This window comes from Ammodytes marinus (genome assembly GCF_949987685.1).
Source record: "Ammodytes marinus genome assembly, chromosome: 9".
Classification (NCBI taxonomy): Eukaryota; Metazoa; Chordata; class Actinopteri; order Uranoscopiformes; family Ammodytidae; genus Ammodytes; species Ammodytes marinus.
In genome coordinates, this window is record NC_137213.1 from 16,879,749 (window position 1) to 16,937,569 (window position 57,821).

General features: G+C 43.1%; 1 protein-coding gene across 1 annotated transcript; it reads right to left on the reverse strand.

Annotated features, from left to right (window-relative positions):
• Positions 1-13,562: 13,562 nt before the first annotated feature.
• ptch2 (patched 2) lies at positions 13,563-42,547 on the reverse strand (the record flags this gene model as incomplete). Its single annotated transcript, XM_080033727.1, has 22 exons — positions 13,563-14,070; positions 14,246-14,801; positions 14,927-15,341; positions 18,589-18,731; positions 19,318-19,455; positions 21,004-21,284; positions 21,401-21,581; positions 21,784-21,926; positions 22,581-23,114; positions 23,627-24,029; positions 24,971-25,189; positions 25,317-25,472; positions 25,599-25,730; positions 26,741-26,888; positions 27,917-28,038; positions 28,147-28,233; positions 28,367-28,475; positions 30,834-30,925; positions 31,022-31,091; positions 31,191-31,380; positions 40,499-40,691; positions 42,401-42,547. The coding sequence occupies 22 exons, from the start codon at positions 42,545-42,547 to the stop codon at positions 14,036-14,038; spliced, it is 4,494 nt and encodes a 1,497-aa protein (XP_079889853.1). The 3' UTR covers positions 13,563-14,035.
• Positions 42,548-57,821: the final 15,274 nt, after the last annotated feature.

Genomic DNA, 57,821 nt, shown 5'->3' on the forward strand with positions numbered 1-57,821 from the left:
TTGACATTTAGAGTGATATAATCTGACATGTTCAGTATCACTCGACATGTATGGGGCACTTTTAGGACATTTCAGGACATTGAGCTCCTGTGGACTGCTACAGTATTGAATGCCATTAGTGTTATTGCTTTACACCCACTGCCACACACATGTTCAGTCACAGAGTGCAGCTCTTGGTTGGTCAGTAACTAGTCCTCAGGGCCACTCTGTCACTCACAATTTCCCTGTTGGTCTTCATTACTTTTCCATTTCATACAGTATTCATGTAGAGCAGTGGTTCTCAACCGGTGGGAGACCAGCCACTGAGACAGCTGCTGAAACAATTGGTTTGCATAACCAAACAATTTCTGCACAAACTGTCAGAAACCGTCTCAGGGAAGCTCAACTGCATGCTCGTCGTCCTCATCGGGGTCTTGACCTGACTCCAGCTCGTCGCCGTAACAGACTTGAGTGGGCAAATGCTCACATTCGATGGCGTCTGGCACGTTGGAGAGGTGTTCTCTTCACGGATTAATCTCGGTTTACATTGTTCAGGGCAGATGGCAGACAGCGTGTGTGGCGTCGTGTGGGTGAGCGCTTTGCTGATGTCAATGTTGTGGATCGAGTGGCCCATGGTGGTGGTGGGGTTATGGTATGGGCAGGCATCTGTTATGGACGAAGAACACAGGTGCATTTTATTGATGGCATTTTGAATGCACAGAGATACCGTGATGAGATCCTGAGGCCCATTGTTGTGCCATACATCCATGAACATCACCTCACGTTTCAGCAAGATAATGCACGGCCCCATGTTGCAAGGATCTGTACACAATTCTTGGAAGCTGAAAATGTCCCAGTTCTTGCATGGCCAGCATACTCACCGGACATGTCACCCATTGAGCGTGTTTGGGATGTGCTTGACCGGCGTATACGACAGCGTGCACCACTTCCCACTAATATCCAGCAACTTCGCACAGCCATTGAAGAGGAGTGGACCAACATTCCACAGGCCACAATTGACAATCTGATAAACTCTATGCGAAGAAGATGTGTTGCACTGCATGAGGCAAATGGTGCTCACACCAGATACTGACTGGTTCTGAGTCCCCAGACCCCCAATAAAGCAAAAAAATGCACATTTCAGAGTGGCCTTTTATTGTGGACAGTCTAAGGCACACCTGTGCACTAATCATGATGTCAGATCAGCATCTTGATGTGGCACACCTGTGAGGTGGGATGGATTATCTCAGCAAAGCAGAAGTGCTCACTATCACACATTTAGACAGATTTGTGAACAATGTTTGAGAGAAATGGTAATATTGTGTATCTGGAATGAATTTTAGATCTTTAAGTCCATCTCATGAAAAATGGGAGCAAAAACAAAAGTGTTTTTTTCACTTTTCAGTCCAATTGCAGCTAATCATTTGTTTACTCCCTCGACTGTGGATGGTGCATTCAAGATCTGGCATAAAAAAGGCTTAAAATGCATCGGTGATTTATTTATTAATGATCTATTTGTTAGAGTGTCCGCGCCCCCCTCTACCGGGGGGGCGCGAGGGGGATGAAAAAAAAAAAAATAAATAAATCTTAATTTTTTTTTTTTTTTTGTAATTTCAATTTTTTTCCTGATATGTAGCCTAGTTCAGAGATGATATGTATTTTTTTTCTTTCTTAACTTTTTTTGATAGGTAGTTGCCAAGTTCATCACACAAACACTCCAATCCACTGATATGAGATCAGTTTACAATTAAGTACTGAATTAATGGTAGGACTGTGGCCACTAGAACTGGTCTCTGGTCAGCAAAGGTCTTGAAAACAGCATAAGTGCGCTTGTGACATGCGTGCCACCCATGCATGTGTATGGGCACGTGTCCCAGCAGATTTTTGAAATCTGAATAAAAAAATTTAAGTTTGTAGTTAGCAAGTGTAACATGTTCTTAGGGCAGAATTTCATAAATAAAGGTTTATTTTTTTAGCAAGATATTTGGTCAAAAGCTAGTGGTCATCCGTCCCTCTGTCCAGTTGTTAGGCATCTGGCTGCTAGCAAGTTATGTTGTCTTGCTAATTTTACTATTCATCTGAACTGAAATAAATATTGACTTTTTCCTTTATTATCTTCGCCAGAATGCACCAGAATGCTTAGATTACATGTTAAAAACACAAAAAAATCTTCTGGGGGGGATGCCCCCAGACCCCCCTTCAGGGGTTTAGTTTTCTGACAAACATTACAATGGATACTAACATGATTTGGGCATTTGGGATTATAAATCATCTTTGAATTGGTTGTACAGCATATCACATGCTATTCATTCAGGGGTGCGATGGCCACCCCACTCTAGCTCTGTGGCCCACCTTGGCCACCCCCAGTCAAAATGTCCTGGAATCGCCACTGAGACACACACGACTCCGCGTTCAGGCTGCACAGCACATTAATCGCAGGTAGCATTTTGAGCTAAATCTGGCCACTTTCCGAATCCAAGACTCAATAGTTGAAACATTCTCTGAACTGGGTTGTCAGACAGCAGTGTTTCCCATTGATCATAGACTTTGTTTTGTGAAGCTTTTTCATAACAGGTATACCTATTGTAGAATTTATTCTGTGTATGTTCTATTTAGGCTACTATTTTCTTCTCTTCTAAGGAGATTTTAAAAAAAAACATTTCCTCAGTGTCTCATTGATACAATCTCATAATTAGCTTTTAAAGTGCACCAGAATTTAACGTTAAATTATAAGAAATTTCCGGACCCCAACCCTAAACCCAATGTTCAACTCAAAGGTGTGCCACTGGCCTAGCCCTTGTGATAATAACAATAATAGATTATCTATCTATCTATGTAACTATTTATCTATCTATCTATCTATCTATCTATCTATCTATCTATCTATCTATCTATCTATCTATCTATCTATCTATCTATCTATCTATCTATCTATCTATCTATCTATCTATCTATCTATCTATCTATCTATCTATCTATCTATCTATCTATCTATCTATCTGTGTAGGGTGGTGTGTGTGTGTGTGTGTGGGGGGGGGGGGGGGGGGGTGGGGGTTGTCAGGGTCAGTGGGGGGGCCCAACTGCAATGACCCAGCTTTGGGGGGGCCCAGCTTGCAGAAGGTTGAGAACCCCTGATGTAGAGAATGCAACTTCAGTGCTAAAAAGAAAAGTAAAAAAAAATAAATGCTCAAAACTCAATGTAATCCATTCCATTGACATAAGTGACAAAATAATAAGCACCTGAAACAGATTTTTGCCAATGACTGCAAAATTAGCCCATCAATTCTTCAATTCAATAAGTTGCTTTACGCAAAGCATAAAGGTTGAGATGCAGGCCTGCATATAGACACCGAAAGGGAACTGCAACCGAAACCACAAACCATGAATAGCGCAGAAATGTCTAAGTGTGTTTTTTAAATTAATCTCCAAACCCCACCAGTGTTTCTGTTTTTCTTTTTACGGAACTCACCAGAGAAATCTCATGTTTGCTTGCATTGTGCAGGGTTTAACATGTGGACCTCATAGTTCTTAAGAAAAGTTACACTTCTGCCCAGAGTTTTACAGCCTTCTCTCGAACCGCAGCGACTGGATGCACTGCAAAAAAACGGTTATTGAGTCCATAAAGCCTTGTTTCTTCTATATTAGGAGGGGAAACGTCTAGAATGTATGTCATATTCCTTTAATCTGGTGCAGCAATTAGCCTGATTCTGTCTTCCTTCGAGATAATGACACTCATTTTACAAAATTCCTGAAAAAAGTTGACTTGTATTTGGAAACATATTGAAGTGATCTTACTGCTTTGTTAGTTTGTATCACCAGCTTTAAGAAAATACGTTGTGTAAGGTTAGGCAAAATGCAAATATTATGTAATAGGTTGAAGATTTCCTTTCTAGTGCTAAGAAGTGAGCCTCCACAACGCAGTAATACTTTTATTTGGTGGAATTGAAGCTCAGGTTCACCTATCCAAAATCAATAAGAACCCTTGACTCACTTAACTTGGATTACTGTTGGCTGCATACATGATTTGTAAAGAAGTTTCAGTTATATATTTTCTGGCTCTGGATCATGATAGGGCGGCAGTGGCGAAGTGGGTAGGGAGGTCGTCCACTGGATTGCAGGGTCGGTGGTTCAAACCCCCACCTACCCGCCACATGTCGAAGTGTCCCTGGGCAAGACACTGAACCCCACATTGCTCACAATGGTTCAGAGAGCCCCTGGCATGGCAGCTACTGCCATCAGTATATGAGTGTCTGTGTAAATGTGGTAAGAAATGTAAAGTGCTTTGGGGTTGAGAAAATCGTCTAAAAAGTGCTATATAAGTCAAGTCCATGATAAGTTAAGCTTTGGGTTTAAGATAAGTAGTTAGCATGAGAGAGAAACTGGTATTTAGAGATAAAACATAACCTGTGACACTGTAAGTTCTGATGTGCGGTATGAAGAAAAAAAGACCACAAAAACCATTAAAAACAAAACATTAGAAATAGTCATCTTGCACATAAACATCTTAACCCCATATTGTCAGTCCTTTTAGTGGTGCGTATCAAGGCAGCGCATTATACATTGACATGCTGAATTTGAATTACTCTACAAAGTTGAATGCTTAATTGAATGACCTAACTTAACTTTATTAGTTACAAATGTACAATTCAACTAAACTTTAGCGTCACTGTCAAATACACTTGTTTGTGATTTTTTTCTTAAATGGGCCTCAGCTGGTTAGCTTATGGTCTTGAGTCATGCACTGCACTATAACCAGCTACCTACAATGTTACATGATTTTTATTGTTCATGCTATGAATGTGTTAATGCCATTGTTTGCCTTTTCCATTGCACACAGACAATGATTTGGCAGACCCTGAGACAAACGATATTGAAAAACCACCCTTATGAATGGTGTCAATTATAGTTGTTACTCTGGTTTGCCAAACTTGCTTCAGAGTAAGACTCTGCCTTATTGCTCCCCAGCCTGCAACGGCCCTCCCCTCCACCTCCTTCTCCTCCTCCTCTCCTCTTCACCACATGAAATGGCTGTCTGTGCCAGCCTAGCGCTGAGCCTTCATTAGCTTTTACTACCCCACTTGGATGTGTTTAGCTTTACTCTCTTTCTTTGCCTCTCTGCGTGTCTGACTGTGTGTGTGTGTGTGTGTGTGTGTGTGTGTGTGTGTGTGTGTGTGTGTGTGAGAGAGTGTGTGTGAGAGAGTGTGTGTGTGTGTGCCTCAGCCTCTGTATGTGTCTGTGTCTGCATATGTTTAATTACCAGCCCCCGCCCTCCCTTTGGAGTACCCCTCAATGCCATGCCACCATATCATTACACTGTGGCTACAATTTAAACTTTAGTCACACACACACACACACGCACGCACGCACACACACACACACACACACACACACACACACACACACACACACACACACACACACATATACTGGCTGGCCTGCAAATTGCAAAGAGGAGACAGTGGGGTACCGTAGAGAGCCTTTGCGCCTTTATTCTCCACTAAAATGGAGCCCTCAAATGAAAACACACACATGTACAAAGAGGGCGATGGAGAGAGAACGTAAAAAAAAACACATACACACAACAAGAAAATGCCGCAGAGCACTACAGCACGATGCATCAGGACTGATTCACAACTACGTCTGGTGTTCAAACTGTTATTGTTTGAACTAAACAAACCACTTATAAACACAAGGCCTCTGCCTTACGAGTCTCATATTTAGGCCCTTCTGTAAACAGCAAAGCACAGAATGAATCAATTAAAAGGGCATTACGCTGGTTCCTGTTTATTTAAAACATGTTTACACTATACGGGCCCTCCCGCCTGTCTGCATGATTGCCTGGAACTTCGTATTCCTCCTCCTCCTCCTGCATGCTGCCACCCCTCAATAGGCCTGGTCACGGCCAAGGTATATCAAACACACACACACACACACACACACACACACATACACACACACACACACACGCATGTGCACACACACACACACACACACACACACACACACACACACAAGGGCATATATTACAAACACATTTGTTATGTTGAAGAGCGTTTTCAGTAAATATTGATCTCGTTCTTCCTCTGTTTCTGCGAGAGATGATTAGAAGAAACTTAGCCAGAGAGCAACAATCCTGCAGTGTGCAATCACAGCACAGGAACACATATAAATACAGGCAGCAGTGGAGAAACTCTACTCTCAAAGGAGATTTCCACAAGCTGAGGATGGTGGGAGAGCAAATGATTAAGCGAGTGAAACAAACCAACATATGTGCACGGTCTGGTTAAAAAGAGATTTGACAGAAGATATTTCAGAATGTTGCCACTAAAAAAGGCTGCAAATGCCTTCATTACAGTATGCTAGTCACTGCATTGATGGACATGGCTGTTTTTGTCATTATTGTCACAGTAGACTAACCTAGTGGCCATTTTATTTTTTTTTTTTACAGCACAAAAGTAATCCAGGAATAGTAATTATTGAGTGGGATGATTAATTATTAAAGCTATAGTGTGTTCTGTCCTCCCATGAGGAATTCTGAGTAATAACAACAACACTGTCGGTGCATCTACATAACGTAAGCCTTCAGTTAATTGTACATGGATTTTAATCCTTCTGCTGTCCAGGTTTTTTCTTAGCAGTAGAATCAACAACTGAGACATTTCTTGGGCGCTTCTTGGGATTTTTTTGAGCTCCTTCGCCAATGTCGGGGTGACACCAGTTTGTATACGCTGCCATACTGAGAAATCGGCTTACAGTAATAGGTTTAGTCAACTTTGTGTCAAACTTAGTTGGCGATGGCTTGAATGTAACCGACATTCACTTATATGAAGAAGTTATGCACTATAGCTTTAATTAGTATTAAAGAATGTTTTCAACATTTTATTCATGCATAACACTTTGATTGGAATATTGATGCCCTTCTCATATCTGTGGAGGTAAAACCAGGATACAGTAAGCTTAGCCTAGCTAAATGTGCCAACCAGCTAATTTTAAACTCCAAAGACACTGCTTTGGAGTTTAATGAACCCTCTTTTATTTTTTTTTCTGGATCTAAGGAATTGGTATCCATAATGAATAACTGCCCATTGTTTTGTAAAATACTCATTGCAGGTTGACAAGTAATGGCCATGCATGTGATAGGGGAGAACGGGGTAATTTGTCACATGGGTTGGATGTCACATTCGTTATATCTCGCCACCAGAGCGCGCTAGCTCTGAAATGTTGATATAAAAAAGGTCCAGAATTGGGATCAGAGGTCACATACATAGACTTCCTTGGAGGAAGACAGCTGCATTTCAGGTGAGAGGATGTTTTGTGTTTTTCATGTCAAATTCAAAATATTTTGCTTCTCAGTATTTTTCTTCTAGGCTTTTACACAATGGGTTTATAACAAAACACTTGTTACCCTCAGAAAGTGTGAAGGGTAAACTATAGTTTAGATTGTGGTTAGCAAGCTAATTAGTTGTCAGATGGTTGTTGGCCTTGATGCTAGCAAGAAATTCAAGTTGGGGTTGGTCGTCAAATTTTTTGGGGGGTTGGTTGTCACATGTTATCTCAAGGCTGCAGCCAGAAAAGGAACCCAATAACGAAAGAAATTGTCAAGCTGTATCCTCACTGACACCCCAGAGAAGGAAAGAATAGAGCAGGAAAAGGCAGCTAGCAAGCAAAAGAAAAAAGGGCAACAAAATCAAAACAACCCAGTGCATCCCAAACTAGACCAGCTGCCAAGGCTACAGAAGGTTATGTAGGCCTATTTGTCAACTTGACAATGCAATTAAACATTCAAATTTGGTTCTGCCTCCTTGCCTTCTTTTTAAGATTTTTCCCATTAAGATAACATTGTGACAAACAACCCCATAGTGTGTGACAACCGACCCCTTGATGGGGTTGGTTGTCACAATGTGTCAGAGTGTCTTTGATGGTAAATTACTTCTTCATTACAATAAGTTGGAAAAAAAGAGAGACACACATTTCTAGCCAACACCTTAAGCTTCAATTTAATGTAGGAATGGCTATTGACAGATGTTTTGGTGATGACTATGAGCAATTCTCACTAGAGTAAAAAGTGTGCCTACTTACCCCGTTCTCCCCTATGCCCCACCTGGGTCCAAAGGAATTAGCACAAAACCAGAACAAATGTGACAAAACCTGCATTTTGTGACAACATGATGTTGGTACCTACGTTTTTTCTATGTGACATATGCACTGTGTAAAGCTGTGATGTAAATTCAAAGTATAAAGTGTATCTGTAATGAAATAATACAATCATTTAAGTTCTATGAAACCTGAAAATGGGTCATTTGATGGTTTTGAAAGTTAATTAAAACTCCAGGGAGGTTTTCAGTTTCAAACTGGGGACCAACTTCAATTTTCAAATCCTAAAAGGGCTCTTTAGCAGACGTTTCACATTTCGCAAGCAGTGTTACTTCTCCATAAACATACATGTTTCTTTTACTTTTATCTATGGATGTACTGTGACTGCGAGAGAGAGTTATTGTAATGAAACAAAGCAGCACTGCGGATGTGGAGAAAAACAAACCCCCCTTCCCCAGATTTGTGTGGTATGTCACCCTGAAGTCTGCTTTCTCACTGGCTTTACAGCTAATTCCCCCATTCTTCTCTACTGCGCTTAGTGCAAAAGTACAAACACATACACCACCCCCAGTGCATGTATTTGCACACACACACACACACACACACACACACACACACACACACACACACACACGTACACACACACTTTTCTTTACTAATCAGCCCTATTGAATTCCAGCAACAATGGACGCTCATCCTAGGGCCACCCAAGCGGTGCAAATGCGCACACACACACACACACACACCCACACACACACACACACACACACACACACACACACACACACACACACACACACACACACACACACACACACACACACACACACACACACACGCATGCATACACACCAACACCAGCATCACCAGATCACGAGTTCAGTCTTTTGTTCCTTCATTGTGTTTTCTTTTCCTCCATTGATCTCACCTTCACACACAGGTCAGGAGTTGGCACTGGGAGATGGTGTTATCCGGACAATCATCTGCTATCTGGGCCCACACACTGCACTCACACACACACACACACACACACACACACACACACACACACACACACACACACACACACACAGAAAGGTGGGAGTGAGCGCCATAAAGCCACAGTTACATCCACTGCTCTTAATTTGCCGTGAGAGATTTACAGTAACATTTTATGCTTGTGCTGTCTGTGATGCCATAGTAAAAGTTGAAGTGTTTAGCAATCACTGCGCCAACGACAGATAAGTGTTGTGTGAAAAAATGCATAGACAGCTTCCTTTGTTCACAATATGAATCATTCATTCCCCCTGAAATCAAATAGTGTTTGTATTTCTCAGTCACACAATGAAAAGATTTCAATAGATTCACTCAATGATGTGATCAAAACGGTTTCACACACACACACATGAATAAATCTAGAGAATGCATTGGTGTATTTGGGAGCTTTCCAAACATGAAAAAATAAAACACACACACACACACGCGCACGCACGCACGCACGCACACACACACACACACACACACACACACACACACATACACACATACACACACACACACACACACACACTAGTCATCATGTGATGGCAGAATATTTTCAAGGTCTTTTCATTTAATACGAGCTCTGTCAGACATACTCAAAACACACATTTGATTAAGACTACGTTGTAAAGCTTATATGGTGGAGATCGCTTTGCATAGAGGTCAGATTCAAACATCATAGAAAAACCCCCTTGCAGCTGGTGAGGTTTAGGTTTAGGTATTTTAAAAGCCTTGAGTTTTTTTTTTCTTTTTTTGGTAAAGTATAGTCTCTCCATGCTCAATTAAAACATTCTGTCCATTAAACAATCAGCTGTCAAAAACCTGAATATCCTCTCTCTAACCCCAAAAACAAAGACAGCTTCATGACAAACCCATAACGCATAAATATATGTCTCTTTTCTTAGCTGATATTCCGCTGTATACTGCACAATGTCTGTGGGGAAACTCAAACATACCAGTTTTGCATGTGTATGTGTGTGAGGTAGGGGGAGGGGTGGTGAAATCTGTTGAAAGCAGCCTCTGTCACCACTTTCATAACCTGGACATTTAGAAGAAAATAATTGGGTGCTTTAGAATTTTTATGTCTTGCCTCAATGTACTCTCAAATTAAAATGTTTGGGTAGTACAACCACATCAAATGGAATAAGTCATTTGACTGTGGAGATGTGGTACAGTGGCTTAGTGATTTGCCAGACACACCTAAGTAAAGTTCTAGGTCTTTTGTTCAGTGAATGTTGCATTCTTCTCCCTGTGCTCGCAGAGGTTTTGTACTATGCAAAGACATGCAGGGCTGCGAATATGAGTTGTTTACCTGATTTCCACCAAATGCATGCTGGGATGGGCTCCAGCCCTGCTATCACCCATGTCTACACAGAATATTTTACTCTTCTTGTCAGCGAGCCGTAACATTAAAGACAACATGTGCTCCAAGGAAGGATGACGTCACTTACATTACTATCGTTTACTACGTGTGAGATTAAATACTAAATAAATGGAATTTAAGTTTTAGCTTGTGTTTAGCCACGTAGCCATGTCTGTACATGATATTGTACTGTCTGCTTTTATATGTTGTGTGTGTGTGTGTGTGTGTGTGTGTGTGTGTGTGTGTGTGTGTGTGTGTGTGTGTGTGTGTGTGTGTGTGTGTGTGTGCGCGCATGCCTGCATGAGTGTGTGAGTGTGTGTGTGAGTGTGTGTGTATGAGGTTTCGGTTTAGAGGTAGACGTGCATGACAGTAACTTCAAAAGACTGAGGTATCAGATTCAGACATGGGCTGCTTTGCTTGGGCTGACAAACGATGAGCTGTTGTGTGAGAGGCGAAGGAATTTACAGCATCTACCTTTCATCTACACAGGTGGGCCTCTGTGTATATGTGTGTGTGTGTGTGTGTGTGTGTCTGCATTTGTGTGTGTTTTTGTGTGAAGGGCCATTGGGGTTTATATGTGTGTAAATGTGTGTATTTGTGCGAGCATGTGGTTTGATTTGTGTTCTTTCAGAATGTTTAGAGCAAATAAGCATATAATTATATTTGTGTGTGTGTGTGTGTGTGTGTGTGTGTGTGTGTGTGTGTGTGTGTGTTTGTTTGTGTGTCTGCATTCACAACGATAGAGGTTTAGACAGGCGTGTCACAACAATGATCTGGGTAGCCAGTGATCCCAAACACTTTTCAGGTGGTTCAACGCTCAAGTTCAGTGGTTCCCTGTGTTAAATCATTGTTCATGAAGTGGAGACACTTTTTAAACGGTAACACAAACTGCCAAATGTTTGATCAGTGTAATACAACATCTTATCAAACAAGCAGGACTGTGCAAAATTCTGTAAAGTGTGTAAAGTAAGACAATTTAAGGGATTATTTCTGAAACCAGATTTGTGGGTCTTTGAGCGTCAAGTGACGGTGAAGCATAATGTAATGTGTCCTTGTATATGAAAATGTTCACATTTCACTGAGCTTTAGGCCTTCACTTCAAAGTATCAACACACTGAAATCAAATCTTTTGTCTGACACCTCAACAATGCACCTTGATAATAAGAGTAGGCCTGTTGACCCAGTATGTTTAACCAGCAAACACGGTTACGTTGTAAGTTAGCTTGTCTTCATTCGTGATAACAGTGCCGACCCTTTTAGCTCTCAACAGGGTCACAGGTAACACACACACACACACACACACACACACACACACACACACACACACACACACACACACTCCAAGAGACTGTCACAAGGCCACAGAAACACTGTTGTCATTCAATTTATTTTGTTAGTTAAATTTCTATAGCAGGTGAGGGAACATAACGGTCACACAAGGTTTTTTTTTCTTGAGCATAGTTTTTCAGAAGTCACAGTGTTTTAGACATGGACAAGAACATTTAAAAAAATGACAATGAAGTAGGTAGAGCCATGGGAAGAAAAACATGAAAACAAAGGTGTGACAGTGACACAATCCTACACACCTGCTCCTTCATGGTTCCCCCGACTTCCCCCTTTGCTCCACCAAAAAGGCCTCTGTTCTAAAGTGTTGTCAACCCCCCTCCCTCCCACAATTTCCCCCTCCAAAAAAAAATAAAAAATTCAAACAAAACAAAACAAAACAAAAACAAACTCGCCAACAAATAGATATATTTATATATAATATATATTCACTCTTTAAAAATAGAACTTCAGTCTAGACACTAGCATCTGTACAAACTACAAAAATAAAATTTTAATATAAATAATTTATATGGCATGACATTAACAATTCTTTTGAAATAAACTACAAACCAATGCAGGAGTCCCCCCTCCCAACCCCCCTCCCTTTATTAATCTCCTCACCACTGTCTTGACAACACCTGCTGGCTGTCTATGGTCTGATCCAAACTGTAGATGGTGCCTTGTTCATTTTTCATTTTGCTTAATTATTCACAACCACACAGTAGCTACTTAATGTTTTCTTTCATATTAACTCGAGAAACCAAAGCTGCCCCTTAAAAAATAAAATAAAAAGACATTAAAACATCAGATTTCCCTGCAATTTAACCTGGCAGTGATGAGACAAATACTGAACAACAACAACAAATGGAAACTTTGTCAAGCAAATTAATGGAAATCCTAAGAAAGGGAAGAAAATTGTAATGTGGCTTTTATGAGGTGTGTATTAGAAAGAGCAGTGAGATACTAGATAGTGAGACAGAACAGGGTTAAGCATAGTAAATAATGAACCAGTTTAAGTTATGTTATATTTGCACAGGGGACATAACAACATGAACGTGTCACAACCCGAAAGCAGCCAGCAAAAGAGAAAATAATAATGATAACAATAAAATAAAATATAACCACTCCCTTTGCATTGGATTTTATAATTCCCTTTCAAATGAATACAAGAAGGTTGACACAGTTGTCAGCTGACAAATGTGAACTTCCCCCACTGTAGAGCTTACAAAAACTGCAGAAACACATCTTATCACAGCTCCTTCAAGTAGTTTAAAACTGCAAAGGACATGGTGACACCCAGACAAAGATTTAACATGGAATATGAATTATTTGTGAGCCTGCCAGCATGTTGGCCGACTGATCCCCTTCAGCTATTATTCAAATAGATGGGACAGATGATGGTGATAATAACGGACAAACATCATTCTGCTACTGCGTCTTGAAAAACAATCTGTGTCTGCACGAGACAAAACAAATAAAACATATTTACGAGAGCATAATACTGAGATCTTAATGCTGTGATAACGAGAACAAGGGGACACATTGAAGGCACGACGGTAACTACTGTTCAAAAAACAGTATCTGCTGTGTAATTCTCTCCTATTTTTTCTTTTTACAGTGCACACTGTGACATACAACAGAGAGTGTGTCGGATGCAGAAACCCGCACAGTATAATACTGTGCACAAAGTTAAACTGACTTAAACCAGAAGCGGGAGAGAGGGGTGGGGGGGGGGGGGGGGGGGGGGGGGGTACTGCATTTCTTTAAGGCAAATCACTTAAAATTATTTTATAGTGTATAGCAGCAAAAAAAAAGAAAAAAAAAGAACATAACAATACAAATAGAAATAAAACACTGACGCTGACATGTATGTTCAATAGCCTAATATCTTAATAACATCTCATTTTTTGTGGACACTTTTTACATATAGCACATTTCTTATTCTATACACTGAGGGGGGGAAGAAATCAACCCCGCAAAACAAAACAAATAATCTTTTACATCCGAACTTTTACACAAGAGTATACCCAAAAGTATTACAGTACTCTTTTAAATAGCTTCCTTCTTTTTTAGTATTAAAATATATACTCATAGATTTATATAATTTTTAAAAAGTCATTTTCTTTTTCTTCCTTGAAATAAATCCTCTCTTTTTTTGTGTGAAGTCTATGTACAGTTGGAGATTTCAAGATGTGATTTGAGGCCATGTGGGGCATCAGTGCTCTGGGGAGCAGCAAGTCAGGGTGAGAAAGTCTAGCAATCTTTCTTTGCCTGGATCCTCAACCCACCTACAGCAAGACAAAAGAAGAGAAAGAAAAAGGGTAAGCCAATGCTAAAAGAGAAAATAATAACACTGACACTGGAAATTGTATAATCTCCTTAAAAACGACATGATTTGTTCTCAGGTCAAATCAATATGCATATTTAAAAAGTCAACTTAAAGCTCCGAATGAGCTGACTCACCGTGTGTCTTGCTGAGCTTGTGCTCTGTCTGGCTCTGTGTTGTTTCTAAGTCCTGGAGCTCTAGAGAGTCTCTCTTACATGAAGAAAAGTTTGTTTTGTCACCACAAGTCCTCTTAGCAGCTTGGAAACAGTCTGACTCAGTGTCCGTGTCAAAAGCTTCATGCATGTAGCCTTGGTATGCCGCCCCAGGCAAGTTTGGATGCACCGCCACCGTCACGGAGGCGGTGGCCGTTACCATGGTAACGGGTCCCCCATTTGGGCCGAGTTGCGTAGGCAGGGCAGAGTTGCTATTGCTATAGCTCGGCCCTTTAGTCCTATTTGGCTGAGGCCCTCTGCCGTTTTGCAGCCTGGGGCCGCTTTGATAAGTCCTCCCAGGGAAGTGGGCTCTGTCGCTGGGTAAGTGTTGTCCTGGCTGTCCCTGGAGCCTCTGCTGCTGCTTGTTCCCATCCCAGCACGTCACCTGGGAGCCCAGTGGTGACTGTGCTGTGTTGTGGGAAGATTCGTTCAATGGTTCGATCCTTACACCGGTTGCATTCTCTCTGAATGGCTTCACCACCTGCGCAAAACATACAAAGTTTCATCGTTTACTTTCAGAAAAACACATGAAATTGAGAAACATTCTCCACATACAGGACAGGTTCCTATCTTATCTTATCTGTCTGCTCGGTCATGCATACATACCGTAAGCTTAGGGAAGCTAGGGTTCTTGCTGGCTTCCAGCAGGATGTGAGATGTGGCGGGTGGGGGGACGCCAGCGTGCGACGCTATATACGCGCTCCGGTCACAGTACTTGTAGTCCTCCTCCTCCCCTATGCCGGACGTGGTGGTCATCTCAGAGTAATACTCAGAGTCCGACGACTCGGAGAAAGCCTGCTGACGAGAGGAGCGTGGGTTGTGGTGGTGGCCCGTGTAGTAGCCGTGGTGGGTCATGGGTGGGGGCAGTGGGAGTTCGGGGGAAGGAGTGGGCAGGTGACTGGCATTGTCAACCGGGGTGACCTCAGCCGGAGGGCCCATCAAAGACAGGAGGACCGGCAGGAGAACCAAGCCGTTCAGCATCCCCAAGACAGTCAGGATGGCCAATACAGCAAAGAAATACCTGGAGAGGATGGAGAGATGAGGTATACGTTAATTTCGAGTATTTTAACCTTTACCGAAACTAGCCAATAAGTAGTATCTCTCGTTTCATTATCAGAAAGAGGACCACACACACCTTTCTTGTAAGCTACTAGTAGCGGGTGCCTGCTAATTTGAAGCTAATTATTGGATTTAAGTTTAAGGTCAGGCAATACCGAAGCATGTCTGTGTTTACAGGTCTGCCTGACCCCTCCGTTTTGCTTTTTAATGTGACAAAAAAGGGGGGGGGAAGGACCACAGGGGCCTGATGTTTTATATGGACAAGAACACACACATCCACACACGAGCGTGCATGGCTCCAAACACACATAGTTGGCACATGAGGAAGGGAAGTAGCTCAGGGGGAAGAAGTCAGGGAAAGCCCAGTGTTTGTGTATCAAAGGCAGGGGGGGCAAATCTGATTCCCCGCTCTGTCCAACTAAAACACGCTTTGATGCCTGCACTGCTGCTGCTGCTGCTACAAGACCTTCTCTCGCTCTGTTTTTCACTCACACGGTGTGGTTCTGTGTGTGTGTGTGTGTGTGTGTGTGTGTGTGTGTGTGTGTGTGTGTGTGCTGTGCGTGCATCTCAGCAGAGCTCCGAGGAGGCCAGGGGTGGAGGCAGGCCACAAGAAAGAGCTCCACAAGAAAATTAGAGAGGACTCCACTTAAACACTAACAGAAAGCAGAACGAGAGAGAGACAGTGAGATGCTAACCACCAGCCAGACTTGAAGAGGTGGAAAAAAGAAGGAGGAAAAAAATGATTGTTGGAATGAAGCATAACATTTGAAAAAAAAAAGCCAACAAGGATAATAGCTGTGAAGTGTTCTGGAAACCTGCTCCTCTCTCCTCTGAATGGACCACTATAATGACTGTTAATACTAGACCTCACTTGACAAAGGTCACCCTTCAGGAAAAAGAGTTCATGGGTTTGCATGTTGGGTATGATTTCACGTGCAGTATCGCACCCATTTCGGTCCCCCACCCCTACCCCCCACTACCTCTGACATATTTCCCTTTTCCCTCTTTAACCGCTGCTCTTGTTTTCTTCCTTTATCAGAAGCATAACACATATCATCCCAACTGCTTTTGACAAAACACTTCGGGGAGATAGATTCAATTTCTTGCTGTCTGCTCAAAACCCTGACCGTCTTTAAACCACACGCAGATATTCAATCTGCGTGCTTCATTTTGAATGAAAACACGTTCACATGCAGACGCTGAGATCCCAAAGAGGTCATCCTTGTGTCTGCAGTGTAGCACCGGCCTCCACTTTTGACCTCACTTGCTTTATTTTTGTTTTACTCCACTCTACTTCCAACTTCTTTACATAGTGGAAAACAGAACAAAAAAAAACATAACAAAACAAGGGAAGGGAAGGGAAGAGTGAGACAGACAGAAAGAAAGAGAGTGAGACGTTGGTGGGACCTCCAACAGTGTCTCACTGTTAGGAATTCTGTTGTTTATATAAACTGTAATCTTTTCCATTCGTTGTCAGGGCCTGGGGAGCTGTGTGTGCATGTGTGTGTGTGTGTGTGTGTGTGTGTGTGAAATACAGCGTAAGTGTTTACATGCCTCTACATATGTGCATTTCTCCTTGTGTGTATGTGTGTGTGTGTGTGTGTGTATGTGTGAGAGGACCCGGAGCAGAGCTGAATAAGGCTTGCTGTTTATTTGGTGCATTACAAGGCCAGGAGATGTTTACAGCAGTATATTTATGCTACTCCCCAGCTAGCCAGCTCTGGCTTGCCCCATTCACCCGACCACATCTACATCTACAGCTAAACAAGACCTCCAACAGAGTTACAAGCCCTTGTCTCTCTCTCTCTCTCTCTCTCCCCCTCCCTCTCCCCCTCCCTCTCTCTCTCTCTCTCTCTCTCTCTCTCTCTCTCTCTCTCTCTCTCTCTCTCTCTCTCTCTATCCAGTTTGGATTAGTTTTTTCCTCCATTTCTACACATTTACATATCTTTATCTTTCCAACAATAATCTATTCATCTGACCGCCATCTACCACCTACCCACCAGGACCTAATATCCTTGCAAATAAGCCACCCTCCGAGTGCTCCTCATTCTCTCTCTCTCTCTCTCTCTCTCTCTGTTCTGTTTCTGCAGGGAAACTGTGCTTTCTTTTTATGTCATGGAGGCCTGTAGCAGTCTGTGAGCTCAAGGTTGTGGTTTCGGGTTTGGGCCCGGACCACATTCGGTTGAAAAACATTGAGCTATTCGCCTTTTTTCCACTCCGACCATGAAACAGTGGTAGAAAACCCCATGCACGCACAAGTACACACACTATACATGCACACACACACACACACACACACACACACACACACACACACACACACACACACACACACACACACACACACACACACACACACACACACACACACACACACACACACACACTGGAGTGATGTCTGCTGGTGGGCTTCAGACCATCTAACTGGTTGGTTGACCAGGTCAAATTTAGCTCCAAGTTGTATTATGGCACCCGGCATGGAGGGGGAGAATGCCAAACGGATGATAGGAATTTTTACAGATTCCCTCGTGTGTGTGTGTGTGTGTGTATGTGTGTGTGAATGAGACAGAGGGGGAGAGAGAGAGAGAGAGAGGGAGAGAGAGGGAGGGACAAAGAGAGAGAGAGACATCACCCAGTGGGTAGCAGAACACTTCCATGTTTATGAGCAGCTGCTACACACCCTTGATGTTTTCCCCATTTGTTGTGTTCTGAGGTTTGGAAGACAGATGTGTGTGTGCCTAGAGTGACAGAACCAGGTGCATTTTTGTCGCTGTGTATGCGTGTGTGTTTGTATATGTTTGAGCATAAAAATAGGGGTTTAAAATTTCTACCTGCATGCAAAACTGACCCCCCACAAGGCTCCCACCCACCTCCTCAAAAGAGGCTAGACAACTGGTTCCACACACACACACACACACACACACACACACACACACACACACACACACACACACACACACACACACACACACACACACACACACACACACACACACACACACGCACACACTATTGGTGTAAAACCAAAACGCTGCTTCTCCTCAGGGTAACAAATGGGCTATGCAGGGTGCAGACACCAATGCTCTGTGTGTGAGTACTGTCACTTTCTTGAACATAAGTGCATGTCAAACGCATGTAAATAGCCACACACACACACACACACACACACACACACACACACACACACACAAGCAGACCGTGTCTCTCACCTCATGATGAAGTCAAACTCTGACCCTGCCAGCATGAGAACGCCCAGCAGCGTGGAGATGGCTCCGTCAACAACCGGGGCAAACATGTGCTCCAGAGCCACTGCAGAGCGATGGTTTCTGTTGCCAATGGCTGTCAGGAAACCCTGCGGCCAAAGAGGGAGGGGTGGTGGAGGAGAAATGAGTTAGAAATCTTGCCGATCACACAGAACTTGTGCTTGCGGCTAGGCTTGGCACGCTTCAGAATTCCTGGATTTTGGTTTTTCTTGGGGATCACTATGCTACACTAGGCTTCCTAGTTAAATCTCTAATCACACTTATTTTTACCGTTATATCCTTTACCATTTTCAGGGCAATAAGCTGCAGGACTGTGAGATTGTACTGATGTGTGCTATGCTTTTGTAAAAATGTCAATTACAAATCTTTTTAATAATAAAAAACGACACCAAAATCAAAAATGTCTAAATATTTTACTGGTTAAATGTAATTTGTCCCTTGAGGCGGGAATATCCACACAAAACTCACGGTACATTTGTGATTTTTTAAAAGTCTGAGTCTGTGGTCGCATGTTGGTGTGTGTAGCTAGCTGGGTATTTAAGTCAGCCCAAAAGCATCAGGTTACAAGTAAAGTAGGTGTTTAATTGTAGGAGCTCAGTCAGTGCCCTTAACTGTTAATCCATGTGTGTGTGTGTGTGTGTGCTCTTTGCCTTGCGTGCTGAGGCTTGAACTTACCAGCGCAATGTGAACGGTGAACTCCACTCCGATGCCCACAGAGGCTATCAGGATGACCACAGGAATGGCGCTCAGCTTGATGCCAATCAGGCCCATGATGCCAAACAACTCCACCGTCATCATGGCCAAGATAAACACCTGCCAAAAGAAGACATGGACGCAAAGGGATTACTAAAGTGAAGCCTTTTTCATGTGCCAATACTTAAGAAAAAAAGGGGGGGGGGGGCTAGAAAACAATAAAATTAAAAATTAAGCGTGGCAATTATAATTTAATGAAAACAATCTAATCTTTCCTTGGTGATTGAGTTGAGCCCCCTTTGCCTCTTTACCACGACACAATCTTTGACCCTGTGCTCGGGATCTCAACCACATGGCATCAAATTACCCCACCCTTAGGCTAATACCCTCCCTTTTCTCCCTCCCTCCCTTCTCTTTCTCTTCTCTCTTCTTTCTCAGCTTGTGGATTGACAGCGCTTGAGACAACAAAGTGTGGCTACTCTGTCACTGCCATAGCACCATGTTCATATCCATGTGTCTCTTTGGAAAATAAGTTATCTTGTTTTGAACTACTGTAGATGGCAGCCTGTTTGCTTATTTCATTATTTCCAATATTTGAATGCCACATCTAATAGGAATGCAGTGTTTCAGTTAATAGTGAACATGCGCCGTTGTTACTGTAAACCGCAATACAAACAGCAACAACACATCTTAAAAGACAAGGAGGAGAAAACGCTCCCCTGGCCAACAGATCACATGCTTTTTGATCTCAGGGGGGGGGGGGGGGGGCTCTGAGCCGAGGCACGGTTAGATTGGGAGTGAGAAAAGGTGTTTTACTGCTCGACCACATAGGGGTTGGGTGAAACCTTACATGCATGTAGCTGTGCCTCTCCCTCTGTCTGAGGAGACTGTGTTGTGCTGCTGTCTCAATCAGTGCTGCTATAGGGACGGCGACTTAAAATGAAACACATTCCAACTGAAACTGGCACTGTTGTTGTGCTACACTTCAGCCCACCCCCAATGGTAGTAGGGATATAAGGATTTGTGTATGTGTGTGTGTGTGTGAGTTCTGGGGGGGCCCTTAAGGACCACTGGTCCCACCAGCTTGTGTGTGAAATGTTTTCCAACTGCTGAACACTTAGAATCTCTCTTGCTCTCTCTCTCTCTCTCTCTCTCTCTCACACACACCCCTGATGGATGGGTTGAGCAGGCCAAGGTCGCAACTGGGCAGATCTGTCCTGTCCCTGAGTCTCTCCCTCTTCCTCTGACAAAAGCAGTGAGGGAGTTGGAGGTACAGGCTTCAGGAGGGCAAATCCTTTTCTTGCTCCTTTGCATTTCCCTTTCTAAGGGCTGGCCCAGCCTACATTAGAATGACAAAGGTCCCCGTGTGTGTGTGTGTGTGTGTGTGTGTGTGTGTGTGTGTGTGTGTGTGTGTGTGTGTGTGTGTGTGTGTGTGTGTGTGTGTGTGTGTGTGTGTGTGTGTGCACGCGCACCGGCCCTCCCTAGAGAAAAAGGGGGCCCCCCTAGACAGCGTTATTGAGCTGTGCTGAGAAGGGGTGAGAATAAAGTGAGAGGAAGAGGAGAAGAGGAGAAGAGGGGAGAAAGCCTAATGATGTTGTTGAGGTAACAGAAAGAGGCAAAGATGGAAAAGAGGAGTGATAGGATAAAGAGTTATAACAAGGAACTTACAATGATGCCGGCAGTCCAGGGGTTGAGCAGCAGAATGGCACAGACCAGGAAGGTGCAGGCCAGCACCACGCTGATAGCCAGCAGGAACCAGTGTCTGAGGCCGATGTACTGCTCCCAGAACAGGAAGGGGTATCCGTTAGGGTAGTTCAACACGCCCTTGCGTCGGAACTCGTCGCAGATGGAGCGCACACTCTCGATGGCCTCCACAAAGTCACTGGCCTGACGCAAGCCGTCCAGGTAGAAGGGGAACTGAGCAAACTCCAGGGGCTCCGCAGCTGGGACTAAAAGTGAAAGGAAGGAAGGGGAAGACTGGACAGGTCAGATCATTTGCTGTAAGGTATTTTAAAGGGTGTGTCCTCCACTCCAAAATAATGCGTTTAAGATTTAAGATACTCACTGCGCAGATTCTCTCCCGTGGCGTCGTACTTGTCGTGAATCCACTCTCTAGGATGGGGGTAGAAGTTGGCCTGGGAGGCAGCGTAGCCCAGAGGATCGTTACTGACCCACACTGTCAGGTAGATGTAGAACACCTCTGGGGGGATAAGTCCCTCTGCATCCACCAGCCTGCGAGAAGTCAGCTAAAAAAAGATTCCAAAATTCCGATTTAACTGGCTGTTCATGTATTGGGTTTTTTGTTCAAATAAATGGTAAAGAAATAAGAACAGAAAAAAAAGATAGCTGGTAATGTAGTTGTGGACAGTGCCACACACAGTGTCCTCAGGATGACATGTGGATTCTGTTTGCCTGTACAGTATTTCTCGCGGCTCGTGGCGGACATACCTGGCTGTAGTTAAAAGGATCTTTCTTGGAGCCGGTTTGGATGAGGAGCTTGTACGCCAGAGCTCCGTCCTCCGTTCCGTTGCGATAGCTGTCAGAGGTGATCCTGCCTGCCTGCCAGTCAGCATCGAAAGCCAGCTGAAGACCTGCGTGTGAGGTAAAAACACACACAAAGAGAAGAAAGGGATTATTGTGGCTGTCATTCATAAGATGTTATGACTTCTATCATTCACTTCTTATCATAAAAGTATAGATGTTTTCCTGCGGGTCTGTCTATGTGAAATATCAAGTTTCTTGTTCCTTCTTTTTCTTTTTTTCTTCTTCTACTGCTGGCTCTGATTGACCTGTTAGCTATCACTTCCTCCTGACTGGGCCTCTGACACGTCCTAGCCTGAGGACCCACACACACATACACACAACACACACACACACACACACACACACACACACACACACACACACACACACACACACACACACACACACACACACACACACACACAAAGATAACCTATGACCCCCAACCCGTCTACAGCACCACTCCCTGAGCCCAGGTGGATGGGGGTAAACAGCATAGCTGAACTTTCTCTCACCTTTCACACATTTTCACCCCCCCCCCCCCCCCACACACACACACACACATAGCCGTTCACTTATGTTCTTAGTAGTAAAATACCCATCTGAAAAAATCTGTCGCACCCTCTACCTTATTCTGACATCATTACCAAAGAGCCTCAGGGGGGGACGAGTAACTTATAGCATGTCCCGCTCAAAAAAAATAAAATAAAAAAAAATCGTACCTTGGAGCCAGTCCTGGAAGTAGTGCAGCCACATGCGGGGCAGTTTGTTGTCGCTGTCTCTAACCACGTATTTCACAGAGTTGAAGGCGTTGTGCAGCTGGATGAGCAGCCTCTGTGTGCGCGCGTAATCGAAGCCGTCCATGGTCACCAGGTACATGTTGTAGAAGGAGAAATACTTGAACTGGGCTTCGATGAAATGGTACTCCTTGGTGTCTCGCGGCACGATGTCGGTGAGATACAGGCCGTCGTGCACCATGGTGGTCCCGTACAGGCTGAGTCCCAGCAGGCCCAGGAAGAGAAGCACCACCACGGCTTTGCTCTTGGGCTTGAGCAGCAGAGGGGCGTACTTCTCCCTGGCGAAACTGGAGAGGTTCCAGCGCATGAAGGGAAGCGGCACGCACTCCTTTCCCCCAGATTTGGAGTCCTCCACCTGGGCTAGCAGGTCCCGCGTGGAGCTGGAGGTCGGGGTGAAGAGCTGGGAGCCGTAAGGGTCTGGCACAGAGGTGGTGGTGGCGGTGGGGATAGGCGTGGTTGCTATAGTGGGAAGGATAGGCGAGCAAAAAAAATTAGTGTTTGGGCTTTTATTTTGTAATAAATACTATTTTAGATAATGCTTTGCAAAAAAATAAAAAAAATAACAATACAGTCAGAAGCTTAGGTCACCTATTATGCAAAATGCATGTTTTTGTGTTTTTCAACATTAATATGGGTCCCTGGTGTGACTTTAGACCCCCAAAGTATGAGAACAACGTTCGAACTGGCAGTTTAGATCCAAACCCGTGCAGTTAGAACAGAGCAGACCGGGTTTTTTTTTCTTAAAAAGGCGCGATTAAAAAGAGACATGCTTTAAAAAGGGAACGTCTCAGACAGAGGCTGAACAGAGGAGATTCAGCGATGGGCACTGTGAGAAATATACCAGGTTTATTTTGGACACTTGAAAACACCATGAAAACAATTTCTAGTAGAAACCAAAATTAAAACATTTCAACCTGATAATGAGCATACTAGCATGACCCTTTAAATCTTTTTTTTCTTCTTTTTCTTACCTTGTGACTGTGAGGTGGGGCAGAGGATGATGGTGGAGGTTGGGCTGGTGGAGATCTGCGAGGTGGGCGGCAGGATGGTGACGATGTGTTGGCCCGCCGCGTCGCACTGCGTGAAGGCCTGGACGGTGGTGGTGATTTGGGTGCTGGTTGTGATGGTCGACCCCGCTGTGTATGTGTGTGTGGTGTGCGTGGTAGGCGTGGGAGTGTGTGTGTGCGTCTGTGTCTGCTCCCCGCCCTCCGACAGCTCGTGGGGGGAGAGGTGGATGACGCGGTCGGAGCACGGGCTGTACAGGCAGCACAGCACGTCCAGCCGCTTGTCCTCACGCCGGTGCAGGTCCAGACTGAGAATAGCCGGGAAGATGAGCAACACCATGGCGAAGTTAAACACCACCACAATGGCCGCCTAGGGAGGGAAGAAAAAAGAAAAAAAAAGTGAGAAAAATATATAGAAGAGTATATGGGGGAAGTTACAGACACCCTAAACCAGCTGGGGCAGAGTCAGGGCTCTAATGGGGGGGGGGGGGGGGGGTGTTCTCAGACCACAACCCAGAAAGTAAAGAGAAAAGCCTCATTCTAAATCACCAGCCAGGAATACTGAGTGAGCCAGAAGGGGTGGGGGGAGGGAGAGAGGGAGGGAGAGAGGGAGAGAGAGAGAGAGAGAGAGAAAAAAAAGAAAAGAGTGAAAGGATGCCAGGATGAAAGAACTGCTAGAAAGACTGAGAGAAAATTAAAGGAGCAGGGGAGGGAATATATATATACAAAAAAAACATCAACCTTCACTCACCCAAGCCCCTGAAGCTGACATTCTAACTGGCTGTGGTTTTTCCAGTGTGTGTACGTCTGTATGCGAGTGTGAATTTGTGTGTGTGCTTACACGTTTACAGACCACCCACGGTTTAGTCACAGATCAGAGCAAACCGCCTTGACGGGCCAGTGATATACTGATCCACTCCTCCCTCCTTCTCCCTTTCGTTCTCTCTCTCTGTCTGCCTCTCTCTGTCTGTTCGTCATTCTCTTTGCTCTGATTATTCCACATTACACACACACACACACACACACGCACACGCACACGCACACACACACACACACACTGATGCAAGTTTACACACATCGCACACTCACTCACACACACAAAATGTTGGCCCTGTAGGTGCAGCGGCAATAAAACTGGGAACAAAGGCTTGCCTTGCTCTGAATAAGTGTCACCTCTCTTAAGTTATCTCCCAACATTTTCAGAGGAGCCCCAGGCCTCTTGGTGTGTGATTGTGTACATGTTTTTATGTCTGTGTGCACAAATGCGCACAAAGTTGCGTGTGCGCATGTGTGTGTATTGCAAAAACGTACCTGCATAGAGAAAGCTCTCAAGGCAGGAATGGGTACGAGAGCTGCCATAAAGAAGGCAATCATGTTGTTGATGGAAGTCAGGGCCACGCTGGTGCCGGTGCGACGCAAACAGTCTCCCGTGCGATCTTTAAAGGCGATGTTAGTTCCCGCCTCTGTGAAGGAATGAGCCAACAGGAACATGTCATCCACACCAATCCCTAGAGCCAGGAAGGGAAGCACCTGGGAGAAGAGAAAAGGGTCAGAGAGTGAACATTTTGTAGTGCTGGAACACTCAAATCTGAGCCTTTTTTAGTGACGTAACACAGTGAATCCAGGTTAGTTTATTCGATTGAGTTTGTCCTTGTACCTGCGTGGTGGCAGCGTTGAAGGACAGGCCGAGCAGGGAGCACAGGCCGAGTCCAGCAGCCACGGACAGAGCCACGAGCAGCACCCCGGCCAGCCCCACGGCCCCCTGGGACTTGGCACAGTCCCACCTTAGCATGGTCACACAGGCATAGGCCAACTAGACAGGACAGGAGACATACATCCACATTAAATGTCATGATTTTAAAGTCAAGAGTCAAAATAAAATGTGTGAACACAGCAACCACAATATGTTGACTTTAAACGCATCATTACGCTCGCTCACCATAAGCAGGTATCCTCCGGCCACCCTTATCACGCTGACATCAGAGAAGGATTTCATGATGTCATTGAGGGTGGTGGTGGAGAAGGCGTGCAGGGATTGGCTGGAGTTATCCGGGACACTCTGGTGGACCACCTGAAAGGATAAAGACCCCGTTAATCGTCCAGTTCAAATAAAACACTTCCTTCCTTAAATGTCATTTGCCATTCATTAAAAGAGGAAGAAACACAGGGAAATATACATTCTACGGCTTGTTATACCTACATAATAAACAATTAGATTGATAAAGAAAAAAGACGCTCTTAGTGCCGGAATGATAATTATGTTTATAACGCTGCCTCTTGAAGTCTCAACTGCTTAGTAACACACTTTTTTTTCTTTTTTTACTTCACATGAAAAACACAGCTTCTACTACAGGCTACAGCCCCATATTTCAGGGCCCTGTAACAGAAAAAAGCACCCTGTCGCTTTGAAATGTGCATGTGTGTGAAAGTAAGTATGAGAGTGTGTGTGTGTGTGTGTGTGTGTTTTTACATGTGCTAGCATGTGTGTGTGTGTGAGTGAGTGTGTGCCTATGTATGACAACTGGGGAGTAATGAGCACAGATGCCAGAGGTTGTGAGGTCAAAGGTGAAAGGGATGGGATCACATGGCTTGCGGAGGGAGGCGGGTTATAGGGTCTCTCTAACCCTGTGCCATGAATGGGGACCAAAAGGCCGCCAAAGCTATTTACCTGTCTGTATTTAGTCGCGGTGGTGCGCTATCGCAAATAGAGTTCCTCTCTTTCTTTAATGTGTTAGGAGGAGGTGTTGTGTCTCCTTCGGTTTACGTTTGAGTTTGTTACCCCTCCTCCCTCGCACATGTTCCTCCCTCTCCTCCCTCCCTCTCTCCTTACCCTGAGTGTGGTGGGGTGTCAGCTATCACAGCGACAGCTTGTTCCTATAACTAGGGCTCTGACAGAGAACCTACACCACACACACTTACACACACGCACGCACACACACATGCATATACACGTACATATTGCCCTTGTATGCCCTGCAACTCGCTTTACAAGGGGGGCTGAAGGCACATGCAGAAAAAAGTCCCATGCAATGTGTGTGTGTGTGTGTGTTTGTGTGTGTGTGTGTGTGTGTGTGTACGCACCTCCACAAACTTCCTCTGCCAGGACTCCAGGATGGCGGTGGCCTTGTCTTCATTCCAGTTGATGTCATGGATCTCGTAGTCGTCTTTAAAGTGCTCATACAGCTGCTTTGGGCTCATCAATAGGAACATGGTTTGGAGGGCCTCCGCACTGCGAAAAACACATCAGAGCTGTCAGGCAAACATGGTTTATTGTGTGCTGAGCTGAGTTGAAACCTCCACTGCATCATCCATCTCACAACGAGTACATTAAAAAATCCTCCTGTCCGACTGTTTAGATGTTCTCTGTATTTCCTTCACCTATTTTCAGGAACAAGCCTTTAGTATGGAACGGCTAAAAGGCAGGTGCCGTTTCTTCTAGGATTTGTCCTCCTGCCTGTCTGTCTGTGTGTGTGTGTCTGCCAATGTAAACAGTTAAAAGCAGGTGTTATCTAGTCTGTCTGTCTGTCTGTCTGCCGGTGGCTCGCTCGGCTGCAATCCCAGATGTCCTCGGAGTTTTCTTGGCATGGCCGTGGCGAGACAAAATGTGAAAGAAATGATCATAATTCACTTCCCAGATTAAGTGTTGCTCTTGCAGATGGGGACTGGAATCCTTTCATTCTAGGCTCCACTGGGTCATGAGGCTGGGCTCCGACCCAGTGCTGTCACTCCATTTGTATTGACCTTGCTTTTAAATGCAATGGAAGTCAATCAGAAAAAGAAAAAGAAAAGAAATCTGGAGGAACTCCTTTTAAAGAGACCGAAAAAATTTAGTTTGAATGTTTTTCCCCCCTTTCTTCTATATCCTCTTTTTTCTTTGGTCTCCTTACACAACAAATGTGTAACCGTGTGGGGGGGCTTCATGTGGCTGTCAATCATCTTTAATTGGCCTATCCTGGACAGGGGTCACGCCGAAAACTGATCCCTCTCGGTACGAGGCATTCCTAGCATGTGTCTGCTGGGTTATTAGGGGTTACACAGATTCCACAGTCACGGCGGCTCACTGAGAGAGCTCATGTACTGAGTGGGTTTTGCCTGATCGGGTGGCAGAGATCACACAACCCCTGCCTTACTATTACATCTTTAAGAGTAAGACACAAGCGAACTTATGACCGAATACTACTACAACAAAAAGTTTAAAAATCCCCGGAAACTGCGGTGTCAGATTTTTTTGTTCAACACACTGAACACAACACACACCTCAGCAGAGACTCCTGGCTGCTCTTGACCCGCCCGCCGAGGATCAGCTCCTCCTGCCAGTGCATGAACTTCCGGCTGAAACCATGGCAACCACCCTGGAGACGCCCAGCAATGTCAGGACTCTGAGAAGGACGCACAGGGAAACATGTTACTTGTTTGAGTTGAAATGAACTTTCTCCTTCATATTATAACTTCTTGCTGTATGTATAACAACTGAACTGTGAGTTTACCTCTCCTTGCTCCTTGTTGGGTGCACTTAGAGGGCAGTCGGGGTCTGAGGGGTCTAGACAAGGCCTGTTCATGTAGGCATGTCCCACCTTTGGAATCATACGTAACAAAAATGCTTAGTATATTGGAAAAACGTATGTGCAACCAGATGAGTGGCTTCTTGTTCAATGAGTACACCTGTCATTCAGTGAATCTGTCAGTGTGTATTTTGAGTGTCCCCACCTGGGCTTTGTCCAGCATCTCCCTAAATCCTTCCAGGGAAGTGAACTGACTCAGTTCCTCCATCAGCTTGACTGGATCTAGATTCATCCACTGGATGTCGGGCATACCCCTGGAGAAAGCAAAAAGAAACCCCTTTCGGATGAACATCAACACCAAACATATTTCACAAATAACTCAAAGAAGGAACTGTAAAATAACTTGAAATCACTGTGCGCGCAAGGTTGCTGCATGGCTTCGCCTTTTCCTGCTAATCTTTTTACTGCACTGCAAGAAAAAAAAACTGGGATTCTTTTAGTTCTGTGTCATTCTGGCTCCCTGGTTGGTGTCAGGGCCACGCAGGAGGCTAGCTGCTTGCAGATACAGGATAAAATAGCGTTTATTATCCTGTTACACGCTGCCACAATGCTCCAGGGGGAAAGGCATGGTGGCTGCCTGCTCACTTCCATTCCTCAAAGTCCTGCACTGAGTCATAACGATTACTCCTGCCTCCCCAAACATCTTGATAAGGAGGCAGGGAAAGGAGAGAGAGAACTTGGGAAGCAAAATAGGTGAGAGGAACAGACACTAAACTAAAAACTATTAAACTTAACAGTGTTTTCGTATATTTGGCTTTTATAGTTTAGTATGCTGAAGGGGCTGTTTTATGTTTTGATCAATCATTGTGTTTGAATGTATTGCTACATTTACTTATTCTGCTTATCTCACTAGCTTTCTGTATAGTTTGAAAACCTTTTATTGTTTTTTTTTATCTGTCAGAAAATGAATCAATTCACTCTAATGTTATCGATTGCTGCTACAAAAATTGCTTAACTGCTCTCTGGGTTTGAGCCAGAAGAAGAAATTAGAGTTTGTTATATTCAGAAAGAAGAAGTTATATGCTGCACTGTTGAAAAGATTTTTTTAATCACGGTAAAGTGACACAAAGAGAGGAGAAACACAGAGGGAAATAAAAGAATCCCAATGGCTCATGAAGAGAGCTGCTCTCCTATTCCCACATACCAGGGTCCCCTTCTTGCTGCTGCTCGCAAAGACACACTCCTTTATCAGCTAGTTTTTGCTTGAGTGAACCGGGCCTGGGCCCTTTTGTTTTTTCATAGATTGCCATTCTTTGTTCTCCCAAGTTTGTTCTCCCTTTCTCTCTCGCTCACTCACTCTTCCGCACTCCTTTTTCCCAATCTGCCTCTCTCTCCCTCTTCGCCTCTCTCTCTCTATATCTCACTCTTTTTCTTCTTTTTTTTCTCCATTTAAAACCAGAACTGAAGTGAAGCGGAAGCTGACTAGTGGGACACAAGCCTCAGTGACCACCATGAGTTCCCGTCAGCTCCACATAAAAAAAAAACAAGAGTACATTTTTATTTGTAAATAACAACAGATGCTAAACACTTTGTGAGCGATTTACAGGAATACTTGGAAGATGCGTGCATCATCAAACACCCCCCTCCACTCTCTCTCTTTCTCTCTGTCGCTCTGCCTTCACACAAGCCAACTGAAAGATGCTAAGGATGGGAGTTCTGTGTTTGTTTCTGTGTGTGCTGGCTTGTCATGCAACATACCGCTGTCAGCTCTTGACAGAAATATAAACAAATAATCCCTTTGCAAAGAAACATCTGCTGTGGTCTAAACTATCTTTTATAAACCAAGGGGCTCAATTGAAATATCACTTCTGATGACAAAAAAGCTCTCTTTCAGTGACTCAATTTCTCAAGAGAACTTTGTCCCGAAAAAAAAGGAGGAGAGAAAAGAAAAACCTGAATCCCACAAATGCCCAAATACGCCCCAAACTCCACTGTTAACCGTCTTGTAGCCTCTCTCTCTCTCTGTCTTTCTCGAGGGACTTGAGGCTTGAATACTGCCCATTTTATTTGTTGGACAACTTGGGAGCTGGGAGCCCGGGGCATTACCATGAGAATGCCGAGTGTTAGCCGTGAGCTGACAAAGCCGGTCCCCCCCCCCCCCTCCTCCGGGGCCCCTGCACTGATGGACACTCACTCGTAAACTGAAAGAATGCTTACCATTGTCTGACCCAAAGGGCTCCCCTGCCACCACCACACCACCGCCACCACCACCGCCGCCTCCCCGCCCTTCGTTCTACCAACCCACCACCCAGTTGCTTCTGCTGCTGTAGCCATGTCTCTCTCTCTCTCTCCATCCCTCCCTCGCTCGCTGCATCCCTCCCTCACTTTCTCTCTTTGAATTTCTCTGTCAGGACAACACCACCCCCCCGCCCCTCCAGCTCCCTCTCTGGGCCCTAAAAGAACTCTATTACTGACCGCCGCTGTCAGTCACAGCACCCTCTGACAGACTACTGAAAGCCCAACTGTATGTCTCCATCAGGCATGTGTTAAAAGTTACAAAGCCTAGATGGAAGCAATGACAGCAAAGGCAGAGCCAACACTCTCTAAGAAATGTTTTAATATGCAAAGAAATATATATAAAATGAAGTCGAGTCAAATATTCCAGGACTTACGGTAAATAGGCGGAGCCTCCTTGTAGTTTGGCCCCATCCCAAAAACAGTCCAATGGTGTGATTATCATACAGGGGAACAGCTTGTCAATCATCTGAGATCAGGAAATAGAGAGGAAACAGGATTTAACATCACAGATCAGGGACGAATATATTTGTAGGACTAAAAACTCAATTGGTTGTAAACTTACCCTTTCAATCATGACATTTTCTATTATAGGGACACCTGATTTATAGCATATTTTGTTAAGATCCCACGATCTACAAGAGACAAAAAAAGAGTAAATCAACACATTTTATTGATGACACATGAGTAAACGCAAGAAACGTTTTCACACCGCAGGTCCGTGGCCGACTTACTTTCCAAACAGCGACACTTGGACCTTGCTGGCCGACAGGGCGGCTTCCATGTGAACCAGCAAAGCATCCTGGGTAAGAATATTTGTGCCCTCTTCTTTGGGGGTCTGGATTAGCATCTGTGAGGTAAATACTGACTCCTCTCCCTGCTTCTCCTTGGTGTAGCGAAGCTCCGTGCTCACCCGGCTACCAGCTGGAATGCAAAAAGAATAAATGATAAATGAATACTGAATGATATAATATATCCATATATATATAATATGGATATATAGCTTATATATAGATAGATACATAAATAAAGACATACTGTACATTATCAATACATCATTTTTTCAACACAAACACAAAGACACACATTTAAATCCTATAACAAAGTGTGTTGCATGCGTACATATGCACACACGAGAGCACACACATATATCGACCAACGCCCTTGGCCCTCACCACTGTTGGTTTTGAAGGCACTTCACACACGCCATCGTCTGGCCAAGATAAATGAGTAATAGAGCTTCTCATTGGCTCCTTCTGCCAAACAGATGTGCCCTGTTAGTGGGAGAAACCAGCCTTCCGATTGCCCCAAAACTCTGCTGCAATGCATTATTAATACACATATTAAAAGACCGTGTCCACCTCTTCAGGTAGCTTTTTGGGGCGGGTGAAATTCATCAAAGAAATGGCCGATACAAGTAGATGAAGAAAGGTAAATATGATGATTAATAGAGATATGTATATGTCAATGTCAGCGGTGGCGATTAACGGAAAAAGACTTAGAAAGAGGGTGAAGAAAGAGAGAGACAAAGAGAGAGAGAGAGAGAGAGAGAGAGATGGAGGGAGGGAGAGCCATGTTGTGCTGTGCGGTAGACTCCAGCCCCCTAATTACAGGAGGTTGCCCTGAAAAGAGTTTGCCAGCCGGGGGGATCTGTGCCTGTGCCAAGTGGACATGAAACATGCCGCGCTGGATCACAGAGGGCCCGTCTGCCCCTCTCGCTGTCCCACTACATGACAACCCCGGAGAGAGGGAGAGAAAGAGAGAAAGAGAGAGAGAGAGGGGAAGGGGAGAAAAAAATGGGGGGGGGAGAGGGGAAGTTTGAAAACAAGGGCTACCTCCTTAATTCCAACTCTCGTCACTCTTTTACTCACTTTCCCCTACACTGCACACTCAATCCTGGCTGCATCTATTTGCTCATACTCCTAATACTCCCTTTAGCTCCCTTGTCTGTCTCTCTCTTTTAGTATGTCTATTACCCCCTTTCTTTTTTTCTTTCTCTCTCTCTTTCTTTCTTTCTTTTTCTCTCTCTCTCTCTCTCTCTCTCTCTCTCTCTCTCTCTCTCTCTCTCTCTCTCTCTCTCTCTCTCTCCCCCTTGCTCCCTGCACCTCCCCCCAGCCTGGAGCAGGCTCCTATAATTGATGGGGAGAAAAGAAAAAACAAACTATTCAGCCTACGCCGTGAAAGTGTGAGATCAGGTTAGAACTCCTCTCCAATTTTTCTAGGCTTCGCTTTCAAGACTTTAATTACCTATGCAGGGGCTTGAGAATATAAGGTCACCTCGTTTATTTGCACTCATGGGTGACTTTTTTTTAACTGTCTGGCTCGGAGCATCCCCCAAAAAAGAAAAAGAAATTAAAAATGGGGCATGTTCTTGTTGGCCTATCCTTTGCACATCTGGTGCTACAAAATGTTTAAAGTCAAGATGATTTTTTAATAAAGCTTTTATTCAAAGCGAGCCACACAAAAAAAAGCTGTAGAATAATTTCCTTGTGACTTTTGGAGAGAAAATGAAGTAAATGTTTCTCAAAGAGCGCTGGCTCTTCAAGTTTATTTGACTTTTATTAAACCAATTTCACACTGTCAAGAACATGCACAAAGAATCTGGCTTGGTGTTAAAGAATGCCGCTTTAGAGGTTCAGCTCTCCACTCGGTTTCCTCTCTCCACACAGATTTCCAATCAAAAAGAGGGCTACTACAAAATGGAACCCTTTCCATTCGTGGACCTCTTTGACATCTGTTAAACCTTTTTTGACATTTCGTATGTTAACCTCTGCAGCGTGGGGTTTTGATCCCAACAGGAACTGGGTGGCTCGGAGAGACTCTGGCTCTGTAATTACAGGCCTCCTGAAGTAAATTATAGCTATTTGTGTCTCGTTCCTCCCATCTGGACCACCCAGGCAGCCAGTCCTCTCTCTCTCTCTCTCTCTCTCTCTCTCTTTCTCGCCTTCTCTCCTCAACCCCTGGTCTGGCCCCAACCATCCAACTCAGAGCTTTGCTACTACTCAGCTCAGTTCACCTCCGTTAAGCTTGCCTGTTCGATCCAGACGCAACCTTCTCCTTTTCATTTTCTTATCTCTTTCTTTCTTTTTACTGCTTTCTCCTCTCATCTTGCCCCTTCTCACTCCTTTTCTTCTTCCTTCGCTTTTCACACTCTTTTTCAACCTCCACCCCCCGACCCTCTCCCTGCACTCAGCCTGCCTGCGCTCCACACACACACACACACAGCCTTAAAGAGACAGTTCCCGGGATTTTTTCCCACCCTGGGAAGAAAGCGCCTTTGAGTATGGAAGTTGGGGCTTCAACACCCCATTGGCTGGCTTGTAATTTTATTACATGAGAAAATTTTGTAACAATAAATATAAGTCCGTGTTTGGCAGCGTTATCACAAAACGATCGCGAAAAATGATCACATCAACGCCTTCTAAATCACATCCACAGTTCTCTAATCGGATGTTTTCGAGAAAACCCGACCACCATCTTGCACATTTTAGCAAACAACTCGACTCTGTTGGGCGCAACATGTGAATTCATTTACTAGCTTCACCACTAAAAGCACTTTCACAACAGTTACTACATTGGGAAAGTGACAAAGCAAATGAAAAATGTCAAAACAAGTACTGACATGGTTTCATCGCTGTGGGTGTACAAATGTAATGTTTATATGAATGTGTGCGTGCGTGTGTGTGAGGGTGTGTACCCCGGTGTAAACACTGGACCCCGTCTCCACCAACCTCAGTCATTTCCTCCCCACCTGACCCGTCCATCCCCAAAAAAAGCAGAAACATCCAAAATCCCCTAACTCTGTGAAATATGTGCGGCTTCACACATCTGGCTTTCTAGGACGTAGGCAAGGCCACCTCTAAAGTGCTGTGTTTCAAATTCATTCTCTTCTACTCTTCTGTCTTTGTGGTTTACACAGGCCTAGTCCCAGTTCCAGGCCATGCTAGGTCAGACCAGGCCACCTTCAAAGTTCAGTGTGGTAGATTAGCTGGATTAGGGGGCCTCTGAAAAGGCCCCACGCTGCTATGGAGGAAGAGCTGAGACGTCCAGGGTTGAGAGTGACATGTATGTTTTTACCTGCTACGTAGTGCACCGCAAGTTACCCTTTCCTGATTCACACAGCATGACAACAAGAGTAGATGTAAACAACAGATTTTTACAGAAAAAATAATAGATTCAATTGGTAAAGGTTTTTGACCACAACAAAGTACAATATATATATTGCCATCTCCTATCCATCATTTACTACTTCTCTCAACCGTTTCTTTTTATTTTTTTGTTCTTTAGAGGTCCTTTATTTCTTTTGATTTTCAGCAACGCAGCCACATGACAAATTAATTCTCTTGGCCTGGCACCCAGCATCACAGAAAAAAAACCTTCTTGGTCCTTTTGTCACATGTGGACCCACCAGAATCAGGCCTGTGCCCCACACAGCCCGGCCCTGCCCTATGGCATTCCCTTAGCCAGGGCACCGCCTAAAGCAGGCTGTTGCCCCCCAGCAGATGGGCCGTTCCTCCATACAATCCTTCCGTGCAGCAGCTCCAGACTGAATGCACACACCCTTTTGTCATTCAACCCTTCAATTTCTTTCAGATGTTTCCCCAACAAACAGCGAAATAAAATAAAGAGGGAAGGTTTTTTTTTCAGAACAAAAGCAAATGGACCAAAACTTTCCCAGCCTATAAAACAATGCAGAGCTGGCCCATGGGAGGGTGAGGCTGGGGGCAAATAAAGAGATGCTGGCACTTTAGTATCTTACCTATAGAAATACAGTGTGTGTGTGTGTGTGTGTGTGTGTGTGTGTGTGTCTTCACACGCTGTATCTGTACATTAATCACCAAAGACAGTTGCTTTATTTAAGGAGAAGAAAATCCCAATTAACGTTTGAACATGATTAAACTAAAATGATCCGTTTCAATGTGTTTAAATCTTGCAGATCCCACCATGGTGAAAAAGAAACAAATCCTGAGCTCACACCTTAAAAACGGTATAGAACGGCCAAAACAACATGAAAAATCAGTTTCACTTACATTCTATTCAGATGTGCCAGTGGTGTTAGCCACCACACATAAATTTCCACCAGGGTTGGCATTTAGGCACTTTCTATTTCCATATGTATAGGCTTGCCTCTGCTAATTATGCTAATCATGGGCAGAGTTGGCCACTGTGAAAAATAGTCACATTAGACACTCCACTGACCGCTAATACTGCTTAATGTGTGGTTGAAACATACATTCATCCCTGCCTGAAAGGCAAACATTTTCCACGTTGCTGGTCTCATTCAGACGAGAAATGAATTTATTGAGCCCAAGAACCATTCCTTTTTTTCCCCTCCCAAGTACCAAGAAAATGTTCAGTCTCCCCATCTCTCTCTCTTTTTACTTTCATGGTGTAAAGACAGAGGCAAATGGTGAAAACTCTGAGGTGACTGGTGCCGCTTTATATCCTCGCAGACCAAAGACAAAGGTTGCTCTTCAGCTAGCAAAGAAAGGGTACCATGCTATATTGATTGAGTTTCCATTATCCCATTTTCGGTTGCAATGCAGGCTTTTCTCAGTGTATTGCATTTAATGTTGCAAAGACTGACAGTCCAGTGTCCAAGGCTTTGGCACCAAGATAATATAATGACGACTGTCTTATTGTATCACTGTAAACGTGGCAGTCACTCTGAAAATCAGATCCACCTGATGAATACTTTCTGTTTTAAAGCTGCTACTTCAAACAGACAGGTATAGGAATCAGTTTGTGTTTCCTGTACCACGGAAGCAAAATGCCATGTGTCTGTCACATGCACTATAGCTGCTCAATCTGTGTTTATTTGTTGGGGGGTGGTCTTGGTCTGACTAGAGTGTGTGTTGGGAGGGGGGTGCTGCAAAAAGGGGATGGAATGAGGGAGACTTGGATTGAAGGATGGCGGGAAGAGGGGGGGGGGTGAAATAAACATTTAGAAGTGACCCAGGTTGACTCTGGTCTTGTTTGTTCTCTCTACCAGTGAGGTCCCGGGCTCTGAGCGCTGGGAGTTTATTTATCTAGCTGGGGCACCACCGCGCACTATTCACCTCCAATAATGCCTCATAGAGCTCCCTTTCTCTGTCTGAACTGGGGCGCTGTGTGCGCTCCCATGAATTATAGCATTTACCTGCTGTGCAGCTCTGAGGTTTGTTTAGAGAAACTGCTCCAAACACCAAAAATGCCCACGTGTGCATTCGCTCATTTGCGCAAACTCAGAGCTGTTTTCTCTCATCCATGCTCTCTCTCTTTTAATCACTCTGCTCTTGGTCTGTATATCTGCAAAATAACATGTCTTGTGTTTTTTCATTGCTAGCTAGCTGGCTAAGCTAAAACCTCAGTCTCTATGCATTCATGCTATGTGGACTGTGTATGGTCTCTCTACCTCCCCTTCTTTCTACATGGCCTCTTTATGGGACATGTGGTGCGCCTGCTATCCGGAAAGGCCCTGTCTCACTGCACTCATATTTGGACAGCTTGAGTCTGTGTACATGTCTGTCATGCCTCACCCAAACTCTGCCAAGAAGGATGAGTTTAGTTAATGTAAGAGTAAACACCACCACTTTCTACATGAAGGACATTTCTTTCCTCTCTTTCCCAAACAAGCTGTTCAAGTGGGCCTTTGTAAAAAAAATCAAAAATTAAAAAAGGGAATAATCTGATCTGAAACAGTGTTACCTTTTGAAAGATGACTTTCACAACTATCAAATACTTTGAAAAAAGAAATCAGATTTTATTTTATTTCTAAAGAAAAAAAAGGAATGTCAAGCTTGAGCAAGTAACTACACAACCTCCCACAGTCCTTTCTGGTTGAAGAAAGACGTGCACGAGAGAGTCTCACACTTGATGTTTGTTCAAGTGAGACAGGCGAAAACACAGGCAAAAAAAGTGTCAGCTAGCCATAAAACTTCTGCCCTGTTCCTGCCCCAAACCCCCAACGTCTCCTCTCATCCTTCTCTTCTTCCTGCACCTCTTTTTTACGATCTCTCTCTTTCTGCTTGTGGACAATACAAGACCACAAGCCGCACGCTGTCCGGCTCAAACCAACTTTCACACACGAAAAGGTGGGCAAGCAATACAAAGCTTTAAACATAAAGGACAGCATAATGTATGTTTACGGTGAAATTGGGGGACTAGAGAAATATAATGAAAACATGAGAAAAAATACAATGCAAACCTGCGATGCAACATTTGAAATACAGCTTGCCAAAAGGACACCTGTGTGGACATGGACAATTTAAGGTACTTTGATGGGTGATGTCTGTCTCACATTCTCTCAGTGACTGAGCAGTAAACCACAAATATTCCTTAATCCCCTTGTCAGACTAAACACCCTGATACTGTGGCTTTTATTCTCAACCAACACAGGTGTGAGGACTGAAGGCATGATTAACCCTTTTACCTTCTTGTTGCATGCCCTCCTCGCAAGTGCACAAGAATCCTGGCTTAAGGCAAACAAAAATTACACCATTAAAAGCCTATAATTTTTTTTTAGGGGGAATGCAGGTAAGTAGTACAGAAACTAACTTACCGGCCCTCCCCATATTCTGTCTTTCTCTCTGTCTACTCTTTCTAGACGGCCTCTCCGCTGCTGTGCTCTGCTTCACAGTGTTTTGGGAGGAAGCAATTAAAAAAGCCCTGGTGGCCTGACTTCACAGAGCAGGCAGACAGACAGGTAGATATATAAACATACATACACAAAGGCACAGGCAGACAGACGGGCACGCAGTCAGGAAATCCAGGCGGGCAGACAGACGGCTGGGTGAGCTGTACACGCCAAAGGTGGCAAAGATGACAAGTATATGTGTTTGTGTGAAGGGGGCATATGCCCCTCACACACATGTGCGCATGCATACACACACACACACACACAAACACACACACACAGATTACACCCTCTTGGCAGTGTTAACGCCTAAGGTGTCAATTGACAGCTTGTTTATTCTGAACAAATAACGATGCACGTGGGAAAGCTTTGTCTATGCTGCGATAGGGTAGAGTTGTTTCACAAGATCACTGGTCAAATGTGAAGGGAATGACTTGAAAGTACGAATCAGGAATGAGACATCTTCTAAGTTAAGATTCATGCAAATGGACAGTCCAATACAAGTTCAAAACTAGAGACAAATATTTCGAATTCCCTAATATGAAATCAGGTGTCTTATTTAAGAGCATATCCTTTCCCCCCTCTTCTGGCTTCTTTATAATGTTGCATGTGTGTGTGCGTCTTCTGTGTGTGTGTGTGTGTGTGTGTGTGTGTGAGAGAGAGAGAGAGAGAGACAGAGAGTGAGAGAGGGAGAACTAACCTCTCCTTGTTACCGAACCATTTTACTCTCCATTGAGGCCCTAGCAGCTTTGTCAATGGGCTATTGGTGGAAACAAGGCAGGCAGAAACTTTAGAAACATGGCCACGGCCTCTTAAAGGCACAGCATTCCTTTTCAGCCCCCACTCCCCTGTTCAACTCTCTCAATCCCCCCAGCAAAACAACTGGCACACAAACACCTAAACATCTCCTTTAAAAGAGATGGATCTGCCAATTAGCTCAAGAGGTAATCCTCAATCTTTACACTAACCAGAATGAAAGCAAAGGGAAAAAAGGAAATTCAAACTCTTGTTGCTTTGCTTTTGTAGCAAACATGCTTTTTTCTTTCTTTCTGTGACATCAAGCTAATAGTCTCAGAGGCTACATTAACGTGTTTTAAACTCTGCCCAGCCTCCACAACACTTCTCCCGACACCGGCAGAGTGTTATTTCTGCAACACCTCCTCGGCGCACACACCACACCTACGGGAGCCTCCTGGCTTGTCCCCTGTCCTCCACTGACATGGTGGGCTTAAAAAACCCCATAGAGTCTGTTTATATTCACCAACTGCTGTAGCGCTTCGAGAGTGTGCAAAACAGGTGGGTAAACTTCAGCTGCATTCACTTATATTTTCTCTCCTTGTGGGGAGGAGGAGAGGAGAGGAGGGAGGGGGGTATTTTTTTAAGGGGAGGTGGTGCCTGCTTGCTTGCTTGCCTGCCTGCCTGCTTGCCTCTTGTTGAATGGAATCCAAGAATAGTTAGGGACCACACAGGGAGCCGAGAGAGGGGGGAGGGGTCAGAGCCCTCAAAGATGGCTAACCATTCACACAGTCCATCTGCTGCGGGGATCAGCCCCGGCACTGAAAGCCTGGGGGTTTAAAAGGAATTTGGCCAGTGTGAAAAACCAAATAAAGCTGCCTCGGCCCCCTTAAAAATGTACAGATAACCTAGATCTAGATTGCGCAGAAGAGAGAGAGAGAGAGAGAGAGAGATTGGGAAAGAGAGTGGTGTCATATGTAGAGAAAGGCTTGCTTGAGTCAGCGTATAGAATCACAAACAAAAAGTCACACAGCCAAAGGAGAAGCCAGAGAGATAGTGAGTGTGTGACAGAACAGGGAGAGATAGAAGTGTTGTGAAGCAGCTGTGTCAGTTGTGTTATTTAGGTTAAAGTGTGACTCATTTAAGACATGAACAGAGATGAGCAAACTACACTGTGAGCTTGCAGATTATACGACATACAGTCTATCCCCATCCGCAATATAAAGAACACAGACGCATGAAGTATAATGCAAACAAAATTACATAATACTCCATCTACAAGCAACTTATATTCCTTAATGTGAGAATGTTATGAAAGGGTTGAGAATTCCTATCTCCATCAATAAAACCAAACACAAAAACATTATCAGCATCTTCAAACCAGCTCCCACAAAATCCTTCTCATCAGGATTCCAGCCAGACAAGCAGTTGAGTCACTGAACACCCAGTAGCCCTCCAATAAAGATAACACTAACGTGGCCATGCACCCGGGACTTTTGTCATTCAAACAGAAAAAAACAGAAAACGCAGTAAATCCAACCACAAACCTATAAGGCCAAACTCACAGAATGACTTCTTGTGTGACGGTTTAGTGATATTGTATCCATGTGACAAAACAGCAACAGCACCAGTAGTCTGGCTTCACAAGAACAATCGCTCAAAACAGACACTTTTTGTTTTCTCCAAACTCACCTTCCACCCATAGCTGTTCGATGTCCGTTTCGATGGCTGCGACCCGGAGTCCCACCGACAGAGCCCCGAATACTAAGAGTCCAATAAAGAGGACTTTCCCACAATGCCTCTGGATGTGGCAGCCCAGAGAGAACAGGAGGGCCTGGAACCTCGCCCGGATCCACAGTGGGGCTTTCTGACCTACAGCCTTACCCTGGATTTGAAGCAGGAGGGAGGGCGAGAAAAACAACAGTATTAATTTGAATTCTATGTTACCATACACATACATTAAAACACCCAATGCACAACGGTCCACAGAGGCAGGTTACACATCTCGATCTATATCCATGTGTCTTAAATGTGAAGAACGTAGGCCAAATCTAAAGCACAGCGACGACTTCGATGCAACGTAAACGCATGCATCCGTATACATAGAGATGTGTGCCGTTGTGCAGTTAAAGCGATGCATGACATAAAGACAAGTCAAAGTGCTAACTAGCTATCCGTAGACTTGATGTCAAGAAGTAGTGGAGAAAGCTGTCAGAAACCCTCAGCACTCTATATCACCTGAACTCAGTCCAGACCCGGGACACTGATGTCCCATGCACCCCTACATTTAATCCGCACAGTTGTGGCAATCATTTGTACCAGCGTAAAGTTTTGGGAGAAACTAGTTCCAAGTAGTTTTAACTTATTAGAGTCTGAAAGAGACTAACAATGGCCTAAAAAGTTTTTTCTGCATGTTCATCCATGCAGAAAAAACACATGATGTAGTGAGAACAACACTAAGCGTGAAAATTCAGATAAAAGTTGTAGTTTAAGATATAGAAAAACAATACTGTCTTGTAAAAAAGGATTCCCTCTATAATAGTACACTATATGCATCTTTTCTCCAATGAGTATGCATTACAAAGTAATAACCTTGGAAACTGCACAACTATTGAAAAGAATATTCTCAGTTTGGGTAAAAGCCTTATTCAATCACTTTTGCGTGATGACAAACTAACACACTATAACAATGATCTGGTTACCAATAGAAATGGCATCTTACTTCCTGTAGTAACCTACACTATGCAGTTCGTTTCCTCTCATTTTCAACATAACTGTTATTATCTATATAGGCTACTTCAGGGCGAATCATTTAGTATTCAGTCCCTGTGCTACAAATGTCAGTGCTGCACAAGACATTGCACTGCTGTTGTGGTTTCTCTCAGCAGTGCTGAAACACGTCCAAGCATCCGGGCGGTCCAAAGATGCTTTGTCAGATCAAACTCAATCAGTGAATTCCTTTACAGGACCCACCACATTTCCAAACAGACCCCGGGCCAGTGCACTCTCTCCGCTGCTTGCACAAAGCCAAAAAAACACGCACACAACACGGCTGGGCTATGGGAACAATCCCTTTACTCACTCACTCACTACATCCCGGTGTCTTTAACAACTAAATATGAATGAAACGCTGGTGTCCATTCAAACAAACAGCAAAGTCAACATGCTGCCAAATATGAAAACTCTCGTTAACTTGTTAACGCTTTATTCCAAAGGGGATCCCACAATGTAATGCGAGCCTCAGACTTCTAAGGTTTTGACCCATAAACATAAAGTAGAGGATTTCTGTTCTCTATATTAACCTCTTATGACACTTTCTGTAGTTTTTTTGTTATAAAAAGTTAAGATGAACTAGGCTACTGCTGATTTCGCTGTCGACTCCCTCGGGGAGCTCTGGTGGTCCCCGGACCCCGGTCTGAGAGCTCCTGCTTCAGCATACTCTACGTTCCCACATGCGCCCTTCAACTCCCGATTAGATAACGGCCAAATCAAACGCTGCCTTTGAAGACTTATCCATTCACATTAAGCCGACTGAATGAAAAGCTGCCTTCATAGTTACACAAAATCCACACTACACTGCGAGCTTTATATCACCTTTGAGATCTGTTTAAGTGCGAAAGCAGCGTGGCAGTAGCTGGGTCTCCGGAGTAGTTCTGGGTTCGCAGGCGGCTGGGAGCGCGTATAACTCGGGGGTAAATCTCCATAGACGCCGGCCCCCGGGACCCCGCGATCCGAGGCCATAGTCCAAAGAGGGGGGAACGGGGCGCAGAGCGAAGCGACAGAGAGAATCGGTGCGAGTTCAGAAAAAGCGACAATAATCCAACATAGAAGAGGAGTGCATCCAGCACCGCCGGCGACAAGTTGTTGGAGGACCGCTTGCTAGTCTTCCTTGGAGCCAAACAAGTCGAGAAACTCCATCCCAACATTATGCGCCGAAATCCGTATAGATCCTTCAGTCTTCATTCGTCCCGATAGTTTGTGAAACGGCGTCTCAGAGAGGAGTAGTAGTCGGAGGAGTTGTAGTAGTAGTAGTAGTAGTAGTAGTAGCTTGTGTCTGAGCCGTCCGTGTCAAGTCTAACTCCGATCCCGTAGCGGTAACATTTGGAGAAGTTCGCCTCTCGGCAAATCCTGAAAAGGGAGGTTTGATGGAAAAGTGCTCCGGCTCCCATTGGCCAAGGAAGAGGCAAATTACTTTGCAAACATCGCCTATTATTAGCTGCTAAGCAACAGCTCACCAAAGTGGAGAGAGAGGGGGACCACCCAGGCTGCTGCTGCCTGGGCTGGAGGGAGGGAGGAGGATGAGGGGGAGGAGGGAGAGAGGAACTCTTTCAATAAACTCTGCACAGCCGCGCGCACACACACACGGACACACACGCAGCTAGACTCACACGCTCACACGCTCACACACTCACTCACTCACTCACACACACACACACACACGCGCGCGCGCGCACGCACGCACGCGCACACACACACACACACACACACACACACACACACACACACACACACACACACACACACACACACAGCTTGCTGCCTGCCCGCCTCACTTGCTCTCTGAACATTATTCCCAGTGGCCTGGGCCCACCAGTTTGTAAGAAGCAATCGCACATACCATCTATTGATATCACAACGGCAGGCAGGCACGCACACAATTTTTCCAACTCTTTCTGTTTCATCAGCAAAGGCCAATCAGGGAAAGAAGAAGAAGGAAAAAAAAGTTAATTCAGCTTTTTTAGACAAGAATGTAAACACATTATTCATTTGTTTTGTGAGTGTGTGTGTCTGTATGGGAGAATTACACATCTTTCAACACTTTTCATATCTCTTCAGGGCATCTCATGTTTTGAAGGGGGGTTGGAGCCTCACATTTGTTACAGAACAGCTAAAAAAAAAGGGGGGGGGAAAGACACTTTGACCCGTCCCAAGTCATTACGGTTATAGGCTGCTTTTAGAAGGAGTTCGTTTATAAGGTTTTAGCTATAAGTAACTGTTGCAACTTTCCAAAAGTAGGTTATTTTCTGCAATGGCTTTGTTTTCTGCAGTGTACGAAAATACTGTATAAGCTCCCATCCCTTTAAAAAAATCCTGTGATAAGCAGGAATTATTCCACATGTGTCTTTTTCATCAACACCTCTGGAGCTGCCTGGTTTCACTGTGACGCCCTTATCTCTGTGGAGACTTCTTGGAAAGTTTCCATGTCTAGCCATGCATGATTTCATGAGTTCAGAAAACAGCTCACCTCAGAACATCTGAAAAAGAAGGAAGAAAGAAAGAAAGAAAGAAAGAAAGAAAGAAAGAAAGAAAGAAAGAAAGAAAGAAAGAAAGAAAGAAAGAAAGAAAGAAAGAAAGAAAGAAAGAAAGAAAGAAAGAAAGAAAGAAAGAAAGAAAGAAAGAAAGAAAGAAAGAAAGAAAGGGTTATCAGACCAGATAGTTTTCTAATATCTCTCTCTCTCTCTCTTTCAAAAAAAAGAAGAGGTTAGGGGTGTCTTGGTGGTTTGCTAATGTAAGCCCCCATTGGCCCCACTCATGACAGTATGGGGGTGAATAACTAACACTTTACCAGATTACACAGTCTCTTCTATGCCTAAACACCAGCCTGTGCCGCTGTGTGTGGAACATTTGTCAGGTGGCTGGTGCTAATGTGAAGCCCCATTGGAGTGACTGTAAAACCATTTGAAGCTGAAGTAAAGCAATTTGAATATAGGTGTTGCTCACGGCTCATTGTGCCGGTGACAGCTAGAGTATAGGGCACTGAGCTGTTAGGTTCCACCTTCACTGTTTACATGCCATGGATACATTGAACATGAGGAACATAATGTGCATGTACAGTATAATGATTCCGTCACAGGGGCTGGGCATTATAGCAACATGGGACAGCATAGAAGGTGTGTAGATTGTAGAACACTATGGAGAGAAGAGCATCAATATAAGGTTTAGGTGATTCACATTTTCATACATTTATTTTTTAATTATTTTGGAAAGGTCTGCAGCAAATGATTGATTTCATCCATCTCCATGTCATTTCTCAGTTAATTAATTTAGATATTATTTATTTATTATTCTCTGTTATATTTCATAAAGTGGAAAGTGACCATCAATATAGCCAAAGTTTGTTGTCTTACATATAATGGCCTCTATCACAGATTTCAAACAAGGTCATATAAGGTGTTTTTGATATTGTTCTTTAGTAAACATTATATTATATGACACATTCAAACAAGTGTATCACCAAACATGAAATGTATATCTGAACACCACACATGTTGTACCTTTTTTTTTGTTGGATAGAATGAAATCCATGAAAGATAAACAGCAGTCAGTGGACAATATGATCTGCCGTATAAATGTTCGGCATTGATGACCTTTCCTTTCCAGCAACAATAGCATTTGAAGGAATATAGAAACACACTTTAATAGTCAAATCAAATCAAATCATCAGTGATGAAAGGTTACTATCATTCCATTCCAGTACTTTTTTAGTGGGTTATCATTTTAGATAATAGTACTTTACCTATGCTGTGCTAAAAAACATATACTTTACTACCCCACTATATTTGATTTACATTTTGTTTTTCTTTTGTGTTATTGGTACTTGAATTTAACTCAAGGATATAAATAATGGTAGCCCTGAATTATTTAATTGTAAAAAGGAATGGCAAATCAGGGTTACCAGCCTGGCCAAGGCAAGGTGGCTAAATAATCTGAATTTTCACAGAAGTCATGCTAATACATCCTGAAAAAAGACTCCCTCAATGTCAAATATCTGTGTAACTGTCTGTTTTATCATCATAAGCCTCAGCATCGTATCGGTTGTTCCTACACCTCCTCAGATCTCTTGACAAAATAGGACGTATTCACTGTCTTTATCAGTCTATGTATTGACTTAATACTGTTGTAAACCTTTCATTTACCACACCACATGTCTCTGCAGCAGTTTAAAGACCTACACCTACATACATACTAACTCATCTATCTGCCCAAATGGAAGTGACCACCATACAGTCTGATACACTCTGCCTGCCTGCCTGTTGTTTTTTTAATTTTCGTTTTTTCTCCAGCTTTTTCTAAAACTGGGTGCAGTTTTGCCTGGACTGGGTTTGGGTCGGGAGACAGGCAACTGGAAATGGGAGCTAATGTGGAATGTGAGGAATTGGGCTGTGTGGTAGGGGGGCCCCTTCAAGCCTAACAAACTCAGGGAGGTCCCAGGCCTGGTCTGGAGGCCTTGGATAAATAAACCGTTCGGAGATGACCATGCGCTGCGCAGATATCTGCCATCACACTGCCCCGGCCTCCAAACACAAACCGCCCAAGCCCTCTCTCTCTCTCACTCACTCTCTCTCCCTCACCCTCTTTCCCTCCCTCCATCCATCCCTTCTTCCTTTCCCCCTCTCCCTTGTTCCATTTGATCCCCACCACTACATTCTCATACTTTAATTCTGATTATCATCTCAACACCTTCTCCTCTGTTTGGTCTGCTACTCTACTCCCTGCTCTTCCCTCCTTCCTCTCTCCCTCCCTCCCTATCTGCGTTCCTCCATTTAATGTTTCCCCTGTGACTCTGTCCATCCATCCGTTCAACCATGCATGCGTGGCTGTCTGGCCATCCGTCCGTCCGTCCGGGATTCTTCTTGTATGTGCTATAGGCAGAGCCACGGAACCGCTGTGGCACTCAGCCGTCTCACAACAGCCCGAGACGCCCAGGCAGGGCTCAGGCCCACAAAGTGTTTATTTATCGAAGAGGGAGACTGTGAGACTGCTGCTCAAGACAGCCTTTCTTTCTTTCTTTCTTTCTTTCTTTCTTTCTTTCTTTCTTTCTTTCTTTCTTTCTTTCTTTCTTTCTTTCTTTCTTTCTTTCTTTCTTTCTTTCTCATAAGGGATATGTAAAGGTGGAGGAGAGAGTAAAATAAAAGAGAGAAAAAATATATGTATGGAGCTTTTTTTTTTAAGGTAGAGTCAGCAATTCTGGAGAACGCTTGTTGTCACAATCACTTTTTGTAAAAACAATACGTGAATATCTATTCATGCTACCTGTCTGTACTGTGTGCGCACTGAAATAAAAATCCATTGTTAATACACAGCCTAGGCTCTGTAAACAGGCATGTTGCGCAATACGGTGGCCCCCTTTGTTTATATACCAGTTTACAGAACCTAGGCTGTATATTAACACCATTTTTCAGTGCACACACAGTATGGACAGCTAGCGGATCTTGAGGAGATATTCACAGATTTTGACTAAAAGTGATTTTAACAAAAAGCATTCCCCAGAAACTGCAGCAACAGTGATGGTCGTCAATATTTAACGAACACGTCTAATAGTAAACGTGGGGTGAAAATAAAATGCAAGCGTAGAAGACATTATTCCAAACAACAGTGCTGTGTACCTGGCAAATGTTTAGCTTGTAGCCTGCACAATAAGAGTTTGATGTAAAGATGATCCTCCTAGTAAAAGGGCATGGGCTTGGGATGGTTAGGGACGTTAACTCAATTAATATGTAACCTATCTTTGAAGGGGTAAGAGAAATGTCTTTTGACAGAAAGGTGGAAAAATGTATTGCTTACAGGAAGTAAGAGGCCAGTAATTGGACACAGAACTTTTTGTTTGTATGTCAATTTGTATTTGTGCTTTTGTCACATGTCACATTCTGTAATATGATATCATTGGTTTATCTTGCTAGACAGGACCCGAATCAAGCAGTTATCATAGAAACTTACATTGGTTTTGTAGTTGGATAAAGATCCCATAGTCAAATAAGGATATTGTGTAGAAGCTTTCTATGCCTGCTAAAGATAAAGACCCATTTCCAATTAAATAATCATTGAGCTTTCTGATGATGATAACCATTTGGTGTTTCTTTCGTATAACACCCCGTATAGAATTATCTATGTGTGAGGGCAAATAACAACCTTCCCATTATGCAAACGACAAAATAGAAGCACATCAAATGGAGCTCCTAAAAGGACCAAGCTATAACAAATAATCGCTGAGAAGAAAGGGAGAACAAATCACAAACACATTTCGGGCAGAGCCTTGTCCAAATTAACAAATCATTTTCACGATAACCAAACAAAATATATCTGGCTATGGGCCGACTGACTAGACAAACAAAGCCGTTAACACAAAGGCATGCAGGATTTGATGATGGGAGAAAAATAATATACACCATATTCCAAATAAACCAAAACCTTTGCACTTTTTTTAGCCATAAAACATTTTCATTTGTGTTTGATTAAAAGTTCAAAAAGTCACTCTTAGATTTTGCTGAGAAATCCCATTACATATTTTTCAACTTCTACTTGTCTATAGTTGCTTTTTTGTTTTAAGATGTCAGTGAAAAGGCAAAGAGTTGCCCAGTAGCAGAGAGGTACCTTCTTCATTGAGAAACCACTGTCAGTCTGAGAGCAGAGTCGAAGCTGCCACCCACAGTCTCACACAAGATTAATTATGATAATGCATTTCTTTACCCCTTTGTCATCGTAATGAATGGTTGCCTTTCTGGGGGAAAAACACACAAAACACAGAGAGAGAGACAGAGAAACACAATTTTCTTTAAGTCTTTGTTTGTGCGGTTGTACCAGAGGTATTGTCAGACACAACTAGCAGGTGGTAATACAAAATCAGACCTGTAGCTTTAGAAGAAAGCACGCAAAACACGCCACTGTGTGTGTGTGTGTGTGAATGGGTGTGTTTTTGAGTGTGTGAGCAAACAGCTAAAATTGTGTATCTTATTAAAAAAAGCTCAGCACTATTGCGACTTGTTTTAAACAAGGAATAGGGCCATAAATGCTATAAGACAAAATGTATCTGTCGAAGTACTTTGAACTTTAAGCCTCTTATTATTATTATTATTATTATTATTATTATTATTATTATTATTATTATTTATAATTACTATACAACTAATTTATAATTCAACATTTCAAAAACGTACAATACAATAATTGTAGTGCATCTTAAATTGAATTTAAGATGCACTACACTAGTTTAAATGTTTCTGACATCCATGTCAGCTCAACACAAGCGTTAGTGTGGCATCGAACAGAACAATGTGATTCTTAAAAGGGAGTGACTTTCGTAAGATTACAGTGCACCAAAACATAATTGAGGGAAGAAAAAAAATGTTTATTTTCAATGATTTGGAATAGCCAATCTGTTCGCAGTTACAGCTGTAATTGTTATAAACATTCTGACTAATAAGATTAGAAGGAAAAGGTCACCCCAGGGTGTGAAGTGGGTCAGTCATTTGCTTCTTCCTGTGATTTCACAGCAAAAGCAATTTAAGATGTGATCCCAATCAACCACCCAGTCAATGTTTAGTTAATTAGCTGGGGGCCTCCTCGGTGACAGACAGGGATATCTGGCTTTGTGTGTGCGTGCGTGCGTGCGTGCGTGCATGCGTGCGTGTGTGTGTGTCAGGCATGTCACTGAGGTTGTTATCCCCATACATGGGATCTGTGTCTCTACACAGTCTTTGTTGGAGCCAAGCAACATAAGCAACTGTTGTATCTCCAAAGCTTGTAAAAAAGGGTATTTGTGTGTGTATGTATTCAGATGTTTAAGTTAAAGATGGGGTAGTGTTGGTGTGTGTGAGAGTTTGGGAGGGGGGGGGGACATCTTGAAAGCTAGTGGATGGAAAAAAAGAGGGAGGGATGAAATTCATTTGTGGCCGGAGAACACAGAAGACAAATTGAGGAAGTGTTGTGCTAATGTGTAGGGGTCAGCAGCAAACACACACAGGTTTTCTGACTGACTGCCACTTGGGTGGCCTGCTCGCTCTCTCCTTCTCTGTCTCTCTCTCTCGCTCACCCACGATCAGCCCTCAAGCCATGAAGCCACCCAGCTACTCAGCCAACCCCCCACCCTCCAACCAGAGGCTCCACCTCACCCCTCTGTGCATCTGCGTATGTCCATGTAACGCACATTTGTCTCCACCATCCATCCAGTCCATATATCAGGAAATATGGTTCCTTACTTCCATTTCTCCCCTCCTAAGGGTCCAGCAGAAGCAAAAGTAAGATGACATGTGTTCGCACAGGATATCACATGTGTAAATAAGCCAAACATGTTCACATTTTAGCCCTCAACACACATTTTTCCTAGTTTTTTTTCTACGTTATTTAGCTGGTTAAAAGTATTTAATTCTCAAAAGACTTGACAGTCAAATATACACACATCCTGTATGAGCTTGTTCCAACTACCCTTTGAAGCTTTATGGTTTATTTTGAGTGAAATATTCAAGTAGCTATCACATTTTAATGGTTGCAATATTCCACGAAAATGGGACTGTTAAGATGATAATTTAATTTATTTTCTATTTCGGAAAATTCCAACATGACATATTGTTTTGTTAATTTGAAACCATGGGGCTCCCCATTAAAACCTTACATAAACTTCTGTTGGTGAGAAACAATTTTTGTACTAATGGTCCACTACCTAAGGGGTCAACGTCGCTTGTTTTTATTGGAATGAAAAAAGTGAAAGAGCCAACACCCAATCTATTTTGTTGCAATCTTTTGTTACGAACTTGGGTTGTTTGGTTGTCTCTAAGTCCACACTTCATAAATCACAGTTGAGGAAGGTCAAACACTTCCTCGACAACTTTATCTAACTTTCTCTAGATATTCCGTAGACTTTACTTTGGACAGCTTTCATCGCGACTTCTTTCTCAGTAGGAAGTAGTTCCAATAAAAACAATTGCCAGTGAGACATTTGGATCTTCGGATTAACCAGGGGAACTGGAACATTGTATTTATTTATTTATTTTTTAATAGATACAACTTAATTTTTTTAAATGTAAATGTTCAGTACATTATGAACCACAAATCGAATTCCATTACCTCCATTGAATTCAGATTGCAGAGGTGAATATCTCAAAATGCTGGTCAATAAAACAAATAATTTTATGTCCAGACACCACATGTGGGAAAATAAGCTTTTAGTAATTTGGTGACACTTTCCCTTTAACCGATTAACCACCCAGCTGTATTTTATTATGAAAACATGTTCTTGGATGAACATGTGAGACAAAAACATGCCCAGAAGTATCATTTATCATGTTAACAAGCCTTTCAATCTCCAGACTTCCAATCTCCAGACATAAGAATTGAGAGACACAGAAATGCACTAACACATCAAGATCCTAATTAGCTCATATTTTGACATTAAATTTAAAAAAGACAATTTTGAAATGGCGCCAACATATTAATTTTAGGTCACTTCTCTTTGCTCCAGTGTTGGATAGTCTGGGACACATAATAAGATGAAAATCGTCTGTTGAGATGTCAGAAAATTCCTCAATGCTCCAAAGCCAAAGGGCGACAGACAGCCTGATATATGATCTGTGGCTTTTACATCTGAGCTCCGGATCTGCAGAGCAAACCTGCACATTTGTGTACAAACGTATGTGTGCCCACGCATGCATGCATGTGTGCATTCAGTCAAAGGGGTGTGAGATGGCATTGATTAGTTTGTGTGCCAGAGGATTAACACTAGTCACACACAGGTAAGCCTGCACAAATGTGTGCACATACACCAGCAAACACATGTATGCACTGGGAGGCGGGCTCAGCCATGGTGGCGTTGTATTGAGGGGACTCTGGGGGTCATTGTACAAATATACAAACCTCTACCCAAACACACCCGGCTGCCAGATCTCATCATGTGGTTGAAGAGAAAGGTCAGGGTGTGAGACCACTAAAAAGGTTAACACAGGCAAGACAAAGCGCGAGGACACAGTGAACCTTAACTGTGATCACCATGCAGCTCAAAACTCAGGTGACAGATGTCTTTCTTGTCGTCGAAAAGAAAAAAGACTACACCAGGTTGAAAAAAAAAGAAGAAGAAAAATCCTGCTCTTTTGTGATTCCAATTAGCATTATTGAGGGGACTAACTGAAAAACAAATACGTTCAAATGTAGAAATTCTCAACATAAATGAAATGATTAAGGCAGTTATATGAAAGAAGAGTAGTAAAACATCTGCAAGAACGTTTCTATAAAATATATGTCTTCCAACAATCTTCTCCAATTTATAAAATTTTTATTCAAGAATTCAATCAGTAACTGAATGCAAAAGGAAGATGAAGACAGGTTAGACAATTGGCATGGAACAGTAGGCTACTGAACTTTTCCTCATTATTTCAGTGATTGAGCAAAAGACACATCTAGTAAAGACACTGCAAAGACAGTTCTGTGGTGGGATCCCTAACTGTTATACACAAGATTAACCAAGGTTCCTCCAAAGGTTCCTAGTTCCTGGTCAAAGTTCCTGCAGTGGAAAAGTGGCTTTTGTTACTATAGCAGTTAATCTTTTCAGCGAAGGACCCACATTTGTGGATTGTATTCTAATAGGAAAACAGGTCAAATGAAAAAAGGCGGCTCTTTGTTTTGCATTCCATCATGTAGTTCAAAGCTAAAACCTGTGATATTTTCTAAGTTTATTATGACCGTGTTTGTATTGGGTTGCACCTGCTCCGGCCCACAATGCTTATAATAAAGTTTTTAGTTAAATATTTGTGTACATGTTATCAGGTAGGTCGATGGGATTTTAATATTTTGCTACACATCTGGATCTAAACAAATAAAATGGGACTACTGTATTAGCCGTATCCGCTACTGCACAAAATACAAAACATAAAAATACAGTATAATACATCAACAAACTCTCCCAATTTATACGAGATGGAGAAATTATAATCCTTGTATGTCACTGTCAGTTTAATTTAACATAGAGAAACTATGCAAACTATAACATATTTTCCTTTCTTTCTGTTTGTTTTTCAGGGTCTTTGACTTGTGGGCGGAGCTGTCCCTCTACCACACAAAATCTAAATTTTTCCAGCTGTGAGTATATAGCTTTTTCTTTGTGCAGTGCATTGTGGGAATATAATAGCGCACATAAACAACACACTTATGTAAGCATTCTGTCCGGTTTGAGTTGACTTAATTTTGTTGTTTTTTCAGTGTGTGCACAATATACTCCAAACATGCTTAGACTTGTATTTAGTATGGATTTGGTAAATTTGGAGGCTGGGATATCCTGACTTTCAACCGCTGCAATTGCAACTTTGTCCCCATATAATATACGTACATCATTGAATGATGTGGACAAGTATGTTGGCTTCATATATTTTTTTGCTGATGATGGTTAAGATTTTTTTTTTTCGCTCCAAATAAATGGTAATAAATGTGTTGTTTTCACAGTTTCAAGTCATTTCTGACTTTGTCTATTAAAGCAGAGCATGATCTTTCCCCAACTTTAACAGAGTATTTTATGTGCCTGAAAAGAATTTAAAAAAAAATGGACAATGAATCAGCTAAAACAAATGTGGCACATTGCCAGTAAACATTTCACTGATACATCTTGTATGAACATTTTTGCAACTCGCCAGATAGTTTTAACTACAATTTTTCTAATAACGTTGAGAGAATGTCAAAATCTCCAACATGTCTTTGCTGCAAATAAATTGTATATAGAAAAATCTTGATTTCGTCCGTTTCTAACAACACAACAGACACCAACCCAAGATAACCCTGATGATAGGAATGTAGAAAGCTCCTCCAAAGCTACAGAAGACATTGTCCAACTATAGCTAAGCAGTATCTCACACTGGTGAATAAACATGGTTTGTAAAGTCAATCAAATGCTCCCTGTGGTAAAAAGGAGAGGAAAACAACTATTGTGTATTTGCATTATAAACAAAAAGTGTCTGTGCTTAATAACAATATTCCCTTATAAGGTTGAAAATGTGTGGCGGCGGTTACATATTTCTGCTCATGAATCATAAACAAAGATGTACTTTTTTGAGGACCGAAGATTAAAAAAAAAATTGTTACAATTTTAGTGCAGTCCACTGTATATTAATATAGCAGGTGTAGATGAAAGCCACATTGGTAGCTGTCATTTTTGAAGAAATAATCGTAAAAATATGTCTAGCTAAAAGACAAGCTAATGAGCACATCTAAAGGAGAGAAGAGATTGGAAAAAGACATGACATCACAATCTCTCCCCTCACACAATCAGGCCACAAGAGACCATCTGAATGACTCCTGCAAGGCCACGGACACAATAGGAAGCAGAGTGCAGTAAATCTCACACACACACACACACACACACACACGCACACACACACACACACGTCCCTCTCCTCATCCTCTTCCTTCGTGACTAAGGAACTTCAAACCTGTAATTTAAGTAATGCTCTGCCGAAGGAATGCAATAAATCTAGTGACAGCAAAGGCACCAGTGAGGGAAAGAAGAGGAGGAAAAAAAAGAAAGAAAAGTGTCAGGCGCGAGTCAGTTTCCTCCTCTTGCTGTGTTCGTGTGAGTGTGTGTGAGGGTGGGGTGTCTGTGTTAACTGATACAGGATCAAGCTGGGTGGTCCAGGGCCTACACATACACCATTTTTGTGTACAAATAAACTTAACCCCCATGCCATTGTGGTCGCCCCTCCCACTGCTTTTTTTCCCCTCCATCTCTGCTCTAAACAACCCATGCACATTCAAACGTGTTCGGGTTTGTGCTACTCCCCGTCAAACAGGGGGAAATTAAGTAACCGAGACCTGCTATTAGGAGACAGTAACAATCTGATAATAGCTAGTGTGGTAAAACAATTACAACGATCTGCTGAGAGAACTGACAGACCAGAATGTCTCTGTCAAACAGATGACGTCTGATTTCAGATGGGATTAAGATTCCTAAATGATGAGAAAAAAATCTAATAAAAATAAACCATATATATATAAAATCATTTTGAAAAAACACCAACATATTGATTCATGGGTTTCAGCACTTCTCTTTATTTGGACACAATGTACAAAATAGCTTGTGAGAAGAAAATGAGAAGAAATTGCTGCTCTCCGATTGGTTAATGAGGTGATCCCTGTGGAAGCTAGATCTCCATCAGCTGGTCCGTTCCAACGATGACCTCATTAGTCCTCTCAGCTGAAGAAAAGAGATACATTTGTGAGTTAGATATAAAATATATAAAAGGCATCCAACTCGAGTTCTCTTACATCTTTTTGAAGAATGATAACTTGATTTATACAGTAACACTTAAATAGTAGAACATGTAACAACATGTAATCGAATGTGCTGAAAAAGAAGACGGCTGGCTAGCAAACCTGTATGTGAATAATTCACAATTCACCTGAATTGGATTTGAAAATGTTTGATGAGAAAGGAAAGGCATTCAACACGGTGTTGAGGCTAAAGACAATGGGAAAACAGTAACTGCTGCATACAAATATGAATTTAACTCCACAGGGCCGGACCAAGTGTATCATGTTACGTAAAGAGTTAGTTTTCCAAGCAGCACCGTGTCAGCAGAAAAAGTCCACACAAAATAAAAACCTAGAAAGATTAAGGCCAGGACACACCAGCCCGATAATCGCCGTCGTCAAAAAAAAAGACGAATCTGTTTGGTGTGTGCCGTGACGTCGGCCGACGTAGGGGTCGTCGGGCTTGTTTTGAGCCTGTCGGCCGCCGATTGAACATGTTCAATCGGCGGCCGACCGTCTTTCATTTGGAGCAATTTGATTGGTGGAGGGCTAGCGAATCAGTGAAGCCCGGAAGTGAGGCGGGTAGCACAAACAGCTAACAACAGCTAGCCATCGTTTTAATGTGTTTGTTCGTTTCGTTTTGAGAGTACTCACATGCATCAACCCTTGTTGACTGCTCGACACCATGCTCGACACTCTCTGCTAAAAATTGTGCTCTTATGGTCCATAAATATAAATACGTATTTCTATCTATGTTTATGCTCTAGAGAGATGTCCAATCATTTCCGGCTTTCGTATTTTTTCGGGCCACAATACAGATTGGCGCCGCCTGCTGTTGTGGAGACATTACGTCCCGCGAGCGTACGGAAAATAAACAGTCGTCTCGGTGTGTTCTTTAGCAGCGACGGGAAGCTGGAGCTTCCTGAAACGGCCGACTCCATTTTTTTTGACGACGGCGATTATCGGGCTGGTGTGTCCTGGCCTTTAGAATGCATCTAGTGGTTTCTGATATTCAATTGTTTTTTGTAAGTCAGGTGATGATCAAGTCTTGGATGTCAGAGTTTCCTCAAGTCAATCAACAAAGGAGTTTTCTAAAGAAGTCCTTCATTACCTCACTTTCACTGTGTTTTTACTCTAATGGAAAACCCATGAAGTCATTTCTGCATATTGATACCATCCTGAAATAAATGTCCTGGGGAGGTAGGAAATAAATGTATATGCAATTATTGGTATATGGGCTACATAATGTACACCCACACGTTATATTTTGCCTTTATGTATTTGAAATGAGCCCCTTAGAATCTTCTGTGTGGTAAGACTTAGGTCACCCTGACCGCTACCTGAACCTCGCTAAAAGAAAAATAGATGATGCCTGAAACTGAAGTCTTCCAGCATTTTCTCGCTATCTCTCAACCCCTTCCATCCCCGATGGTCGGTACCGATCCAAAGCAAACGGTGGCAGACAGTAATGTTCCATCCACACAGACAGGTTTTAGTGTGAAGGAATCTGCTGCCTCGAAAAAAAAACGACTTTATCCATGTGCTGTGTGTGGAGGGGAGGACAAATGGAGCATGGGATAAGCAGAGCAGGGAATGACTGGAGGGAAAGGGAGGAAAGGTTACTCAATTTGGGGTCTTTTGATTCATCAGTAACGTATATAGTGTTTGAATGTATTAAGAAGACTACGGTATGTATTCGCATATTTCTCCTGTTGGGCCAGTAATAACATACAGCTCCGAAACCCTGACCAGAATAAACAAATGGAGAGAGAAAAAAAGCCATATGTTCCACGAACAAGGCTGAATTGTTCCATACAGTAAGCACTCATCCTAATAAAATGTGGCCGACCGGCAGGTAAAAAGTTGAATGTTATCAGGATGCACCATTAGACGGGAAAAAACATAGGAAGGAGAGAAGAGATAGCATGCATTTGTCTACACTGTGTGCTGCTGACTGTTTTCATGCATGCATTTGTGTGTATTTATCAAAGCACCCAGGAGAGGTATGGATCTTTTAAATAATAACACATGACAGTCCTGTATCTGTGTGTGTGTGTGTGTGTGTGTGTGTGTGTGTGTGTGTGTGTGTGTGTGAGCGTGAGAGTGTAAGGCGAACTGTCAGGGTGGTCCTTAGCTGCTAACAGCTTCAGCAGTGGAGTGGTTGTGTAATGTCTTTAGCATACTATGCTCAGCCAGCTAGTTTGGTGGGAGAGAGATAATGCTGTGTTGTCTTACAATATAATATTAAAGTAAGCAGGATAGTAGCCTTATCATTAGTGCAATGTATAATATAGATGAATATGATTCGACCCAATCTAAGTGATTAATAAACTGACAGATGTTGATTCTTCCAAACTGTTAAATTGTGCATTGAAGTCAATTACCTGGACATTATTTGTTTTAAAACAGCAATAACAAATAATGATAATTTTAAATGTATTGCGCAAAGCTCTGTATGGCCGAGTATCGGTGCAATCTAAAGACACATGACCCTGTTCATATCAGCTTGTCCTTGATCCATGATTATAAGAAAACGATGAGGAAAAAGACTAATTTATATTCTAGGTTTATTTGGATTTTTGCTCAGGATGCAAAGGATTTTGATTTCCACCACATCCGTACCTTCCAGAAAGTCAACAAGGGTCGCTGTTATTTTTTTCTTCATCAGATAATAGGATTAAAAGAATGTATGCTCTACACTTTACAGCCTATTTTCTCAATACACAGAGGAGAACCATGATGTTTTTGGCCATTTATACAACTTGACTTCACTTGACTATATACAGTGGATCCTTTTCAAGATGCCTATAGAGTAATACAACAGTGTGCCTGCGAGAAAAAAAGAGAGAGAGAGAGAGAGATAGAAATGTATGATGGATATTGAGAGTCCAGAACTTTGCAATTGCGTGACTGAAATTTGACTATACAATGTAGGCAAAACAATAATACGGCTCCAAGTCTCCAAGTATTCAATAACATAAAGTTAGCAGCTCGTTTTCGGGCAGTCGGGAAA